General features: G+C 49.6%; 1 protein-coding gene across 1 annotated transcript; it reads left to right on the top strand.

The window, feature by feature from the left end:
- Positions 1-12,906: 12,906 nt before the first annotated feature.
- Positions 12,907-60,742, top strand: GPD2 (glycerol-3-phosphate dehydrogenase 2). Its single transcript, XM_083865305.1, has 17 exons — positions 12,907-13,089; positions 22,641-22,748; positions 27,814-27,982; positions 29,785-29,909; positions 31,584-31,681; positions 32,578-32,741; positions 45,412-45,576; positions 46,549-46,693; positions 50,676-50,869; positions 52,765-52,899; positions 53,436-53,611; positions 54,048-54,179; positions 55,161-55,319; positions 56,056-56,168; positions 56,247-56,325; positions 56,725-56,823; positions 60,468-60,742. Exons 2-17 carry the CDS (start codon positions 22,647-22,649, stop codon positions 60,591-60,593), a joined length of 2,181 nt encoding a protein of 726 aa, XP_083721431.1. The 5' UTR covers positions 12,907-13,089; positions 22,641-22,646; the 3' UTR covers positions 60,594-60,742.
- Positions 60,743-64,783: the final 4,041 nt, after the last annotated feature.

The following is a 64,783-nucleotide window of genomic DNA, read 5'->3' on the forward strand; positions in this document are numbered from 1 at the left end:
GCTACAAGGCATCATTGGCAAAGCAAGTCAATTTTGGTTTCAGTCACATCCCCATTAGATGAGGCCACCCTTGCACATTGTGTCCAGGAGAGAGTTCCTAATAGCCATACCTTAAAAATGTGGTATTAAGCAAACAAACTAAAAACACAAATATTTCTTACTTGGAGTGTTTCTGCTCATTGGGACAGAGCGAGAGCTGCAAATGGAGAATGAGATTCAGGGAATGAGTCAACACTGAAGGAAATCGTGACAATAACATTAATAATAATGTTAACAATAATAGTAACAATAATAGTAACATTCATAGTAACAGTAATAGTAATAATAGTAGTAGCAGTAATAATAGTAGTAGTAGTAATAATAGTAGTAGTAGTAATAGTAACATGAATAATAATAATAGTAATAATAATAATAATATAGTAGTGTACTTTTGAAGGGTTAGGGTAAAATATTTTAAGCAGACATTCTCTAAGCAAACCTGAAGTGCCCTGGTGAGTGATCCACCCTCATGAGGCTCCAGGTGGGTTTCCAAAGCAGCCCCTGCCTTGGTTTCCCAGGCAGGGCAGTGAGTTAAGGCAGGAACATCTGGCCCTGCCCAGCTTTCATGCCACTGTCACCCAGGTAATTGTGCTCCAGCCTGGCCTCCCGAGCCTGGCAGAACCCTCCTCTTCCCCTCAAATCCTGAAATGTTAATTTTCATCTCTGATTAAGCTGCAGACCAGTGAAGGCTCCTTTTATTAAGTCAGGCAGACTCCTACCTGCTTCCCGAGGGCTAAATTTGGCTGGGAAAGCCATTGTAATATTGTGTAATTAATTTGCCAGTCAAATAATTTCTGCAGGGCTCTAATTTACTTATCTGTCTGCAACACTAATGAATCTCCCAGCTCAGTACTTTAATCATGTTTTCTGCCTTTTTATCTCCTTTTTTAACTGCAACTTTCCTAATGGTTTACTATGGGCTCATCTGTAACCTGTATTTTGGGCGTGTGTTTGTTCTCACAACAAAACCCAGCCAAGCACGGGGACTCTGTGATTCTCCTTTCATGGCTGGGAGCTGCTGAAAGCCTTCCTTGCTTTATTCTTCAATCCCAACCAGCACGAGAGCTGAGCCAATAAAAATCCACTATACAAAAATCCAGGAGAGAAAGGCATTTGTATTTGGAGGAGTTAAAGTGGTGAGTTCATTCCAGCTGGGTGTGACCTGTGTGTAGAGATCCCTAAAGGTCATTCCCATTCCCTGATTAGTGCCAGTGGGTGAATATGTTCCAAAATATGTGGATATGACACCTGAGGACAGCATTGAATGGTGGCCACAGTGGAGGTGGGTTGGTGGTTGGACTCGATTTTCTGAAAGTTCTTTTCCAACCTTAACCATCCTTTGATTCTTTGAACTGTAACATTGGCAGGTTTTTAGTTGTTTAACTTTGCAAATCATAAGTCTGTGGCCATTTTTTTGTTTTTCTCTATATATTTATTACATAAAATGCTGTGGTAAGTGGCACATTTCTGCAGTGTTCAGTATTTTGGTGTCATTCCAACACATTGACTCTGGTATTTGTCACTTCACAGTTTTCCTAATCTCTAATGGGAATGTTTTCTGAAGGAGAACAGGAATGCTCAATAAAAGGTAAATAGTCACAGAATTCCTGAGGCTGGAAAAGCCCCCCCAGCCCATCGAGTCCCAGCTGTGCCCAGTCCCCACCTTGTCCCCAGAACAGAGCACTCAGTGCCACCTCCAGGAGTTCCTGGGACACTCCAGGAATGGGCACCCCAAACCTCCCTGGGCAGTTCCTGAGCTCCCTTTCCATGGGGAAATTCCTGCTGCTGCCCACCCTGAGCTCCCCTGGCCCAGCCTGAGGCCGTTCCCTCTCCTCCTGTCCCTGTTCCCTGGAGCAGATCCCAAATCCCCCCCGGCTGTGCCCTCCTGGCAGGGAATTCCAGAGAGGGAAAAGATCCCTCTGGATCCTCCTTTTCTCCGGGCTAAGAGGTTGGAATTCTGCACCCCCCCATACCTCAATCAAATGGATGACATTGCCATGGGATGAAAAAAAAAAAAAAAAAAATTCTGTATTTCAGTCCAAAAGGCTGCCGTGGGCTCAGGAGTTACACGGAGGTGTCAGACACACCTGGGAGACAAATCCTGCAGCTCTGTCACAGCTCCAGGGCTGGATCCACCACACCAATCCTCTTCATCTGTTTGTTTTCCACCCCTGGGCTTTGCTGCTGGATTCTGTTGAATGAGAGCGCTGGTTTTCCAAAGAAATTTTAAATGTAAACATTTAATCCTGGGAACAAGTGCCATGGTGGGAGCTGTGCTAGAAGGGAACTTGCTGAGAAGGATGCTGAGATCCCTGTTCCAAAGCAGTCCAGAGCTCCTGCCAGGCTGCACCAGCTTGGAGAGGAGCTGCTGTGGAGAACAAGAGTGAGCTGAGTGAGTTTATGTGTGTTTGTGTGACTGAGAACTGGGGAAAAACGCAGGAACTCGAGCAGATCAAAGCAAAGCCCATCCCCAGGGCCAGGGGAGGCCTCCCCGAAAGGCACTGAGGTACCAGCAATGAGTTAATCCCACCCAGGAATGCGGAGGAGCCGCCAGATAACAGTGACATTGTTTTTCCCTGATGTCAGCGCAGAAACCCCAAACACAAAGAGGTGAATGTAGTCCTCGGAGGCAGCTGAATGTGGGGCTTGTGCCGGCCTCCAGCAGCATTGAAACAAGATGACAAAGTGTTTCCTGGAAGCAGAGGCTGGGCTGGCCAGCTGGGCTGGGGAGGGTCAGTGGTGTGGGGCCATCCTGCTCCCTCCTGGTTACATGGAACATGCAGCTCTGCTGGGCCTGGGGCTTCCACTCCCTAATTCACATCCATCCGTGGTCATTTTATTTGCCTTTACAGTCCCTTTAAGGGGCAGACATTCACATCCATCCATGGGCATTTTATTTGCCTTTACAGTCCCTTCAAGGTGTCTGATTTTCTCCCGTCACATCCTCGTGCTGTGTCTTGCCTGAATAATTCACCTTATTGTGTGTTTGGTGGCTGATGAGGTCTAGAGGGTGTTTAGGGCAGGCTGGAGGAGAAAGCCTTGTTTCACTTCGATATAGGCAGCACTTGTATTGCTTCCACAGGGACAGTAATTAAATACTCACTGATGGGTTTGGGATGTGGAGCTGCTCTTCTCTGCCTCCATCCACCCCCCAGATGGGAAGTTCCACATCTGGGTGACTGTCCATCACAGCTGAGTAACCCATAGCAGCATGGTAATATCTGTATTATTCATTTTTGGCTATTCTGAACTCTACAGGAAGGTAAATAAAAGGAGGAGAAAAAAAAAAAAAAAAAAAACAAACACAAAAAATAAAATAAAATTAAAAAAAAAAAAACTGAGGAGAAGGTTTTAAATTGTTTTGTGGTTTTTTTGCAAGGTTGGGATTAGCCTTCCCAGCCTGGTGGGGTGGCTCCTCACCAGGCCACTCTGCACCTTGGGTTACACACAAACCAGAGTCTGGGTATTGATGGGGAAAACCAGATCCAGGAGCTGCCAGAAAGCAGCTTCTCAAAATCTGCCTGGAAGAGAGTCAAGCTGTAAGTGTTGTTTTCTGACAGGATGGAAAAACCTGAGTGGCCAAAGTTATGGATGTCAAATGGGAATGGCTGGGTGGGGAAGGGCCCTGTGGGCTCCATACAGCTGCTTTGGGAGAATAAATTCAGTATGTCTGGTAGTATCCAGTATTCCTCCCTGGGAGGGTGGTGGTGGCACAGGGGAGCTGTGGCTGTGTCCCGTGTCCTGGTGTCTTGTGTCCCGGTGTCCCGATGTCCCGATGTCCCGATGTCCCGGTGTCCCGGTGTCCCGATGTCCCGGTGTCCCGGTGTCCCGGTGTCCCGATGTCCCGATGTCCCGGTGTCCCGGTGTCCCGATGTCCCGGTGTCCCGGTGTCCCGATGTCCCGGTGTCCCGGTGTCCCGGTGTCCCGATGTCCCGATGTCCCGGTGTCCCGGTGTCCCGATGTCCCGGTGTCTCGGTGTCCCGATGTCCCGGTGTCCCGATATCCCGGTGTCCCGATGTCCCGGTGTCCCGATGTCCCGATGTCCCGGTGTCCCGGTGTCCCGGTGCCGGCAGAGGGAGTTGTGCACGGCCGGGACAGGGGACAGGCCGGGACAGGGGACAGGCCGGGACAAATCACAGTCCCCGAGCCGTCCCCTCCATTTGGGGGCGCCCGGCGCGGGGCACTCACAGCCGGGGATGTAGCTCAGTGGTAGAGCGCGCGCTTCGCATGTGTGAGGTCCCGGGTTCAATCCCCGGCATCTCCAGGCGCTTCTTTTTCTGTTTCATTTCCTTTTTTTTTTTTTCTCTCCCGTCTCCCCGCGCGGCCGCCGGTTCCGCCAGGCCAGGCCGGGCCAGCACCGCCCCGCCGGTCCCGCCCGCCCGGCACCGCCTCCTCCAGCCCGGGAGCCCCGCGGGGAAAATCAAAACGCTGCGGCCGCAAAACGCGGCGGCGGCTCCTCCGGCGGCAAAAACGAAGTTGCATTGGCCGGGAATCGAACCCGGGCCTCCCGCGTGGCAGGCGAGAATTCTACCACTGAACCACCAATGCGTACTTGGTAAACTTCCCCCGCCCCTGGCTGAACCAGCTCAGAGATGTCACCAATGTCACCAACTCATTTGCTTTATTCTGTTTCTCGGCCACACGCGTTCACACAGCACTTTTCAGCCATCATTCCCAAGGAAAAAAAAAGGTTTTTAAAAGTCAGCACTACCCGTTATACATTTTTCCTCCAAAGGATTAAAAAACTCCCTGGGAAAATGTATAATGCACCCCTCATACACCTCACAGAGTCTGGCCTGACTGTTGGTTTTGGTCTTGTTCATCTCTCACAGATGAACAAGTTGTCACTAATTATTTCAGTAATAATTTTAAAAACTTTTTTTTTCTCAGCATATTCTTTGCAAATTTCTTTAGTTCCTAAGCATCCTGTTTGTGTCAGCAATAAACTAATTATTCCTTGAATAAGCAAGGAATGATTTAATGGAAGAACTTCAGGAAATTACAGGTAAAGGTTTCCAAGATCCTTTACACCTAAGCACTATGGCTGGGGTTGATCTTAAAGGTCCTCTCCACCCTAAATGGTTCTGTGATCATTCTTTACATTGAAAAGCTTTCAGACCAAGTCCCAAATGTGTATTTTTGTTCCTTTTCCCTCCTGGAAGGACTTTGCCAGGGCAGGCCAATGGTTCAGGGCTCAGAGGCTCTGCTGACTCACACAGGAGTGATCAGAGTGTGCTCACAGCAGCCCCAGTGACTGGCCAGGTGATGACAGTCCAGCACACGGTGCCCGTGTGTGGTGATGTCAATAGTCAGTCCTTGCCTGTGCTGTGCTGTGCCCGCGCCGTGTCCCAAAATAAACGGTGCACGCTCCTGACACTCAGTTTGCCTTGGACACGCTCCCACAAACGGCCACACGTGAGCCAGGGTCCAAGGAAAGGCTACAGCGAGTGCTTCACGTCCAGGGAACATCAGGATTTGTGAACAAAAGGGCTGGAGAACCCTGCCCTGGCAGCAGGAACCACCTACCTCTGCACAGGTTTTTTCAGCAGGAGTTTTCTGGTTCCACCACCAGTGCTGTGGCACTGCAGGGGACGTTCCAGAGTCCCTGTCTGGATGTGTATGAAGAGCACAATGTAACAGCCCAGCACAGCACAGTTCCCTTTCCTTCTCAGCTTCCGCTGGCAGAAGGTGACATAATAAAAACCGAAAGTGATAATTATAATTTAGGCTGTTGCTTGTGGTTGGATTAGTCAACCTAGAAAAACTGTTATCTCAGACAAGCCCAGGACCAAAACTCCCCCCATGCACTTAGACAAAAGATACTCATATTGAGAAGCCCCTAATTCCCCATCTTACTGTGTCTGGAAGTCAGTCACGAGGAGGTTTCCCCCTGCTTTTGTTCTCCCACCTCCCCATTCCTGGTAGGGACATCTGGCAACATCTGTGCACAGCCACAAGGGGCCCAGCAGTGTCCTCAGAGGGGATCACGGAATCACAGAGCCCTGGGCTGGCTGAGGTTGGAAAGGTCCTGTGAGATCACCGGGGGCAATGGGTAACTGAGCAGGGCCAAGGCCACCCTGCAGCCTGTCCCCAGGTGCCCTGTGCTCTGTGGGGCAGGCAGGGCACAGCAGGACACGCTGCTTGCGCCACTCCTTGGGGAATCATTGCACACAGGGTCACCACAGTGACAGACTTGTTCAGAGCAGAGCGAAACCTGTCCTTGTACTCACGGTTCCCAACTCAGAGAACAGTTCCTCATGTCCATTACACTGGTTTGCATCTGCTCAGAACATCTGGGAGCGTTGACTGACGTCCTGCAGGGAACTGTGTCAACCAGGAGGAGTTTGGCAACTCCCAGGCCTCCCTGGGGACCAAATGTGACTCCAGAATATGCTCTGGGAACCCGTTCCCCAGCTGTGTGACCCAGGCTCAGGCTTGGCTTCCCTCAGAACTGACTGTGAGCAGGAGGGTGCTGCTGAACAGGGCAGAAATGGACACCTGCAGTATTAGAAATGGTGGTGCAGAGCCTCAGAACTGGTGAAAATCCCACAGGATCAGTTCAGCTGAGTAGGAATCAGAATCCTACTGCAACACAAGACAGAGCTCTAAGGGGTTCCTTGTCTCAGCCATCACAATGGCTGGGAGAAGGTTCTCTGCCAACCCCCAGTGCAGATGGATTTGTTCTGTGCCCCCAGTGGACAGGGCACTGCTGCAGCAAGTCCACAGGAGGTTACAGAGCTGGTGAGAGGACTGCAGCACCTTCCTGTGAGCCTGTTCAGCCTGCAGGGGAGAAGGCTCTGGGGAAACCTCACAGCCCCTTCCACTGAAAGAGTGTACAAAGAGGGCAGAGAAGGACTCTTCACCAGGAGCTGTAGTGAGAGGGCAAGGGGGAATGGCTTCACACTGACAGAGGGGAAATTTAGTTTGGATATGTGGAAGAAATAATTTCCTGGGAGGATAAGGAAGCCCTGGCACAGGTTTCCCAGCTTTGCTGTGGCTGCCCCTGGATCCCTGGCAGTGTCCAAGGCCAGGCTGGATGGGGCTGGGAGCAGCCTGAGACAGTGGAAAGCTGTCCTTGCTTCTGTCTGAGCCTTGCCAGAGCAGAGCCCAGGAGCTCCAGGTGTTTCTGTGACCCTGCTGTGCCCCTCTGAGGAGGATGCTCCAGCTCAGGGCTACCCAAGTTCAGCTGGTGCACTGCAATAGGAACAGGGTTGGGTTGATAGGCAGTGGTAAATCAGCTCAAATCAAGCTTAAAAGTGCAGGTGTGGCTTACCTGGGGTGTGTCACCCTTCCCTCCTGCCTGCTGGCACAGACACGTGTCCCCATGGCACGGGGAGGGACTGTCACCCCATATAAAACGGGTGTTGCATTGATCCTTGTCCTGGCACATGAAAATGGGGAGATGTGATGGCACAGCTGTCCCTGTACTGCTGGCTCTGATCCACCTCCTCACATGGAGCTACATTAGACCAGGTACATCCTAAAGGAGCAGCTCAGGGAGCTGGAAAGGGGCTCAGCCTGGAGAAAAGGAGGCTCGGGGGGGACCTTGTGGCTCTGCAGGGACAGGAGGAGAGGGAACGGCCTCAGGTTGTGCCAGGGGAGGTTCAGGCTGAAAAACAGGCTGAAATTTTTCAGAAATTCAGGAAGAATTTCCTCACAGCAGAGTGGTCAGGCATTGGAAGTGACTGCCCAGGGAGGTTTGGAGTGCCCATCTCTGCAGGTGTCCAGGGAATTCCTGGAGGTGGCACTCAGAGCTCTGGGCTGGGGACAAGGTGGACATTGGGCACAGCTTGGATTTAATCATCTTGGAGGCTTTTTCCAAGCCCAGTGATCCTGTGATTCTGTCAATGGAGATCTTAGAAATAAATGAATAAATGAGAGCACCACGAAAGGCAGCAAACCTCAGTGTAAGAACCAGCTGGTGTTTCACTAACACATACACAACACTTTGTATTGCCAGGCAAGAGGCCTTTCAAAATGGCTTCTCCAAGCCTCTCCATAAATGTTTCCCAAGCATGTTCCTGTCTGTTCCTCCAGAGAGCAGAGGAGCTGCTCCATCCCCAGTGAGTTCTCCGCTGAGTGGAGCACAGGCACATCAACTCGATTTTAACAGGTCACGGAATACACCGGGCATTTAAAAATATCCACCTACCCCAAAAGGACAAATGAATCCGTGCTGTGGAGCCTTCAGCAAAGATGGTCGGAAGAAAACAAACAAAACAATCGTGGCAATCTTTTAGGGGAGACTTATAATGTAGAACAAGTTGTCAGTGCGGGTTAAAGTTTTAAGGCTCAGCAATTTTGACAGCGTCCCTCTGAGCACCGCGAGCGCGCGGGGACGAGCAGGACAGCAAAAGGTCACTTGGTCACACAGATCTGCTGCCTCTCTGAAGTTTAGCTCCAGACCCACCAGGCACGTCCCAATTAATTATTTAAATCTGCGGGGAGCAATATTTCAGCAGATGGAAAAGGTATAATGTGAAATTCCCGGGGATGGCTGGGGATGGTCAGGACGGTGCTGAGGGAAGATGGGGTGGGAGATCCCTGCCCCACTCACATCCAGGAATGCTGATGGCTCCAGGTACCAGGCTCTCAGGGATTTTCCAATAGCCTTTCTTTTTCAGTGGAATGGTTCTGGATCACGAAAGGTCACTGAAAACCAAATTGACAATGATATATGTGGTTATTTAAAATAACTTTTCCCAGCACGATTATTGATGATGTTGCTGGCAATCTGTAAGTTCCTTACAAATGCACGGACACCCTGAATCTGTTCATCCCAGATCCTGTCTGAAGTGTCTCAAAAGAAAGCCACCAGGCAGGCAGTGCCAGGGAAATTGGCATCAGAAACAAACAGACTCAAATCCTGGATTTATTCATTATGGGATACCAGGACGGGGATTTTAAAGTCACTGTATATGTATTTGAACAGGTTTTCTAAGCTTTTCCTAATTAATTCAATGGAAAAAATATCTGGATAAACAGCAGATATGTACAGTCACCAGGGCTGGTTTTCTTCTGTCAATGTCTGAGAGAAAAAAATAATACAGCACAAATTCTGAAGAGTCTTTTGCTGAATACACTCTCTCACTCCAGCACATGTAGAGAAAATAAATTTAATAGGTTTTTTCTGTTTGTTTGTTTGTTGGTTGGTTTTTTTTTTTTCCACAACAAAGCTCCTTAAACATTTAAAGAGAAAATAACTGCTCTTGATCAGTCCAGGCAATCTTGCTTCCTAAAAGATCCTGTCCTCCTTTTCTTTACCAACAGAATTCACGTTGTGCATCAGATTTAGCTCAGCTGTTTGGCCCAGAAAAACACGGATGCTCCACATCCCTCCCTCCCATTCCCTCCCGTGCTGCCATTGCAGGGAGAGGCCAATTAATGATGGTGTTTGTTCTGCCACAAACACCCTGACCCCTGACCTTGTTCTCTTAAACCTGCAATTTCTGCATTTGTCCCGATGTGGGATCTCCGTGGGACAGCAAACAGTCAGATGTAATTAGGATGATAACACATCACAACAGAAAAACGAGCCACTTTCCCTCCCTCAGCCACAGGAACAGATGGATTTCCCTTCTGCAGTGTAGGGGAAACACCTGAACAGCAGTAACGGTAAACTGAGCATGGATGGGAAGGCACAGGGCTGTCCCTGGAGTGACACCAGACACCCACAGCCCGAGATGGGCACGATTTCAATGCCCAATCACAGCCACCACTAAATACTTGGGTTTCACAACGGGAGGACCTGCAGTGGATCCCGCTGGAAAAATCCCAGCAGAGAAATTCTGCCTCTGTTTGTGCCCCTTTGTCTGAGCTCTCCTGCGACTGTCACCACCCAAAGACATTTTCCTGAAGACAGATCAGGAGAAAACATATTTGTGAGAGTATGAACAGATTTTTTCTCTTATGATACATAACTCTGGCACGCAGTCAGGAAACGACTATGATCTTTTTCCCCCGTCTTCCCTTTGCTAATGAAGAGAAAGCGCCTCTGGGCTGGAGGACAAAAGGTGAACTCTCCACCCTCCCCGCACACAATTTACACCTGCTGAGCACATGGTTTGAGGCATCTGAAATTCCTGTCCTGGCAGCTGTCCCGGGGACCAAGCCACACGCACACCGAGATTCTGGAGGGAGTATTCTCATCCAGGCATTAAATAAATAACAGACTCCAGAGGGATGAATTTTGCAATACTTTCAGGCATCTCGGTTTTTGTGTTTTTTTTTTTTTTTTCACTTAACTTTTTAAAACTCTTTTCACTCTTGGAACTTCCGCAGCCCAATTTTAAACAATCAGTAACTAAGATAAGAAGAGTGTAGCAGGTTGAACAGGAGCCTAAAGTAGGGGAGAGGACAGCCCAGCCCTGTTTATTGGTGGCTGCACCGTGAAGGTGAGAAGAACTTCTCCTGGACAGTGAGGTGTGATCCTTCTCCTTCTCCAGAACCTCTCCTGGGCAGTGAGGTGTGATCCTTCTCCTTCTCCAGAACCTCTCCTGGACAGTGAGATGTGATCCTTCTCCCTCTCCAGAACCTCCCCTAGACAGTGAGATGTGATCCTTCTCCAGAACTTCTCCTGGACAGTGAGATGTGATCCTTCTCCCTCTCCAGAACTTCTCCTGGACAGTGAGATGTGATCCTTCTCCAGAACTTCTCCTGGGAAATGTGATCCTTCGGAAGTTTTCACTTTATGAGGAGAGTACAACACCCTCATTTTCTACCCTCTTCAAGATTCTGCAGGTTGGGAAAAGCTGATGAGACAACACAGAAAATGTTCACTTGGAAATGGGCTGTAGATACATTTTGCACTCATAAACTGCCCTGTCTCAATCCAAATTTGTCCTACATGAATACTGACAGTGCAGCTACACCTGGGTAGATAACCACTGAGGAGTGGGAGCACAGGGGATTCTCCTGGCTCTAACAAATATTTCTTAGAGATGGATGGAACAACAACATGTTAGAATACACACATGGGGTGGGCATGCACATCTACAACTCTTGTGTGAAATTATTCTCCACAAACTGCATTTAAATCCCTTTTTCTTTTCATATCCCAATTATTTTTCTTCTGTTCTCACGTGCCCCCAAAACCAGACACCCCAAACCCATATCCTTATAAAAAAATGAAACATTTTCTGATCTTCTTTCTTTTATTTCCAATTCTTTCTCTTCAGCTGACAGCTTCTAAGCCGGACTATTCACTAAGCCCAGCTGCCCCTGGAGCTCTCAGCCCCTTTTAACAGCACTGGGATCAACACCTCTCCCATCCCGGTGACTGAATATCACTGACTTTGCAGAACTCAGGAAACCCAACCCTTGCAGTTGTTAACTGGCTGGAGATGACATGGAGACAGCTGAAGACACTGTCAGGCCAGGCCGAGGATGAGGAGGGCCCCGGTACCACCAAAGGCATGATTTATTAAAAAACTATGGATATTGATCTAATACCAATATCCAACTATGACGGGCAAAGACTCTCTAACAGTTTAAAGTTAGAAAGTGTCTGTTTATTACCCAAATACACACCTCAACCCACAGATGATCACAGGGTCTTTTATGTCCAGGAGTATTGAACACCCAAAACACAAATGCACATTCATAACTCTGGTACATCCCATTCCCAGGTATGGTAATTAGCCCAAAAAGCCATTAAGCATGAGTGGTTTGTTCTTTAAAATGGGTTGGTGGTCTTTTTTTATAGGGTGGGGTCCCAAAATGATGAAGAAAGATGGGTCTTCCTCTCTTTGACTTTTTAACCTTTAGTGTTAGTGACAGCTGAATCCTGTTTTTTCCAGGACTGTTTATGATTGTATTGTATCCATGGGGTCTATTGATTATTCAGGATGCAAAAGCCTAGTTTGACAGGATTTGTGATTTATCAGTTCCTTCAGTCTGGCTTCTGTTAACAAAAAGGGAAGTCTTAGCTACATTATCTCAGCACTATCTATTTTGACGAAAGTCTTTAATTCTTCTAAATCAATGCTTCAGGCACAGCCCCGGGCAGGGCCCTCCAAGAGCGGGGACCCCGGTCAGGCCAGGCCGGGGATGAGCAGGCCCCTGGTCCCACTATGGGCACAGCCCGGGGAAAGGCGGCCAGAGCGGGGACCCAGCCAGGCGAGGCCGGGGATGAGGAGACCCCGGTACCACCATGGGCACAGCCCGGGGAAAGGCAGCCAGAGCGGGGACCCAGCCAGGCCAGGCCGGGGATGAGGAGACCCCGGTACCGCCATGGGCACAGCCCGGGGAAAGGCAGCCAGAGCGGGGACCCAGCCAGGCGAGGCCGGGGATGAGAAGACCCCGGTACCACCATGGGCACAGCCCCGGGCAGGGCACACCATGAGCGGGAATGAGAAGGCCCCCGGTATCGCCACGGGCACAGCCCCGGGGAAAGGCGGCCAGATCGGGGATCCCGCCAGGCCAGGCCGGGGATGAAGAGGCCCCCGGTCCCACCACGGGGACAGCCCCGGGCAGGGCACACCAAGAGCGGGGACCCCCATCAGGCCAGGCCGGGGATGAGGAGGCCCCCGGTCCCACCAAAGGCACAGCCCCGGGTCACCAGCAGGGTCCCCCGCCAGGCCACGCCGGGATGAGGAGGGCCCTGGTACCACCACGGGCACAGCCCCGGGGAAAGGCGGCCAGAGCGGGGACCCAGCCAGGCGAGGCCGGGGATGCGGAGGCCCCCGGTACTTCCACTGGTACCGCCATGGGCACAGCCCCGGGGAAAGGCGGCCACAGCCCCGGGCAGGGCCCTCCACGAGCGGGGACCCCGCCAGGCCAGGCCGGGGACGCGGAGGCCTTGCCGGGCCCTCCCCACAGCCCGGGCCGGGCCCCGGGCGGGCAGAGCGGAGCGGAGCGGAGCGGGGCGGGGAGGGAGCGGCCGCCTCCGAGGCGGAGCTCGGGGGAGCCGGGCTGGCGGCTGCGGGCGGAGAGGGCGGGCAGGGACGGAGCCGCCCCGGCCTCTTTTCCCGGCGGCGGCGGCCGGCAGCGCCCGCAGAGGGACGCGGGACCGCGGGGAGGCGGTGAGCGGTGATCAGTGAGCGGTGATCAGTGAGTCAGGGCCGGGTTTGGGAACAGGGTTTGGGGCCGGGAGGGGATGGGGAGCGGGAGCGGGGCCGGCCGGACACGCGCCATGAACACCGCGGTTGTGTTTTTATTCTAAACGTGGATGGAACACATCCTGCTGCCTCCCCTCCACTCCTTACCCGGTGCCCGGGGAAGGAGCTGCAGCTCTGAGAGGCGCCAGGCCAGGCGGGACACGGGGGATTGCACAGCCCGGGACAGGAGATGCTGTCCCTGCCATGGCACTGGAGCATCCTCAGGGTCTCTGCCCGCCCCAGCCGTTCTGGGATTTTATCGTTCATTTTATCTTGTAAGGCTCAACAGCAGCACGGGGAGATGGGGATATTGGGAAGGAAGAAATCCTTCCCTGTGAGGATGGGCAGGCCCTGGAATGGAATTCCCAGAGCAGCTGGTCCCTGGCAGTGTCCCAGGCCAGGCTGGACATTGGGGTTTGGAGCACCTGGGACAGTGGAAATGGGACAGGGACAGTCCCTGCCCATGACAGGAGTGGGATGAGATGTGTTATAAGGTCCTTCCCAACCTAAACCAGTCCATGATTCTATGATCTTACACAGCAGCTTTCACTACCAAGCACTCTCAGCCTCCTTCCCTCTGGTTTATTTCAGCTTTTGGATTTTGATTTAAGCAAACAGTAACTGATTGCTTAAAATTTGGATGGGAAAAAAAAAAAAAAAAAAGAAAAAGGACTAAAAAAGAGGAGAGTGTGGCAGTTTTACAGTGCAGAGCCCCTGGCAGCAGCTGTCCCGTGTGCTGGCCATCCCTGTGCTCCCTGAGAATGTCCCACAACAACAGGTCCAGCCCCAGTGTCTCCCTGTCCAGGACTCTGTGCCTATAGATAATCAATAAGGAACCTGCAGAGCTCATTAACTATATATATATTTATTTTTTTTTTCTTGGATGGAGCTGATAGAAATATTATTTCCCATTATCAAAAAAACCCCCAAAAAAACCCCAAAACAAACAAACAAACAAACCCTCCTGAATTCTTGGTAAAAAATAGCACGGCTGTAGTTACAGTGAACTTTGTAAAATGAAAGTAAGTTATTACTTCCCCTGAACGTCCTCCTGGGACCATTGCTGTGTGTCCTAAACTCCTCAGAGTCCTTACCTCTGTGAGGCAGTCAGTAAATGGTTGTAGGCCTGATTCTACAGGAAAAGGTGTAAATGTGTGTGTGGAGAGCTTGGCTTCAAACCCAGCCAGGTTTAATCCCCACTTGACTTCCTCTTGTGTTGCTGTGAACAGGTAGTGCAGGTCTGCAGCTCCTTCCACCTGCTGCTGGGAGCAGGGGCTCTCCTCCCTTCCAAAGGCATTTTCTTCTCTGCCCTGCTCCTTTCCACCCTTTTCCTCAGTTATTCATGATTACAATTCTTCAGGAATTTTCAGTGATGGGCAGTGACTGAGTAGCCCGTAAAGACTTGGTCTGATATTTCAGGATCTTTCTGTGTTAATATGTAAAGCAAAGTCCATTACTGCCCCTTCAATAGCAATAACCAGAATATTATTCATTTTGACACCAGGCAAGTAGCAGTTTACTTAGTCTGAAGTTGGATGGAAGTTTTGAGATGTAAGTTTTTGAGACACAAGTGGTGCCTAAAAAAATGATTCACACCCCTTGTCATTCGCAGCATTACTTTGGTTGTATATATATGGATTTATATTTTGTTGTGCTTAATTATGTGTGTGCCCAGGAGCACAGTGATAATAACAACTCTGTGAACTAGACCTTGCTGCACTGTGTAGTATTTTCCCTGGAGATCCATTTCTACCTGCTGAGTGTCCCCAGCAGGAATTTAGGAGGCTGGCAGGATGTGGTCAGTGCAGAGGACTTTTCCAAAGGACAGCTCCTACAGCTTTGTCTCCACACCAGTCTCTGCAGGCTTTGGCAAATATTTGATAGCAATACGCGTTTTCTCCTGTCAGTTTCCAGTTGTGACTTTCACCTTCCACTCGCAGTGGATGGTTTCAAAACAGGGCTTGGCATTTCCAAGCAGCTGGCTCAGTTGAGCAATATCTTCCTTGTGCTGGTGCTTGTTTGTGTGCTGGCAAAAAGTGGGACCTGGGGAGTTACTTTGCCTTTTTGTGGGCTGTGTCCCCTCAGCCCCAGGCTCTGCCAGCCTGGCTGTACAGATTAACCAACCACTGGATGTTCTTGGCCTCCTGGCTGCAGTTGGAACGTTCATTTTTGCAGGAATTAGCTGTGTCATGGTGGGTGTGTGTGCTCCTGCAGTGGGTGTGAGCACGAGAGTGCTGACCCCTGTCCTGCCACCACCTGTGACCCACTGGCAGTGCTCAGGGGATGGGACACCACGGCCAGGGTGGAAAACAGAACAGGCTGGGCTCTGCTCCAGGGAACAGGGACAGGAGGAGAGGGAATGGCCTCAGGCCGGGCCAGGGGAGCTCAGGGTGGGCAGCAGCAGGAATTTCCCCATGGAAAGGGAGCTCAGGCCTTGGAAGTGCCCAGGGAGGTTTGGAGTGCCCATCCCTGGAGTGTCCCAGGAATTCCTGGAGGTGACACTCAGAGCTCTGGGCTGGGACTCCACGATCTTGGAGGGCTTTTCCAACCTCGGTGTTTCTGGGGATTCTGTGAAATAAAAATTAAAGGGTGGGAAGAGAGAGCTGAAGCAAGTGGGACAGAAGTGGAAGATCACCCTTGAAGGAAAGAAGGATTCCTGCACTTCCACTGCTCCGTGGGTGTTTGTGGCTCAGACAGGAGCCCCTTGGGGTGAACCCTGCAGAGCACAGGGACCACAGAGCTGTTTGCAGCGGCAGCAGCTGTTGAGCTCTACAGTTCCACTAATTAGCCCTCGGTAATGTAGATGCAGCCTGTGTCTTCCAAAAAGCTCCACTTTAGGAAACAGCTTTTATTACGTAACGAACATACAGTTTGTAATCAGACCTCTTCCACAACATCACAGTATTGATTTTGGAAACCTTCCATATCCCTAAATGGCTTTTTCTGGGCCAGGTTCCTGAGTGAGCGTGTAGCTCTGTCTCCAGGGGTTTCCAGGTGAGCTCACCCCGAATCACAACCAGGTCCTGTGGATGGAGTCCAAAGTCTTGGCCTGGCTTGGTTTTATTTGCTTGGCAAAGCTTCTCAAATGACGCATTGATTCTGATTTCAGGGTGATTCTGGAGGCAGGCCCCTCCTCCAGGGTTAGTTTTGCATGTGCTATCAGGTCTCAATCTGTATCCCAGGATCTAAAACTAGCCTACTTCCTTGCCACACCTAAGTATTCACTCAATTTGTCGCTATTTTTTGAGTAGGTTCCCGTTTGTGTGTGCAGGTATATGTCCAGTCTTGTAAAAAGCAAAACACCTTGTTTTCTGTTCCCTGCTCCTTGAGTCTTTGACTAGAAGGAAGGAGTGGAAGGGAAGGCATGGATAAAGTGCCAGCATTGGGATCAAGCTGAACTGGCAGACTGTCTATTCAAATATCCGCATTAAAAACGAGAGGAATGAAGAATATTAAAAAAAAAAAAAAGGAAACAGCTATAAATTAACTGTATCTGACAAGAGCGTTTCATTTTAGTGACAGTAATTGGCTTACAGTCATTGTATTGTGTGTGTGGTTGATGGCTGATTTAACCCCCACCAACAGAGAAAGGCAAGAGTGACTGTTTGAAAAGTTTAAGTTGAAGCGACATTGGCACAAGAACACAAATGTCTGGAAATCATCCTGCACACATTAGTCAGTGATCAGGCTGGAGACCAGGCTTCTCACTCCTTCCAGGAGGGAATTGAAATACTTTCATCTACAGCTTGATAAATATATTGTGACGTTTGTACGCTAGGACAGCTCAAAATACCTGTTGACATTGGTGGGTTTTTATATTCCTGTTGGTCCTCAGATACAGTTCTTGGGCTGTGTGACTGCAGCCATCCCTATCTGCAGTGTTGCCTCATTCCCAAACACGCTGCTGGCCCTGGCAAGACTATTGCTATTGAAATTCCACGGGGGATTTACACATCGGACTTTTCCCCTCATCAGCTGTAAGTGGGAGGGTCAGGAAGCAGAAGAATAAGGAGTGGTTAGGATAAAATGCAGACACTCGAGAGAGGAGCCAAAAGCGTTTGTTCCTTGCGGGACAGAGTTTACAGCAGCTGTTCTGTCATCTAGAGCAGGGTGGGAATATCTTGGTGTCTGGGTACAGAAGGCAGATGAAGAAGTACTTGCAGGCAGTAGGACTAAGAGGAGGGATGAGGATAGGATACCTATTTTCTGCTTTGTTTCTCCTTTATTTTTGTGCCTGACAAGTGCCACAACCACTTTTGGGCATGGGAGCCGAGCTGGTTGCCTGTGATGGAGCGTGGGAAGGACTTTTCCCATATGGTAAAGTGCTGCTTGGCTTCCACTTACCGGCACAGGGTGGCCTGGGGGTTTGGGAGTTTAAATTCTGTGTGCAGGACCTCACACATCTGCGGGGTGACTCTGTAAGCTGGCTGGATATCACAGGTTATGTTCCTGTGCTTGGTCGGAGGGGTGGTCTTGGATAATGAACTTTAATTTCCATGCCCTGACTTGTGTTTGAGATCCCGGAGTGACCATGGGGGAGCTCTGGAGGGTGGATGTGCTGTGCCAGCCGTGTCGGGACCCTCTGGAGCCCTTCCCTGGGGTGTGTTCCTCACCAGACCTGCCTTGCAGGGGAAGCATCTCCACCTTGCCTTGGTTTAACCTTCCATCAGTTCCCTTGCAGCTCCTTCAGTGATGCTGGGCTGACATCCCGTGTAACAGGAACCACTCCCGGCCTCTCAAAGCGCACCAGAGGCAGCTCGCTACATGACCTGGTTAAGAGGGCGTTAATTGGGCTATTTTCTGGTTACATCCCCTTTTTCCTGTTAGTCGGCCACTTCCTGCACTGCCACACCCTGAAACTGCCTGTAGCAGACCAGTACAGCTTTAAAGGCTGAAAGTACCCCCAGTCAGAACTCAGCCGTGGCCTTGCTGCTGCTGTCACCGTGGTCACCCTGTAAATAGTCCTGGGAGAGGGATGAGAGGTGGTTAGAGGGGGCTGAGGGTGGGACTGCAGCTCTTTGGAGGGGCAGGAGCAGTGCAGGGCTGAGCCCAGCCTGGAGGGACACCAGTCTGCCCCTGTCATCATCCCAGACTCACCTGAGGAGCTTTGGGAAGGAAGGAATTAGACAATGCTCCTGCGCCACCGGCGAGTTATGCAAACTGTAGTGGAGATGATTATAAGTTTTCTATTTTTAAGCCCCGCGTTGGGTGACTCACTTTATTAGATGTGTTGGTTTGCAGTGGAATGCGAAGCGCCCGGATTCCATGGTAATGGCCCCGTAAGGCTCAGGGATGTACAACAGCACAGATTGGGTTTCTCCTCCCAGCTCCCCGGGTTCTGCGTCTGGGAGCCGTGTCTGATGGCAGAGCTGCTCGGCTCTGCAGCCTCCATCCATCTGTCCCAGCACTTCTGCTGGAATTCTCATCCTGCTTCACCCTCTAGCTCATGGCTCTGGGGCTCAGCTCCCCACCATTCCCCTTCCTTCATTCCTGTCCTTCTTGCCCCCAGCTTTGGCCATGGGTTGCTCAGATCCAGCCCCGTATCTTTGTAATTACAAAGTACCTGAGCAGAGAAACGTGGGCGATGGGGGCACTTCCCTTTCAGCCTCCTGCTGCCTGGGGTGGGAGTGGGTTACGCAACTCCCAGTGACATCCAGGCAGTGCTCTGGCAGCTGGCTGGGCCGGGCATTACGGGAAATAAGGGAGGGAAGTGGCTGCCAGGAGCTGTGCCAGCCTGGGCAGGGCTGTGGGTGGCACTGGTTTGTCATGTGGGACGCAGAAGCATCTGCTGAGGACGGGTGTTGAAATCCCTTCTCTAAAAACCAGGCTGGAAGTGGTGCCTTGTAGGTTTTGGGGTTTGAAGCATGGGGTTGAAAGCAAAGACACCCTGTGTCCAGCACTTCTATAGTGACTTTCTTCCTAGAAGATTCTAGAGAGCTCAGCAGAATTAAACCAAACCCGAGGTGTTGGACACAGTGTGAGGAGTGCATTAATTGCTGAAGTGGAGCCCTCAGCTGTGACACAGCTTGTGCAGAGTCTGATCCCTGGGGACCTCCCTGAGATGGGGAGGGAGCTCATCACCAGCCTGGGTCTGCAGTGGGATCTGGAAGTTGCTGTAGTGCAAGAGGATGTGACAGAGCTGCTGGTTTAGGAATGCACCCAGGAGTTCCCACTATAACTGGGGTTTGTGTTAACTTTTGGAAAATGAAAGCAGGAACTTGTGCTGATAAATCTTTTGTGTACTTTCCATTTTATGTGGACTGCTCTCCCCGCCCCTTTGTGTCCTTTCAAGTTTAAAGCCTGTTTCTTCTTATCACAAATCCTCTAACAGCAGTTTGAGCTGATGTCCCTCTGAATCTTTAGCAGAGCTCAGCTGTTGCTGGGAACTGTTCCCTGGGGTTATTGAACTCCTTGGGCAGATGACTCTGTGCAGTGGCTGCTCCTTGTGACAAGCTCCTGGCTCTTCTCATGCCAGCCAAGGGCTCCTGCTCCTGCCACAGCTTGTTCTGGAGCCTGTCAGGGACCTCAGCCCACCCTCCAGGTGAGGGTCCAAAGGTGCCATTTATGGCTTCTATTGAAATCAAGGGTAAGGCTTAATATGCGGATTTACAGTGTCAGGTGGCACTGACAGCACTAAAGCACTCTGAGCCGCTTTTAAAGGTGATTCAGAATATTTGTGTGATGGAAAGATGACATGTTTCTGACTGAAGTGCTTCTCATGCCACTTGCTATTATAGTTTTCATTAAAATAAAATTCCATTTCTGTCACAAGCTATTGATCTCAGCTTGGAAGAGAGGCAGGTTTCAGTACCTGCTCACAGGAGAGGAGGGGTTTGTAAGTGTGGGCTCTTCCCTGGCACAGCCTTGGTGGGAACCACAAAGGTACTTCATTCCTTCCTTTCCCTTTCATCTACTCTCAGCTCTGTCCTGCCCTGGCAGCAGCTGGCTCAGCCTTCCACAGGCATCTGGGGCAAAAACCCACCAGTGTCTGGGTCATGTTTTATCTGCTTTTCTGCCAGGGTTGGGACTAAATGCTCAAGACGATGTTTCTTGTTCGGACTCAGATGTTTATTCATCCTTATCTATATCACAGTCTCACAGATTATGAGTTCTACAGCACTTCTAGTTAACAAACTAAAAATGGAGCCCCATCTCTCTCTCTACAAGGCCTTTTAAGCACAAACTATCCAATTAAGAAATGACACCTAAATTATTTTTAATTTTAACCCAATAACCAACCACCCCTGGCCCACAATGCAAATTTTTCTACCCAATTACAAAACACCACCCAGACCCATGGAGAAGAAGGTGAAAAAGAAGGATTCAGCCTCTGCCTAAATCCTCCACCTTGCTTTATATCTATATTACTATATTCTAAACCCTTAAACGCTAAGTTTTCCACCCTGTGACATCACACACTTCTATTCAAACCACACACCCATAATCTCAGTTCTGTCATTTAATTTTGGGAGCCTTTTCCACGGTCTCAGGTCAGTGCAGTGTTTGCTGGGGGTCAGTCCTGTCAGCACAGAGAGTCTGGAGCTCTCAGTGCCCAGGGCTCCAACAAGTCTATTCAGAGCCTCTCATTTCCCTGAGGCTGCCGGGGCAGTGTCAGGCCTGTGCTCCTTTCCAGAGGAGCCCTCGTGTCCCATTTTGGGGCAGTGCTGTTCCTTTTGGGAAGAACTGGAGATGTGCCATGCCCTGGCAGAGCCCGGGGCAGCCTGGCACAGCCCTGCCCACCTGCAGTGCCCTGAGCTCACCCAGCCTCCTCCAAACACATCCACTGACAGCTCACAGATGCCAGCTCTGGTTTCCCGGGATGCAATTGAGCTGTTCCAGGTGTAAAAGCACCGTCTGGTTGGAATGTCTGTCTGGCTTGGTGCTGGAGTGGCTTATGCTAAGCCCTATTTTCCCTTCCCTCCCGAATGAGCTTCTCTTAGGGATGGTGAGCGAGATTGATGTGGCAATTTGAGCAGCCGGGTCTCCTGGGAGAGTTCTTTCCTGGGAGAATTGCCTGTAATCGGCTCTCAGCTCTGAGGAGAGCTAATGCAGCACGCCCCGGGGCCAGGCAAGGAGCCCTGGGGCCAGAAATCTCCTGCACAGGGGCACAGAGTCCCTTTCTGGGTGTTAGAGATGATCAAAGTGGGAAAGCTGTGCCCTGTGGCACATCTAATGTCACTTCAACAGCTCTATCTGCCCTGAGACTGGGGCCGGGTGACAAGCTGCTGTAGGTGACAATCACTGAGCCTCTCAGTCAGTGTTTGTGGACCTTGTGCTGGAATTCCATGGAAGGGAAGGGTGTAACTCTGGCAGGTGTGTCCCTGGTGTCCAGAATGAAGTCCCAGGAGAGGTCCAAGCCTGGGGACAAGAAGCAGGGCTGAGTGTTGTCTGTGCTTGCAGGAGCCCTGGTTCTGAGCAGGGATTGTGCTTCAGCCATCAGCCTTCCTGCTGAGCTCACACAGCATGCTCAGAACCAGGGCTCGTGTGCAGGTACAGGAGCAGTTCAGGGAAGTGCCCTGGTGTGTGTTTGTGTCCTGACAAGTGTCAGAGCCGTTCCTGCCCAGCCTGGCACGGGGAGCTGGCTCCCTGCTCCAGCCCAGGGCTGCTCCCCATGCCCGGGGAGTGCACTGGTGCTCAGCATTGGCACAGGGCTGCACACAGTCTGCCTCTGCTCTGGGCTTTGTCGCTGCTAAATCAGCTGTCTGGGGACTGCTGGGGGCTGTGTGGCCTGGCCAGGGGTGTCCCTGTGTGCGGGGTGCTGGCAGGATCCCCAGATGGGATGGATCTTGTCCCCAACACGGGCTGGGATAGTCAGAGTGGGCTGTGCCTGCTTAAGATTCAGGTCAGTCCCGTGCACATTTGTCATTCAGGACCCGAACGCTGGGTCTATTAAGGATTTGCCTGACCCACATAGGGCTGGTTGGAAACCCTCTGGAGCCGGGTGGTGAAGTGCCCCCCTGCTTTGGAGCCTGCAGTCCTGTCCCTGTCTGTGCTGCTGCTTCTCCTGCTGCACCGCCACCACCCCGGGGTAGGACAGGCTGGGCCGTGGGCAATTCCTGCCCCTGCAAGGTGCAGAGAATGGATGGGATGGGCAGGGAGCTGAAGGAGATGTTGTGGAGCTGATCAGACCTGCTGTGGTGTTGGGATAAGGGTTTGGTGGCCCTGTGAGTGGGGACAGGCTGTTCCCAGGCTGCCTCTGCCATGGGATGGGCAGTACCTGTCACACACTCAGGGTCACTGTGGGGTGTGTGTATCTACTCTGATCTAAACACTCTTTCATCCTTCAGCTTTCTCAGCAAACACCAGAGCACCCTGGCTCGCCTCTGTCTAGACTTTGTTTAGAAGTTACTAATATTGCAGTGAAAATCTCTAATTAAGACATTGCCACCCTAAATTTCAGCTTGTCACAACATTGCCATTAGTTTCTTCAAATGGTCTATTCTGTGTGTACCAGATCCTGACATGGTAAAACTGCCAATTAATTTTTATCTTCTTTTCTTCCAGTAAAAGATGGCATTTCGGAAGGCAGTGAAAGGAACTGCTCTCATTGGAGGAGGTGCCATAGCAACAGTTTTTGGCCTCTCTCAATTTTCTCAGTATAGAAACAAACACGTAAGTATTAATTATGATTTTTGATAAAATAAGAAACTTAAAATCTGTCACAGCATATGTCAGGCTTGTACAAATAGTTTTTTAAAAATGACCTTTGGGTGCCACTGGGGGCTTTACTTAGTTGCAGGAGGAGTGGAAAGACCTGGGTGAAGTAAAAGCCCTGTCTGGACAGTGTTTTCAAGCTTAGAAGCTGGAAGTGAAACCGCCAACACAACCTCTGAACATCCCAGCGTCAGCACAGTGCTGGTGGTAGCTCCTGCTGTGTTCCTGGGCTGGGGACAGGATCTGTGCCAAGGCAGTCCTAGGGCAGACTTTTGGCCCCTGCAGGGCTGTGCTCCAGGTGAGGGTGGCGTGGCCAGAGTCTGTCCCCAGCAGGGAAGGGTGATGGATGGGGGAGGCTGGCACAGTAAAGCAGCAGCAGTACAGAAGGAGGTGCAGCACACTCCCATGTCAGTCTGGGTGCTGGATCCTGCTGCTGGAGAGAACAGACTCCCTGGGATATCTGCTCCTCCCAGCAGGGCTGCAGTGGTTCTGTGCTCTGGGCTCCCTTCTGGATCATTGCACCAAGGACTTGTTTGGGTTGGGAAATCCCTCCAAGACTCCAAGTCCAACCATTCCCCCAACACTGCCAAGGCCACCCGTGTCCCCAAGTGCCACATCCACAACTGTCTTTAAATCCCTTTTCTGGCTGTTTCTGTGGGGAGAAGGAGGAGCAGCTGGGAATGAGATGAGTCATTTCTGGGGAGCCAAGCTGGGAAGTGGATAAGGCAGGATTCTTATGGCTTCAGATACTGTTGCAGAAAATAAACCCCAGCATTTCAAGTGAGCTCCCCATCGAGCTGCCTGCCTTGCTCCAAGCTGGTAATGCTCTCTCCAGAGTCTTTATCCCAGGGTTTTACAGCCTGGCTTCATTATACTGTCAAAAATGGCAGCTGCAGCTTTTAGGAGTGTTAAATAAGAGGAGTTGGAAAGGGAAAAGTCACCTGGAGAACTCACTTGTTGCATATTGTCTGCAGTATTCCAGAATTTAGGGAATTCTTCTTTTTCTGGGGATGGGTGACCACTCTGAACTTCCAGACACAGATTAAACCCCTGGGTTTTACAGAGCATGATGAGGGTGTCAAAATGACAAAACCACTTGTGCTTTTATCCCAAATAATTTTTCTGTGCTGACACTTGGGGTCACAGTCATGCTACTGAAGTTGAATCATTGAATCCCAGAACAGTGTGGATTGGAAGGAGCCTCACAGCTGGTATCATTCCACTCCTGCCCCATCCCTGGCAGTGTCCCAGGCCAGGCTGGACAGGGCTTGGAGCAGCCTGGGACAGTGACAGGTGTCCCTGCCCTTGGCAGGATGAGCTTTAGGTCCCTTCCAACCCAAACCATTTGGGAATTCTGTGATTTGGCCTCAAACACTCATGGCCCAGGTGGCACAGTGAGTTTCACCAGCACTGATGGGGACAGAGTATTGGAAGTACCAAATCCTCCTGCTTCCTGCCTGAATTGCTGCATTCTGGTTTTCTGGGCTTTTATTTACTGCATCAACCTAAGCAGGCTGGTGCCAGGTGTGAGGTGGGATGTTCTTGGACATGCCAGGTTGAACTGGAGACCACGGGTGGCTTTTCCTTCTCCTCTCCTCTCATGATAACTAAGGGGAAAGGCAGTGATTTGGTTTGGAGCTGTGAGATTCTGCTGTCCTGTCCCAATCCTGCTGTTCCTGGTGCTTGAGTGCATTGTTGGTCAGTAGCAATTGCTCAGCAAGGTGAATCCAGTAGTGTGATAATATGATAATGCATCAGGGTCTGCTTTGGGGAGTTTTAATTACTGTATTTTTTTTTGTTTAAATGAAAAAGGATGATGAATTTGACTCTGCAAACCTACCTGGAGATTTACAGTAGCAAATTAACAAGAGCATTGGCTTATGGATTACTAGATCACTTTATAACTTGATGATTAAATTCAAACTGCCAAACTAAATTCCTCTCACTAAGAGCGTAATCAAAACCATTCAGGGAACTCTTGCCTGAGAAATTGTAGATATAAACAGCAATTGCTTATTTCAGTAAACACACTTGTTCACTGCCAAACTAATCACGTTACTGCAGATGGAATCCCTGTGTGCAGCTTTTCTTCACTCCCCCATTTAATTGACAGCAAGATGCATCATATCTATATCAATTCCTGGTACTAATCACTCTGCTTATATTCCAGGCCTAATCTCCACACTCTGCCTATAGCAGGGGCTGGATGCTGGGGACTCTGCTCTGGGCTCAGCTTGGAGCCATTTGTTGTAAATAATGGCTTTAAAAACAAATCAAAACGTGGAGGAGTCAAACCCACCTGATGCCAGTATTTCTTGAACTCCAAAATCTGTCTTTTCTGGTGTTCTGTTGTTTTCCTGAAGTTAAGTAGTATGCTTGGAAATTTCCCTGGAAATGTAGTGCCAGGTAAATTTGGAGGTGGGGATTTTCCTTCTCTAGAGCTCGTGGAAGTTGAGCACATGTCACTGAGCTTGATCAGCCAAAACACATGTGAGATAAGGTGTTCTTAGTGTTCCAAATTACCTCCTCGTCACTGCTGCCTGGGAGTGGCAGGGTGGCCTTTAAGGTCCCTTCCAACCCAGACCGTTCTGGGACTCTATTTTATGTTTTTATTATACTTTGGGGATATAAAAGTTTTACAGCAGTGCTGGAGCCAAGAGGGCTGGTGAGAGAGCAGGGCAGGAGGCAGGAGGATGTGGGAATGGACACAACTCCATGGCCAGGAGAATAAGGTGGAAGCTGAATTTCTCTGAAGGGCCCAAACCTTGTCCCTCTGCCAGTGATCTTTGCCAGCAGCCACACGTTAGAGTGTCAACAGTGAGCTCATCAGGACTGACCTGTGTGCCTGCAGATCTGTGTGTGCCTGAGGGGCTCAGGGATGGGTTTTAAGGCTGAGGGCTGTGTTTGGGGGCTTTGTGTGTTTGAGGGCTGTGTTTGAGGGCTGTGAGCTCTGGGTGATGAGCAGAGCTCTGCTGCAGCAAATCCAGCCAGGGCTGAGCTGGGCACAGCTGGGTGAGGGCTCAGTGCAGCTCTGGATCCCCTACTGGGCTGGGGGACAGGGCTGATCCCACAGGGGTCACCACACTTCAGAAAATCAGTGGGCATGCCAGGGTTTGTTCTACATCTTAATTTTTCTCTCTTGTCCCCAGTCCCTCTGCAGCTCTCCTGGAGCCCCTTCAGGCCCTGCCAGGGGCTCTGAGCTCTGCCTGGAGCCTTCCCTTCTCCAGGGGAACATTCCCAGCTCTGCCTGGAGCCTTCCCTTCTCCAGGGGAACATTCCCAGCTCTGCCTGGAGCCTTCCCTTCTCCAGGGGAACATTCCCAGCTCTCCCATCCTGGCTCCAGAGGGGCTCCAGCCCTGGAGCAGCCCCGTGGCTCCTCTGGACTCGTTAGATCCTCAGTATGAAATGAAGGACTCTGTCTCCAGCCCGACTTTCCCCATGGATTGGATTGTACCACAGTGCAGTGACAGTGCCTGCTGCTGTCCTAAGTGATTTTCATGAGCTGCTTGTGTTATAGACAATATCATCCCTGATTGCAGGATGAACCTGATCATTAATTATCTTTGGAATATGCACTTCCTTGAGTCATGGCTACTAGTTACTAGATTTTGTTTTCAGCTCTGTAGTGGAGAGAGGGACACAGAACTAATGCATTTAAATCATGATACTACTGAGGAATGAGCAAATAATTCTGAACAAAAATATTTAGGCTGCATGCACCATATAATCTGAACTGAGGCTTTTTTGTGCTTGGCTGGAAAGGAGTTTCTGTGGTTTGTCACTTGAATTTTTATTAGTCTGCTCTTTCCTGTCAGGGAGATCTGGACAGAAGCTATTCTGCGTAGTGAAGTCTGCCATTTGGCCTGGAGACTGGGCCTAAATTAGGTCTTAAATGAGGGTTAAACAGGTTTTTCTGGTGTTCAAAGTGGTTATAATTTTCAAGAAAGTCTGGAAATGTTTAGAATTCAGCTTAAGTTGCTGTTAAGAGCAGAGAGCCTTCAGAGATTGCTCAAACCCTTCACACTCAAGCCATGGTCCCTGGCTGGTGACTGAGCATCAGCCCTTCTCTCCACAGTCACTGCACAGACAGCAGGACTGGCTCTGGGAATATCAGCCCAAAGAGACTCCCAGGGCCGTGCCAGGAAAACGTGAACCTGCCTGGAAACTGCCACATTGTTAAGCTTTGTCACTTTAAAGTTGTGTTTTAAGGTGCTGTAGGACATAAACTGTGTTGCAGATAAGCTTCTCAAAGAGGAGGTGAAATTGAGATTTCTTTGGTGTTCTTTCTGCGTTTGACAATCACATCACTCCTGAACCTCATCAGACTTGAGCTTGGATTAATGCCATAGTGTGAGATGTGTTGAATTTCTTAGTAGAAAGTCAAGGGCCCAACCGTGTGTCTGTTTATGAAAATGCTGCCTTTGTAATATTTATTAAACATATAAAGTGTCCATATATAACATTTGAGTGTTCCTAGAAGTATTTGATACAGGTACAGTAATTGATACCCTTGAGCACAGTGTTACATTGAGGTGGGCAAGGTGAAGCAAAGGTGTGGTAGCACTTCATGGGTTCAGTACTGTTTGCTCCTCAATGTTTAATACAATATTATTGTTAAAATGGGGGAAGTGGCTGGGAATAAGTGAGTTTACTTTCCTGGTTCTAGAAAAGGCTGTGTTGTGGAGAGTCTATTGTCACCCTGAATTTTCTTGCCTTTGAGTCTTTACAGCATGATTCTCACGCTGCTTCATATAAACTATATGTATTTTTAGAATTTATCTATGTGTTTAAATATTTCTTCTCTAGGAGGAGGAATGTGATTGAGGGTCATGTTCACCAATGATGTTCATAAGGTGGTGACCCTTTGGCCAATACTTGGCCTTATGTACAAACTGTATATAAGTAGATGGGGTCAGAAATTAAATTAGAACTTTTGCTGCTTGACCTACGTGTCAAGTCTATCCCCCATATACGTATGTGTACCAAAAGGCAGGGCCTCATGGGCTGTGTCCTCTCTTTGCAGGGTGCCTTGGGGCAGGTGGAGGCAGAGGAAGGTGCCCCAGTGAGGAAGGAGCATCTCCCCAGCAGAGAGCAGCAGCTTGCAGCCCTGCAGAGCGGTGAGGAGTTTGATGTGCTGGTCATCGGCGGAGGGGCCACGGGCTGTGGCTGTGCCCTGGACGCTGCCACCAGAGGTAAAACCCTGCAGCTTCACCTGCAGGCTCCTCCTTGGGGTACCTGCCCTGCAACAGACTCCTCAGATTGGCTTTTCTAAAGTACTCACAGGTAGAGCGTGGGCTTGATATTTCTGGGGCTGAGAGATTTTCAGCCTGCTGGCAGCTGCTGACTTTTTCCCCAAGGAAAAAATTCTCAAGAAAGTTTCTTCTCAAATCAATCTGGCAAACACCTCTCCTTTCTCCAAACAGTCTTTCTTCAGATTTTTTGCTGTTTCTCCAGGTGTTTTGCTGTTTCTCTGGTTTAACCCATGGCATTAGAGAGGTGTCATTCCTATTCACCAACCATGTTAAGTCTGTATGGGAACACCTTATAAAAGGTAGTCAGAATTAGACAAAAAGAGCCTTCTTTTTCTAGGCTCGTTGCCTTCTGAAATATTTGGAGTCTTTCATCTTTTGTGTCCTACAGTGACAGGCAGAGGATTGGTTCTCCTGGTTAGGGAACCTCTCAGAAGGAGGTCACACAGCAGATCTGTGCCCCACTGCCCCACCTTTGGGGAACTGGGCAGAGCAGAGAGCCCTGAAGTTCTCAGGCTCTTTAACCTGGACATGAAACAGAAACAGAGGCTAAACCTGACCCCAGGAGTGCCTTTCAGTTTGAGCTGGAAAACACCTGTCCAGAAGGTGTGGTGACATGAAATGGATACAGCAGTAGGGTCTGACCACAGGGAGATGAGCCCAAACTCCAGCTTGGTTATTGTATTTAATAACACAGGACAAAGATCTCTTCACTTCTGCCTCTGCTGTGCTTTGGCAGCAAATGCAGCTGTAAAGCAGACAGAAATGATTACAGTTAATCTCTGTTTATCCTTTTCTTGGATATACTGGTTATAGCAGTAGGTTTCTGAGGTGTGAAATATTCACAGGCATTTGGTTAATGACTTGTGTCTCGTTTCAGTTCATTCATGGAACTTGCTCTTTTATCGTGTTTGCTTCGCTTAACAACAAATTTTGCTTTTCGTGTGTTTGATAAATCTTCACCAAATTATTCCTGATTGTGTCCATTAATCTTCAGTCACATTCGACAAAAATAAATTGCTCTGATCTTTCTAAGTTAGCAGTAATAATTAGATTTTTTTAAGGACAGGAAAGTTTTGGGAGACCAGTGGATGTTAAAATCCCTGCTGTTGTTGGCACTGCTGAGCCCCTCGAGTGCTGTGTCCAGTTCTGGGTCCCTCATGGCAAAAGGACATTGAGGGGCTGGGGTGTGGTTGGACTCAGTGATCCTGGAGGTCTTTCCAGCCCCAGGCATTCTGTGATTAAGGCTGATCAGACTATTTCCTGTGCATGTCAGAATTCTGAGTGTGCCCCACGCCCTCCCCTGGTTTTGGGCACTTCTGAAGCAAACTCCAAGTCAGCAGAGCTGCCAGTTGTCTCCCTGTCTGGAATGGCACATAAATTGTTAGTGAAGAGCTTTGGAGCTGTCTGCTGCAAAGGGTTAAAAGTGTCCATGGAACCCCTCTGTTCCTGCCATGCATCCAAGCTCTCATTTCCTTGGGGAGCACGGCCCCTGTAATGCCTTTCCATTGTGAAATATCCAGCTTTTAATGTGCTGCTGTTTAAGTTCTGCTTAGACTTTTCCCTCAGGAAGAAGGCTAAAATTTTTCATTACAATATAGACAGTGCACTACACTTTGAATACAAATTTATCCATGTACAGAGTAATTTTTCTTGTGATTGTCTCTACCCTAGAGAAGTGTCTTTAATGAATTACATACAAATTGTGTAATTTAAGAAGTTAATTTGGTTTTCTGGTAACACAGGACTAAAAACAGCCCTTCTAGAAAGAGATGATTTCTCATCGGGGACCAGCAGCAGGAGCACTAAATTGATCCACGGTGGAGTGAGGTACCTCCAGAAGGCCATCATGAATTTGGATTTCGAGCAGGTAATTTCTGGTGCTGGTTGTTCAGCAAGAATTGCTGGTAGACACTTCACTGTCCCACTCAGAGCTGAGTCTCCTTTTGAGCTTTTTCAGTGCTGGATTATTCCAGTGTTGAATTCCACAGCCACTGTGCATGGGAAGTGTCTTCTCTGGGGAAGTTTTCCAGAGTTTTGATGGGCAGTGTCATTGCCATGCCTGGTAGGCTGGGGGTTTTGGGAAAGGAGGGCAGAGACAGGGCTGATCTCAGAATAAAAAGAGCATAAAATAAAATAAAATAAAATTAAAATAAAATATTTTAAAAAACATAAAAAATAAAATATAAAATATATAAAATAAAATAAATATAAAGTAAAATAAAATAAAATAAAATAAAATGAGATAGGTAATATAATGATTTGAGGGAAGTGAGTGGCTGTCCTGTTCTGGAATGGGGAGAGAAAAGATGGTAAATGAGTGATTTATTCTGGAATGGGGGAAAAATATTGTAAATGAGCGACTTATTTTGGAATAAGGGAAAAAAAAGGTGGTAAATGAGTGATTTATTTTGGCATGGGGAAAGAAAATACGGTAAATGAGTGATAGTGTATAAATGCTTTTGTGCATTCCTGTGTGGGTGGAAGCCTGATATTCCTGTTTTGAGGAATCATATTGTCTTCCCATGGGAACCTCTCAAAGTGTGTTTTAGTGGTTGTGATGCTGCTGCAGGAGTGGTGATTTTTCAGGGGGAAATACCCAAACCCTGCAGTTCTCCACCTATAGAAACACACTTTTCTGCCAAAGAACAGCTCCATATGATGCACATTGATCGGTTTGGAGGGGAACCCTTCTGCCTTTGCAGCTGGAGTTTGGATGGGGTTGAGCTGTGGGAATTGCCATGGGGCTGTGGGGTGGGTCCTGTCCCTCCTGCCCCTTGTTAGGGCAGCCTGGCTCCTTGAGCTTTATGTTCACATGGAAAATTACCCAACTGTGCTGCCAAAACACCAGGATGAAACTACTGAAACTTCATTTTGTTGGGGATCCTTTTCCCAAACCTTTGGGTTTCTCAGCAGATTGCAGTGTGCTTTTGGGAGCCCAGTAACAGTGGTGTGAGGTGTTGATAAAGTCTGGTATTGAGTGTTTCCCCTGGTGCCAAGGCTGGGTGTGTGGCACTCACCATGGCTGGTGTTTTGCAGTGCGGGATGGTGAGGGAGGCTCTGGAGGATGGAGGGTGGTTTTGGCACTGACTGTGGCTGATTTTTGGCTGATGTTTTGCAGTTCAGGATGGTGAGGGAGGTTCTGGAGGAGGGTGAATGCTCTGACACTGACCATGGCTGGTGTTTTGCAGTACAGGATGGTGAGGGAGGCTCTGGAGGAGGGAGGGTGAATGCTCTGACACTGACCATGGCTGGTGTTTTGAGTTCAGGATGGTGAGGGAGGCTCTGGAGGAGGGTGGGTGCTCTGACACTGACCATGGCTGGTGTTTTGCAGTACAGGATGGTGAAGGAGGCTCTGGAGGAGGGTGAATGCTCTGGTACTGACCATGGCTGGTGTTTTGCAGTACAGGATGGTGAAGGAGGCTCTGGAGGAGGGTGAATGCTCTGGTACTGACCATGGCTGGTGTTTTGCAGTACAGGATGGTGAAGGAGGCTCTGGAGGAGGGTGAATGCTCTGGTACTGACCATGGCTGGTGTTTTGCAGTACAGGATGGTGAAGGAGGCTCTGGAGGAGCGTGCCCACTTGCTGCAGAGTGCCCCCCACCTCTCGGCCCCGCTGCCCATCATGCTCCCCATCTACAAGTAAGCTCTGCTGTGCCTTCTCTCCTTTTCCTTGGCTCCTCACAAGCAAACCCTGGCCTGGGTGAAGTTCCTTAAAGCTTTCCCAGGGGAAGTTGTTGGGCTGCAGAAATTCAAAATTCTCCCATGCCCTAGCCAGCAATCTCTGCTGTGGGGGCACATCCTGGGGTGCAGCTCTTCAGTGCCTTTCCAGCACCCCAAGAGGGACAGCTGGAAAGAGCCCTCATTCCCAGGATGTGTTTGCTGTTCTCTCAGTGCACCCCTGTCTTCAGCACACATCCTCCCAGTGTTCCCAGCAAGGTGGTCTTCTGTCCATATGAGCTCAGGGCAGTTGGGTATGAACAGAGCAGGTTCCTCCTCCTCTCAGGAAGACATTCAGTGCTTTGGCTTAGATTTTCAGTCTGTAAGAGCAATTACTCACTGGAATTACAGGCCACCTAGAGCAGAGGAGTTTTGCTGAAGGAACTTAATTTTATTAAGACCATTCCTCTTTTCATTATTCCTGTCTTAGTGGGAGGGCTTTGTAAGAGCTGGAGCTTGTGTAGGTCAGTGGGTGCCTGCATTTATTGTGGCCCTGTTTGTGCAGGAGGCCTCAGACTGTGCCTGGGGGAATCCTCCCAGCTCCAGTATCCCACACAGAGGCACAGCAGCCCCGTTTAGATCCTGATTTCAGACCATATAAACCCTTGAACGTGCTCAGTTGAAAACAGTGGCCAACAACACCCAAGTCTGGAGTATTTACGTTGTCCTGTTGCCACAAGCTGGTGATGCTGTACAAGGTGGAGCTGCTGTAAGAACTCACAGTGTGCTGCAATAACAACATGTGCACGCACTTCTAAATGTTTCATTTGTGATTATTATTTTTTTTTTTCACTTCCCGGGTGCTGTTTTCCCCTCAGGTGGTGGCAGCTGCCATACTACTGGGTTGGGATCAAGATGTATGACCTGGTGGCAGGCAGCCAGTGCCTGAAGAGCAGCTATGTCCTGACCAAGGCCCGGGCCCTGGAGCTGTTCCCCATGCTGCGCAGGGACAGGCTGGTGGGAGCCATCGTCTACTATGATGGTGAGTGGCCTCTCTGCCTCTTCAGAGGGCTTGGTTTGGGGGTTAAAACACCACTGTGAGCCTGCCGGTTGTGCTTGAAGGATTCAGCTTGCCTCTTAATTGTTAATTTGGGAGATAAGTTATGTTTTCACGACAGCAACTTCCTGGATGTGGGAGAAAATGCAATGGTTTTTCTTGGCTAGTGGATGCAGAGCAGTTGAAAGTGTTCTGGTGGAGATGTGGTTTCTGACCTTTTGGCAGCAGAAAGGTCTTCACACAAGGTGGGTTTTAAAGGGAATTCTTTTCCCTTCTTAGAGCTGCATTTAGAACAATTCATCAGCTCATCAAAGGGGTTCAGGGCTGGGAAGGACTCTGCAAACACACTGGACTCCAGTGGGGTTTATGAGGCTTCTGGCCAAAGCTTCTGTTGTTAATTGCAGGTGTCTCAGACAGAGCAGTGTGGAAAAACAATTAAAAATTCATATATTTGTGTGGGAATATGTATGTGCAGATCCTTGTTTGGGAGGAGGGTCGGATTTAAAGGATGGACTTGGTGTTTACTTGATTTTACTACTGATAGAAGCTGCATTTTATCTTATTTTTGAGATCTAGAGGAAATAAGAGCAAAATTAGCAAAATTGGTTATGAGATTATGTGGTGGATTTGTGCCCACTACCAGGACCTGCCATAGAGAGCACACAGAGAAGGAATTCAGATTTATTTTTCTGTATCCTGAGCTATTCCTTAGCTTGTTTTAAGGGATCCCAGGAGCCTGCCAGAAGAACGAAGTGGTTCTCTTAACTGTAATTACACTTCTCATAAGAGCACTATAGCTTGAAATCTATTTATAATCTAGTGAAGTTTTTTCTGATTAAATAAATAATTTGGCTGCATCGTGGCTATTTACTACTCCAGCATTCCAAAGATGCATCTTTCAGGATAGCCTTAAAATTGGTCTTCATGTTTCTTACATGAAAAATTGTTTTAAACAGTGCTGTAAATCTGAAGATTCAGCATCAAGATGCCACATGGGCTTTGGTGGCATCTGAGAGGCTGAGAAATGTCTCTGGAGGTTTTGTGCCATCCCAACAGAGGGAAACAAACCCAATATTGGAAAGGAAGAGTAAAATAGAAAAAAAAAAAAAAAAAAAGGAGAAAAAAGTCTGTCCTGCTTTATTTTGCTTTCTTTATAAGACACAGCCTAGTTATCCTGTTTTATGCTGAGTGTAAAGAAATGCTGTTTGGAATTAAAATTTAAAAAGCTCTCCACCAAACCTCGGTTTCCCTGAAGAATAAAATAGGTTTGAAGGGCTCAGGGATGAAATGTGTGAGTTGATAGTACACATGTGAGTGTTACACATTTGAGGCTGCACCTAGTGCAGAATAAATGAGTGCCCAAGCAGAGTGTGAATTCAGTTCTGAGCCACGTTCCAGCTCAGAACTCTCAGTTCTGTGGTGCCTCTGCTGTGGGGTGGGGAGCAGCGGGGCTCCCCTGGGCCCAGAGCACAGGAACTGTTCTGTCCTGACCAATTAACCTGTGTTCTGGCCACGGGAAATGGGCTTTAAGTCATAACGTTTCAGCAAGATCCCTTTAGGTCTTGTAAATTACTGTACTGGAATTTTAATGATGTTCTGTGGCACCCTAAATCCAGAGGGATGGAGCACAAAGGGAAAAAGGGATGGAGCTGAAAGTAGGGAAAAGGGTGATGAAATTAAAGTTGTTTTAGTCCTTTCAGAAGGATTAGTCATAAAATAGAGGATTAAATAATGGCAAAGCAAAATACAAGTCTTGAAGTAGGTGATCTCTTTTCTCTGTCCATCCCTTCTCTCTCCCCTAAAGAATGAATAAATTGGCCTTTTAAGGCTGGAGTGTCTTAACTGTAAGTGCAGTTAAATGCAGTTTTATCCTGTTTCCTCTTCCCTTTGTTCCTTGTCCCTGTAATTGTTGAAAACAGAGCTGTTAATGATCACAGCTGTCCGTGCCCACCACCAAAGGGAAGAGGGAAAAACGTTCAGTGTCTCAGTGAATTTTCTGTGTGCTAAGGGCTCTGCCCAGGGCTGTCCCCTGCTCTCTGTGCAGGGCAGTGGGGATGGTATCTCAGTGAATTTTCTGTGTGCTAAAGGCCCTGCCCAGGGGTGTCCCCCTGCTCTCTGTGCAGGGCTGGAATCGTGGTGTCTCAGTGAATTTTCTGTGTGCTAAAGGCCCTGCCCAGGGGTGTTCCTCTGCTCTCTGTTCAGGGGTGGAATCGTGGTATCTCAGTGAATTTTCTGTGTGCTAAGGGCCCTGCCCAGGGGTGTCCCCTGCTCTCTGTGCAGGGCAGGGAGCGTGGTGGGGCCCCTGGCACCTCCAGCCATCCATAATTCATGGGGACTTTGTGTTCCCAACCGCGCCGGGGTCGTCTTCATTACATCCCTCCAATTGTTTATACAGGCACAGAAAAATGGTACATTAGGAACGTTGGGAGTACCAGCAAGAGCAAATCACAGCCTTGTCCAGAGGCTATTCTTGCTCTGCCTGAGCATCGGGAAGCCAAAGCATATGTTGGATGTTAGCCGGGGTGTACACAACGTGTCCTATTTATTCAAGGTTTGCTTTGAAGCCACAACTTACAAGTTTGTTTCTTAGGGGGACATGTCAGACTGCATTTAGCATTTGTTGGTATTAGGATACTCCTGAATAGCAAAAAGGCAACATTTTGGGGGGGAGAAGGCGGCTGCTATCTGAGCAGGGATCTGTCAGATCCACTTAGGGGCTGTGGGAGAACTGGAGAGGAGGCACAGGGAGAGAGAGGCTGGGCTGAGCTCAGGATCTCGGGCAGGATTGTTCTAAAGCACTTTAAATGGAGGAATTAATCTCCATTTAAATTATATAGAGTTCATTATGATAAGAACTAGGAGAAGCATTAAAGCAGGGATCCAGCTGGCCAGAGTGCGTCAGTGTAAAGTGTTCAGCAATTCCAAGTGGCACGCTTTTCTTTATGATACATTATTTTTCTGTCTCTAGCTGCTTGCAGGCTTTTTTAACATATTTTGCCTTGCAAGATGAGCCCTTAGGTGTGTAAGGAAAATGTGTGTTCTGGAATCTATCCTGAATTTAAGATTCTGGGGCTCTGCTGGCCGTGCTTTCTGAATTTGCTGTTATTTCCTGAAAGAAGAAATTACCATATGCTGTGTCTAGGACTCTCTTGCCACATCAAGGTATTGGATTGTTTAATGTCTTGTTCTGCAAATCTCCAGGATGTTTACTTGGATGTGAGTAGTTGGTTTTTTGCTTTTTGCATTCTCAGTAGTTCTGCATACATTCTCTGCTGAAATATTTTAATATGGGGGTTATTTAAAAGTAGAAGAGACCTTGGCAGAGGATTTCGCTTTCCCTGTTTACAGCAAACCCCCTGAGAAATCCTTCCCGTGCACACACAGACACACACACAAAAATCAATGCAAAAGAGTAGGGCATTCATTAAGCTGTCAAAAATGGAATAAATGTTTTTTTTTATTTGGGCTCTTGTAGCTATTTTTCCTAGGATTTGAGTGTGTCCTGAATTATGAAATGTTAGAGCTTTATAATTCATGTTTGACAAATGGATATTTGGAGATGTTGAGCTGTAATGGGGATATTACAGACAACTCTGTGGCTGTTTTTCCTTCCCTGGATATAAAAACCCTGACAGTTTGTCACCGAACAGACTTTGCACAGGTGAATTTAAATACACAGCTACTCATATTTCTTGGTGTTTGAATTCTGGGGCTGGGTGGGTGAGAGAAGTCCTGCAGGCACACTGGTGTAGCTGGGAGATATTCCCTGTGTGCTTCACATCCCGTTGTTTTCTGTGTGCTCTGGATCACAGGGATGCCCTGGGAGTCCTGCAGGATGCAGAGACTGGGGAGGGAGTGCAGGCTGGGCTGCAGGTGAGCCCAGGAGAGTGCAGGGAGCCCAGGACAGTGCAGGGAGCCCAGGACAGTGCAGGGAGCCCAGGACAGTGCAGAGAGCCCAGGACAGTGCAGTGTAGGTGAGCCCAGTCGACTGCAGGGAGCCCAGGACAGTGCAGTGCAGGTGAGCCCAGGTGAGTGCAGGGAGCCCAGGACAGTGCAGGGAGCCCAGGACAGTGCAGGGAGCCCAGGACAGTGCAGGGAGCCCAGGAGAGTGCATGTGAGCCCAGGACAGTGCAGAGAGCCAAGGACAGTGCAGGTGAGCCCAGGACAGTGCAGGTGACCCCAGGACAGTGCAGGTGAGCCCAGGAGAGTGCGGGTGAGCCCAGGAGAGTGCAGGGAGCCCAGGAGAGTGCAGGGAGCCCAGGACAGTGCAGGGAGCCCAGGAGAGTGCAGGGAGCCCAGGACAGTGCAGGTGAGCCCAGGACAGTGCAGGTGAGCCCAGGACAGTGCAGGTGAGCCCAGGACAGTGCAGTGCAGGGAGCCCAGGACAGTGCAGGTGAGCCCAGAGGAGAGCAGGTGAGTGCAGAACAGTGCAGGGAGCCCAGGACAGTGCAGGGAGCCCAGGACAGTGCAGGTGAGCCCAGGGCAGTGCAGGGAGCCCAGGACACTGCAGGTGAGCCCAGGACAGTGCAGGGAGCCCAGGACCCTGCAGGTGAGCCCAAGACAGCAGTGCAGCATTCCCTGTGCTGGTGCTGGCACAGAGTCATCCAGCCCTGCCCTGTTCCCGGCTATAGCCGCGCTTTACCCGTCAGGGCGCTTTTATCATTTTCAGAAGGGATAAAATCACTGGCCTGAACCAGCTGCATGTTTAACCCAGCTTTGGCTCTGTCAGAGGAGCAGGCACAGCCGCGGGAGGAGCCCTTTGCTCCCACAGCCGGCGCTGCCCGCCCGCCGCCCCGGGCGCCTTCCCAAAAGCAGCGGATGATGATAACTGCGGCTCCTGCTGTACCTGTAACAATTTAATCGTGTGAGTCAGCCCAGTCAAGCATCCCCGGCTCATGACTGGGAGACATGAAATTCATTGTCATTATTGTCCCTGTCATTTTGGATCATTATATCCCGCTGCAGAATTTTCCTCACTCCAGTGCTTTCTTACCTCCAGGAAGCAGGGATTATGGCTGAGGTTGGGGTGGGGGCAGGACTGTGAACTACATTTACCTCAGGGGAGCCACAGATTAAATTGGCTTTGCTTTCTGACTTGCTGGATTCGTCTGTTTGTACGCTCTGGGTTTAAGGTTGGAAATGATGAATATTCCAGTGAAATCGGGGCCTCTCTCTTTTCTTTTTTTTTTTTTTTTTTTTTTTTAATGCTTGTATAAGCAAAGGATGGGGGTTTGTGTCCCTTAAGAAGTGAACGGGGAATAATTCTTCAGGTCGCGTTACCTAAAAGATTTAAGGTTATTCCTGAACAAAACGCTGTTCGTTGTGGCACAAACATCAGAGTGGTCCCCGGTGTGTCGTGGCTTTCAGAGGAGGGGATGGGGCTCTGCTGTGAGCCAGGGGTGTGTTTTGGGGGAGCTGCAGTGCCTCACTGGGTGCCAGCTGTGCTGCTCCCTGTGGGACATGTCCTTGGGAAGGGGACAACGGGACCCCTGCACACCTCACTGCCACCAGGGAACAAGGACAGGAGCAGAGGAAACAGCCTCAAGCTGTGCAGGGGAGCATCAGGACAGATGTTAGGAACAGCTTCTCACTGAAAGAGTGGCCAGGCAGTGTAAGAAATTGTCTGTGGTGGGGTCACCATCCCTGGCAGTGTTCAAAGGGCATCTGGATGTGGCACTTGGGACACGGTTATAGGGAGATTGTGGTGTGCTGGAAGGTCTCTGCTGTGGGTTCTGTGGTCTGTGGGAGCAGTGCTGCTCTCTCCAGGCTGGCCTGGCACTCCAGAGTGCTGTCCTGGCACTCCAGGCACTGCACCCCTCTGTTCCCAGCTGGGCTCTCCTGGGTGACACCGCAGCAGCAGCAGCAGCAGCAGCAGCAGCAGCTGGCCAAGCTCAGCACACAGTGCCTGACACATCCATCCCTGCTTTGCTGGGAGTCACAAACCAGCACAATGGCCCTGATGGGAGTCGGCCCCGCTGGGGTTTTCCCCCCTGGAAGGCGTTGGTGGCACTGGGGACACGGTGAGCTGTGGTGACACCAGCCTGGCGCGGTGACGGCTGCTCACAGTGACATTTCAGTGCTGTTTCCATAAACTGACAGTGACAATGTTTAGTTTCATTTTAACACGGTGCTTTTCCTGCCACTGACACGCCAGTCACAGTGTAGTGACAAGTTGAAGGCTGATACAAAAGAAGTGGGAAACAACGTAATTATAAAGCAGTCACACACAGAGCCAGAATTCCAAATTTTGTCTGTCACTGGATGTGGTGGATAGCGTGGCTTATTTTTGCTTTCTGGGATCTTAGTTTCAGTAGGAGTTTTAGCTCCTGTGCTGTAACTTGGCAGCAGGCTCGATCAGACAGACATTTGATGGATACTGGGATTTCTTCTGTAAAAATATTTTGTGGGTTTTCTGCCTCTTGCTTGTCATACTGCTTTGTTTATAAGTACAGAATTTGGAACAAGTCATAGTAAAACAGGGGCATTGGCTTTAAACGGGCAGAGGGCAGGGGTAGGTGGGAGATCAGGGAGAAATCCTTCCCTGGCAAAGAGTGCCCAGAGAAGCTGGTTAAAGTTAAAGAGCTGAAATGTGGGGTGTGGTTATTTCCAGTGCATATTTAGTTGTCCATGATCCTTCCCACCTTACAGGGCCCAGCAGGGCTGGGGCTCTGCAGGGACAGCCAGGAGAGCTGTCACTGTGCTGCTGGGGGGGGATGGAGCTGGTGCAGCCAGGTCAGAACTCATTCCCCTGGAGCAGGACAGCAGCAAGGCCATGAGTGCTGCCTATCCTAGAAACTCTGGGAGTTTGCAGCAAATTCCACTTCAGTTTTGTGTGATTCAGAGAGCTGGAGAGTTCAGGTCTGAGAGCATGGTGCTGACTTGTGACTCACGAGTCCAAGGGGACATTCCCCCTGAACTTACTCTGTGTGTGTTTGGGGAGGAGAACTTGCTGAACTTCTCACTCAGAGAAATCTGGAATGATTTTGAGTCACTCCAGCTGATTCATCGTGCCTGTCTGGGGTCTAACCCTTCCCATATGCACAGCAGCTCCTGGGCTCCTGCTTAATGCTTGTAATAAAACTGCTGGTGCAATTAAGCACTTCGTTAAAATTACAGGAGAGGCACAGCCTTGGTGACGTAGTGAGGTGCAGTTGTCTATATCTAATGCACATGGATAATTGTGTGATTGCTCAGCAGCCTGAAACGTGGTGAGGTTTGGGTAAGGTTTGTATGTACACTGTGAGAAAACTTTGAAAGGAAACTTGGAAAATGAAAGGATTTGGTTCCCTGTGTTGCTTTACTGTGTGCCTGCAATTACCTGGTGCAGGGCTGCAGTGAGGAAGACACCTGTAGGTAGGTGAGCTTTAGGGTCCCTCTCATCCCAAGCCTTTCTGGGCTCTGTGATTCTGTGAATTGCTGTGACACAGGACAGAACATACCAGAACTGCCAGAGTGCCTCATTAACGCTCTGGTTTTCACACAACGCTCCTGAATCAGTCCCAAACAAATCTCTCTGCTCTGTGGGCTTTGTTAGCACTCCCTGCTGGCTGGGGCTCAGCTCTGATAAAAATAAAATTGAATGTACACTGCGTGCACTCTGGGGGAGGATCCTGTGAGTGCCAACGGAAACACTGTCTGTTCGGATGTGGAGAAATACAGCATTTGCTACTAAGGAGTGAAAATAGAATCTTCCCAAATTACACGAAAAGAAGAAATTATAAACCAAATGGCATCACTGTTGGGCTTAACGTGGTGTGGGACAGACTTACTCAAACTGTCTTTGCACACTGAATGTCCTCAGCAGCGTGGCTTCTAGGGTTGAGGGGTTTTTAGAGGATTTGGTGTTAATTTGATGAAAGCACTTAGTTTTGGAAAAAGCTGGGTTTGCTGCCCTTGGTAAAAATGAAAGTATCTCTTCATTGTCACTGTGTTACAGCAGGTGAAAACAACAAATAAGGGAAGAGATGATTCCTTCTGTTTTCCTTGCTGTTTTCAAGAGGTGCTGCACAAGGAGTCACAAAGGGAACTCAGCATATTCCATCAGTTCCATCCCCAGGTGCTGAGCTGTGAGTTCTGTCAGGATGCAGCAGGTGACAACTGGCACCATGCAAGGAGCAAGTGCTCTCAAACCCAGCCCTGGGGCAGCAGAGTCCTCTCCAGGCAGGGCACTGGTGAACATCTGTTCTCAGGGAATCTCACAGTTACCATTTCCCTGTGTTGCCTGCACTTAGGAGATTTAGGGGATCTTCAGGAGCATGCTCACCTGTGGAGAAGGATGCCAAATGAATTTGGCAAAATAACTTTTTGGCTGAAGTATTTGGAAAACCCCAAAGGCTCAGCGAGGGGTCGCCTGTGGTAGTGAGGGGGGATCATTGTTCTGTTTGGCTGCTGTGCAGGACAGGACAGGGATGGCTGTGGTGGGTGACCCAGGGCCTCCCTGGAAGCTCAAGGTTCCCTTGCCATTGATCACACACCTCAGGTGTAAGAGTTCCATTCTCAGGGTGGAATCATTGAACAGGCATCTTAGGAAGGTGCAGCAGTGCCCGTGTCAAGAGAGCTTTACTGCCTGGGCTGCAGGAGCCAGAGCCTGGAGGTGCTTTTCTCTGCTGTTCAGGGGATCTCTGTGTCTGGGGACAGTGGCATTTGATTGCAAGGTCAGAGAGGTTGAGATGCAAAACCTTTGCTTTGCTTTACCCTTCCCTTTCTCTCTAGAGTGTTAAAGATCATTGTTGTGGTCTGGAGCTCCCTCCCAAGGGGCAGCTCCCCTCTCTGCTCTCTGTGAGCAGGGACAGGAGCTGAGGGAAGGGCTGCAGCTGTCTCAGGAGGGGTTTAGGCTGGATATCAGGAAAAGGGTGAAGGGTGCTGGGCGTTGCCCAGGCTCCCCAGGGAATGGGCACTGAGGCTGCCAGAGCTCCAGGGGTGCTTGGACAGGGGTCCCAGGGACAGGGTGGGATTGTTGGGGTGTCTGTGCAAGGCAGGGAGTTGGGCTGGGTGATCCCTGTACATCCCTCCCAGCTCAGCATATTCTGATTCTCTGTTCAAGAGCAGGATTTTATTGTCATTATCTAGGGGAGAGTACACACATGCCAGTTGGCAGGCTTTAAAAAAAAAGGCAAAACCCAGCTGTTCCTGAGTATGAAACCACATCCTGTGACCCCATCTCTCCTAAACTGTTGCGCTGTTGTTCTCCACAGATGATAAATTCCCAAGGTGGGAAGTCACTCTTTGCTCCTTTCAATTCCAGACCTCTCCAGATCTCTGCTGTTTATGCCATGAAATACTCAAGGACTCCACACTGTAGGTCACATCAATCTGAAGCCAGTGTGTTTTTTACCAGTGTAGTTAATCAGGAACTGGTTATTTCCCCGTCCTCTCTCAGCCTGCAAATGCATTCCATGGGCACTCAGTTGCTTTTGGACAGCTGAGGAGTGAGTGATAGCATGGGGGTTCCTGCGTCAGAATAATGATGAGGGGAAAATGGATGAGAGGTTCAGAGAAAGCAGGAAAATGTTCTTTTGAACACAGTGGTCCAAATCCTGGAATGTGCTGAGAGTGTCCTGAGCTCACTCTGACCTTACGAGCGTTGGGAGGCTCAACAAAACGCCGAGCAGCCTTTGGATTTGGGGCTTGCTAAACATTTGTTACCTGGAAGTTTGGTTTTATAGAAGCTGCCCGTTTCCACATTATTTATTCTGCTGATTGGTTTCTCCGGATTGCTTTTGCTCTGGACAAATAAGTGACGAATCTGGGAAGAGGCAAACTCACCAAATTTAAACAGTCAGGGTTCCAGAGCCCAAAGCTAATATTGGCTGAAGTGGGGTCGTGCTGCCGTGTGATGAATCCCCACAGCAGGGCAGCCAAATCCCCCTGGTGCCTCTGGCACAGCACAGTTTGGGGTTTGGGGTTTGGGGTTTGGGGTTTGGGGTTCCTGTCTGAGGGGTGCTGCTCTGTGCCCAGGAGAGCCAAGCCCTGCAGTGCCGTGGTCAGGCTGGCCCAGTTCAGCACCAGATCAAGGGGATGTCTGCAGAGTAATGAGCTCCTCAGAGCCCTTGGCTGCAGGCTACGGGAGCGTTTCCTGGATTACAGAACCACTGAAGCATTTATGTTGGAAAAGCCCTCCAAGAGCATCGAGTCCAAGCTGTGACCTCACCTCATCAACCAGCCCAGAGCACTGAGTGCCACATCCAGTCATTCCCCAAGCACCGGGTTCCTCTGGAATCCCTGTTGTTGTGTGGAAGCAGCTGCTGGAGCTCAGCTTGTCGCTGTCCTTTGTCCCTTTTTCACCCAGTGCTCCCTCTGCACACGAGCTGTACCTTCTCTCAACCCTTCCTGAAAGTGGGCAGGTTTGAGGTGAACCTCGTAAGGTCATTTATCCCTCCCTGCCGTGGCAGCAGCAGCAGCAGTGCCCGTGCACTCACTGCGTGCTTTGCCTGCCAGCCCTGACCGATGGTTGTTCCCTCTCGTGGATCTGGTGTGATGGAGCATCCCCAACTTTTCCTGACATCCTGCTCAGTCGTTTTGCCGTCCTGCCGTTGTTGCAGCTGATCCCAGGCATTGTTTGCTGTGTGGGATTGGAGTTACTGTTTGTTTCTTCATCAGTGCTTTATCATGCTGCCCTTCCTGTACACTCCGTGTAACTTTTTTTTCTCACAGCTGAAGACGGATTGCACTGCACAGCCCGGGCTGGGTTGGAATGAGGGGTTTGGGGAGGGGAGGTGGTGCTTGCCAGGCCATTGATCCCATCTTTATAACTTTGCCCTTTTAGCTGGGAGCAGGTGATTTGCACGGGGGTTGGAGATTTGCGCAGGCAGAATCCGAAGGACCAAACTTTACATAAACCATTTATACTAAATGCTGGGAATGCTGGCAACATTAATCATCTACAGTATCTATTACAAATTTATCACTTTATCGGTATGGTCTGTGATAGGAGTGGTCCAAACAGGTGGGGAAGTGAACTGAACCTCAGGAAGTTTAGCCTGCTTGGGAATTAATTATTCAGGACACACAGAGCCTGGCCCCTTCAATGTATAGTAATTCTTTCCAGCCAGCATCCAGGCCTCCAACTTCAGTGCAATAATAAATAGGAAAAGTCTCAGGTGAAGCCAGTATTTCAGAGTAATTAATCATCTTCCCCTCTCAGTCCCTCCACCTCTCTCTTGGTTTTCTTTAACGAGGGAATTTCAGTAATAAATCTTTAATGATATGTGTTAAGAATCCTTCATTAATTCTTGTCCACTTACTCCTCTTTTTTGGGTGCTTTTATGTTGTATGTTGGGAAGTTCAAAGGAATATACAAAAAAAAAAATACGCAGTTAAATTTGGCACAGTCTCTAAAAGGATGTTTTGGGTGTTGAGTGTCATTGGTAATCGGGCTCGTTGGTTAACACCAGTTGTATTGTCACAATAATTGGGTGCCGGCTCATGGTGAGATTACAAAGGAAAGGGGAGAGGTGGTTTGCTCATCCCGGGGCAGTGGTGCAGATCCCGGGGCAGTGATGTACATCCCAGGGCAGTGATGCAGATCCCGGGGCAAGGGTGTACATCCCAGGGCTGTGGTGCAGATCCCAGAGCAGGGATGCAGATCCCAGGACAGTGATGCAGATCCCAGGGCAGTGATGCACATCCCGGGGCAGTGATGCAGATCCCGGGGCTGTGGTGCAGATCCCGGGGCAGTGGTGCAGATCCCGGGGCTGTGGTGCAGATCCCGGGGCAGGGGTGCAGATCCCGGGGCAGTGATGCAGATCCCGGGGCTGTGGTGCAGATCCCGGGGCAGTGATGCAGATCCCGGGGCTGTGGTGCAGATCCCGGGGCAGTGGTGCAGATCCCGGGGCAGTGGTGCAGATCCCGGGGCAGGGGTGCAGATCCCGGGGGAGTGATGTACATCCCAGGGCAGGGGTGCAGATCCCGGGGGAGTGATGCACATCCCAGGGCAGGGGTGCAGATCCCGGGGGAGTGATGCACATCCCGGGGCTGTGGTGCAGATCCCGGGGCATTGATGCACATCCCGGGGCAGTGATGCAGATCCTGGGGCAGTGATGCACATCCCGGGGCTGTGGTGCAGATCCCGGGGCAGTGGTGCAGATCCCGGGGCAGGGATGCAGATCCCAGGGCAGGGGTGCAGATCCCGGGGCAGGGATGCAGATCCCAGGGCAGGGATGCAGATCCCAGGGCAGGGGTGCAGATCCCGGGGCAGGGATGCAGATCCCAGAGCAGGGATGCAGATCCCAGGGCTGTGACGCAGATCCCGGGGCAGTGATGCACATCCCGGGGCAGTGATGCAGATCCCAGGGCTGTGGTGCAGATCCCGGGGCAGGGATGCACATCCCGGGGCTGTGGTGCAGATCCCGGGGCAGTGGTGCAGATCCCGGGGCAGTGATGCAGATCCCAGGGCTGTGGTGCAGATCCCGGGGCAGGGATGCACATCCCGGGGCTGTGGTGCAGATCCCGGGGCAGTGGTGCAGATCCCAGGGCTGTGGTGCAGATCCCGGGGCAGTGATGCAGATCCCAGGGCTGTGGTGCAGATCCCGGGGCAGGCAGAGCGTGTGCGGCCGTCAGCGCTATGCGATGTGACAGGGACAGCTGTGACAGATCCGTGCTGACACGCTTCCATAGCGCGGCCGTGGCTGCGGGTGACGGCTGTCCTTCCCTGCAGGACAGCACAACGACGCGCGGATGAACCTGGCCATCGCCCTGACCGCCGCCCGCTATGGCGCTGCCACCGCCAATTACACCGAGGTGCGGCACCTGCTCAAGAGCCCCGACACGGGCACCGGGCGGCAGCGCGTCTGCGGGGTGCGCTGCAGGGATGTCATCACTGGTGAGTGTGGGGTACATGGGGTGTATGGGGTAATAGGGTCTGCAGGGTGCACTGCAGGGATGTCATCACTCGTGAGTGTGGGGTTCATGGGGTGTATGGGGTTTGTGGGGTAATGGGGTGTATGGGGTCTGTGGGGTAATGGGGTCTGCAGGGTGCGCTGTAGGGATGTCATCACGGGTAAGTGTGGGGTGTGGGGTACATGGGGTGTATGGGGTACATGGGGTCTGTGGGGTGCACTGTAGGGATGTGATTACAGGTGAGTGTGGGGTACATGGGGTGTATGGGGTCTGCAGGGTGCACTGCAGGGATGTGCACAGGGGTGAATGTGGGGTGTGCACTGCAGGGATGTGCACAGGGATGAGTGTGGGGTGTTCACTGCAGGGATGTGCTCAGAGGTGACTGGGGTCTGCGGGGTGAGCACTGACTGCAGGGGACAGTGACACCCTGGGATAACCCAGGAGTGAGGAGCAGGGCCACTGCCATCTGCAAACAGCCCTGAACCCACACAGGAGCCATCTTCCTGGGCCGTGCCATTAGTGTCACTCAGCTTCCACTTGTGTCACATTTCTCACTCAAAGCCCAGTGTTTTGGCAGGCCAGACTGAGCACTTCTGTCAGGCAAAGATGACATTGTAAAAGGCTCCGTGCTGTACAGGAGTAATCCCATTTACTGACTCTGTGGGCTGAGACTGAAATCTCTCTTCTTGAGAGGCAGATTTCAGCTGAGCAACTTCCACCCCACCTGCCTCTCTCCTGCCCATACAGATAAGCTGGAATTCCTCTATAACATTTTCTCTCCAAGCTGGTGCTGGGTGCACACGTAGTTAATTTTTTAGAACCCAGCCCAGCTGTTGTGTTCAGACACGCAGGGTACACTTTACAGTAGGTTGACTTCATAGAGAGATGAATAACAAAGAGCATGGGTGAGCAGGAAACAAATGGTGTCTGTGATTGATACTGTTTTCTTTCACAGGGAAGGAGTTCGATGTCAGAGCCAAGTGTGTTATCAATGCCACGGGACCCTTCACAGACTCAGTCCGCAAAATGGATGATCAGGAGGTGCCCAACATCTGTCAGCCCAGTGCAGGCGTGCACATCGTGATGCCTGGTTATTACAGGTGAGGCACGGGGAGCCTGCTGCCCCTGGAACACCATTTGTAATCTCTGCTGCTGCTGCTGCTGCTGCTGCATCAATCAGCTGGGAGGGACACACCGTTGGCCGTGCAGCTCCTCGGAGTGCACAGTGTGATCCTGATTTTTATTTGTGCTTTTTAAAGAGGATCCTGGCGCTGTGCCGGCGAGAAGAACAATTTCATCTGTTCAGAACAGGCTGAGGCCGTGTAGCTTTTAGTCAGAGCTCCCCAAGGCAGGGCTCTGCTGAAGCAGAAGGCGTTTAGGCAGCACATCCCCAGGCTGGTGAAAGCACCTGTTTCAGTGATGCCTTGGAGCTGAGTGTGCTGCTGCTTGGTCACCCCCTCAGGAAAACAAGGAGCATGTAAAACCTCCCAGAGAGGCTGCACCTTCCCACAGAGCCTCTTGTCCTGTTAAATCATGGAATCCCAGAGCGCTCGGGGTTGGAAGGGTCTTTAAAGATCATCCTGTTCCACTGCCTGCCTTTACGTCTGAACCTCCCTGTGCAGTGACTCTGCCAGGATGTGGCTTTGCCCAGAGGAAACAGGAGTGCAGAAGCTCAGAATAAGTGACAGAATGGGCAAGGTAATCAGTAATAATAATTACTATGACAGGCAGTAAAAGCAGCTCATGGTAACACAACCACGTTTGCTGTGGCCTCAAGCCCACCCACCCACCCCCTTATGGGGGTTTTGGTGGACAGGACGTGCCCTCCTTGTTCAGGAGAGGTTCCTGTGCCACTCTGCTCCCTGCAGTCTCCTGCTCCTCTCCCTGTTTGCTGTGCAAAGCCAAATCCCCTTCTCCCGAGCCAGCTTTGTCAGGCAGAGCTCAAATATTACCTTTGGTTCCTGAAGTCATTAGCATCCTAATGGAAATTCCCCTTTATGGACTTAGCCCAGTTGTGTTGATACAGTGCCCTTGCAGTAATGCCTTCCACAGCCCCCTCAGAATGGGAATTCGGCCTTGCAGTGCACCAGGGGGTGTTTCTGCCACAGCTGTCCCAACAGGACACGACCACACACTGTAAAATTGAGGCATTTTTGGCCTGGTGTAAAATCACCCCTGCATTCTCTTCTGGTCTTTTTTTTTTTTTTCATTTTTGTATCTTTCTCCATGAAAAATGGTAAAATGACCTGATAGCTGCTTTAAAGTACTAAAAATGTGGAGAAATGGGCTGTAATCCCAGTTTCCTCATATGCCAGGAGAAGGATGGGTGTGATTAGCTTTATGGCCCTACACAAGAACACGGAAAGCTTTAAAACCTGGACTCACTTGGTAAATCCAAAGTTGAAGGTGGCTGGATACGCTTGAGAGCCCTGATTTATTTATTCTGTAATAACCCAATAATTTTAATTGGAAATGTGGAGAAATTCTTGTTCTCCATGTTCCCCGGTGTATGTCAGCATGTGGGCATTACTTTCCTTGGAAAATAGTATCTGCCCACACACTGCCTCCACAGCACAGCTGATCAGATAAAACTGCACTGAATTTCCTTGGAGTGGGATAGCTGAGAGCAGGGAACTGTCTGCTAAATAGAAAACACTCGTGGGATTTAAGCTTGGTTGTCTCAGGCCTTCCTTCTCCTGGTGCCAAGGAACAGTGCTCAGCACAGGAGGGTTGGCATTTCACCGTGTCCACGTGTGCCCTGGGAATGTGTTACAGGATTTTGGCCCATAGTCACACAAATTAATATTTTTTTTTTTTAACATCTAGAGGGTTTTAGTTATAAATATAGTCAAGATTTTGTAGAACTAATGTTAACCTAATGCATTCACTCTCCATGGGTTTCTTACTCATCGATAGTCCCAGAATTCCTCCCTTTATTAATTAGGCTTCCTGCCTGGAATGTGTCTGTGAAGGGAAGGCTTTTTCCTTTCCCTTCTGACCAATTTCAGATGTTTCTGGAATTTTCCTCTCTGCTCTGCATTCCACATTCCATGTAGACTTGCCTGTTGCACCTTTACTTCTTCTCTATGAAGAGTCACTTTTATCATTCTTCAACCGCATTTGTGGTGCTTTGGTCAAATGTTTCTTCAAGTGGAGACCTCCCATGGACCCAAGACCTTCCATGGATCTCCCAGACCTTTCACCCCTACATTTCTCTGTAAAGGCATTGCTTCAGGTTGGAGTTTCCAATCCTGAATTTGCCCATTTTAGCCATCTGTAAAGAGAAATCTCACCACAACTACATCTTTCTTACCTCCTTCTCCCATCCATGGTGGAATCGTAGGAATTCCTGCCTCATAAAACCAGAGGTATTCCTGGTGTGCAGCACCACGACTCCTGGGGCCTCAGGAAGGGCAGTGTTTGGGTGTTAAGATGCTCCTTTCTGATGCAAAACACCTTATTTTGCATTTGTTTGGGTGGTTCTTTAGTTATTTAAATAAGCTGGAAAAAGCATGGCAAAGGGCACGGAGAGAGAGCTTCCCAGGATAGCTGGTATCAGTGATTCAGTAAATAATTGGCATATGGAAAACAGCTTCAGCCTTTCTCAGCACTTGCTGTGCAGTCTAAAACATTTCAGTCCAGAGGTGCTGTGGGAAAACTTAGTTTGAAGTCTTTGCTTGTTTCCCTTCCTTTTATTTTTTTTACAGTTTTTATGAAATCACATTAAAAAAAAATTCATACTTTGAAGAAAATGTCTATAAAGTTTCTGAATTCTGATACTGTATATTAAACCTCTGATTTCCTCTGTCTCTAAATCAACAGCTTTTTCATTTTAAAAAGTAATCATTTGTCTGAGGTGATTTACCTTTCCCAAACCCGTGTTGACTTCCCCTATTAGATTGTACCTCTGCCACCACATGCCTAAGCTGTCTATAAATATCAGCTAAAATGGGTCTAATATACATGCTAGCTATGAAATTCTCAGCCTCTCTCCCAGCCTTGCCAGATATTGCCAACTTCCCTTCAGTAATCACTCCAGACTTCCTAAAAATGCAACTTGCAGCTTGAATAGGGAAATCCCACCCAAGCAGGTCTTTGCCTTAGGGTTTGGGTCCAGTGAATAAAGCCCCTCTGAAGTCCCTAACTGCCGCCTCAATCTGCATCCCCTGCCCTCCCTGCTGTGCTCTGTATCTCAGGGGCACAGCCGAGGAGCCCTGACCTGACTGCACACCTTTGTAAAGGGAGTTGCAACACCTCCAATGAAAGTCAGCATCAGTCCTTGAAGTAAAAAGGATCGGAAAAAGGGGCAGTTCAGTGTTTCCCTACACAAAAGCTGTTTGCTTTGAAGCGTTTATAAAAGCCTTTTGTTCTCTGAAATACGAGCAGAGGTTTTTAATAAGCCACGAGGAGGCAGTGGGTTTGTACCTGTGGATATCTTTCTTACATTACAGCAGAAAAACCTGATGCATGAATTAAAATCTCCTATCCAGAGCAGGTTTTCATCCTTGTACTGAATCATTCTGTTGTAGCACTGGCAGAAGAAATGAATAATGCCTGAGTAGCAGCAGCCACCGAGTCTCTTTTGCCTTTTTCCCTCAAAGCACAGTTCCCATTCAGGGCCACAGAGCTGGAAGCACTCAGAGCACGTTCTGTGGTCCAAATCCCTCGAGAGTCTGGGGGTGTTCCTTCCTGCTCAAGTGGCAGGTGGTGACAAACTCAGGCTTAGTGTCACTGCAAGGATATTCCTTAAATGTCTTCATTTCTCTTCTTTGTCCTCCTTTTCCTCTCAGTTGCCACCCCTCACCCTCCTGCTCCACCTTTACCGTGGAGGCAGATGGGAGGATTCACTGTGATTTTATGGCATTAAAACATCCACGGGCCTTGTTTCCCCAAACCTCTGGCACATCTGTTTAAAGCCATGTCTTGGCCACACGTAAAATCCGTTATTTGTTCATTCATTAACTGCTTTACCTGAGAACAGGTGTGGTGTCCCAGTCCTTACCTGGGTGCTGGGAGTGCAGGGACAGACTGAGGTGCCACCACCCCGTTCCCGTTCTGAGCCAGGCCCCTCCTCTCTTCCAGCCCTGACAACATGGGGCTGCTGGACCCGGCCACCAGCGATGGCAGAGTCATCTTCTTCCTGCCCTGGGAGAAGATGACCATCGCAGGGACCACGGACAGCCCCACGGATGTCACCCAACACCCCATCCCCACCGAGGAGGACATCAACTTCATCCTCAGCGAGGTGCGCAACTACCTGGGCGCCGACGTGGAAGGTAATCCTGGGGATCCTGCCCTGGGGAGGGCTGGGGGCACTCCAGCTGGGCTCTCTGGAGCTTTTGTGTCACTGGCAGCTGTGGTTGTTGTGTTTGGAACTCATCAGCATGGGCTGTACAGTGCTGCTGTTCTACATCATCCAGTCCCAGCACCACCACCATCGTCACCACTAACATGTTTCCCAAAGTGCCACATCCACTCGTTTTTGGGGCACCTCCAGGGAGGGTGACCCCACCACTGCCCTGGACATCCTTCCTCCAGAGTGAGGGTTTGGTTTATTTCATTTATTCTGTGGGAGCATTTGTACTGCTGCGTTTCTGCTGCAGCATTGAAATAAATCTGAAAAGCGCTCAGGCAGGAACATTGTAATGTACTTTGCAGGTTTAGGAAAAGCTGCTGTCTGGAGATGGGAAATGCTTGGCTCCCTGTTTCCTGAAGTGCAGAGCTGATGTCTGCATGTTGTATGAAGTTCTGAAAGTGTCCAGAGAAGCTCCTGTTGAGTGTCTGGAGCAGCAGTTGGTGTTGGAGGTGCAGGAGATCAGGGAGGGAGATGGGAATATGAATAGGACAGGGATTAGATGGGATATTGGGAAGAAATCCTCCCCTGTGAGGGTGGGCAGGCCCTGGCACAGGTGCCCAGAGAAGCTGTGGCTGCCCCTGGATCCCTGGCAGTGTCCCAGGCCAGGTTGGACACTGAGGCTTGGAGCAGCCTGGGACAGTGGAAGTGTCCCTGCCATGGCAGGGCTGGGATGGGAGGAGCTGTAGAATCTGTCCCAAGCCAGGCCATTCCGTGGTTTCCCACGCATTTTCCAGCAGCACATTCAGAGCTGTTCAGTCCCTCTGGCTCAGCCCAGCTGGGCCTGTGCTGGTTTTCCTGTGCAATTACAGTTTATAGATGGCTGGAGCTGAAATAACAACAGCACTGCCCATATCAACCCTCCACAGCCCTGCCTCTGCTGCCAGAGCCAGTGCCAGGGTTATCAACTTCCACAGGCTTGGACACCTTCCAGCTGCTTAATTACAGCGTCACGCGTGCTGCTTTCTGTAGTTTCATTAGTTTATAACCCTAATACAGGATCTTGTGTCTGTGATTAACACTTCATTTTGGCAGGTTAAACACGCTGGCAGAGCACCATTGATTTCGGAAATCCATTCCCCGTTCTTTGGGGGATGTTTTTTTTACACCCTTTTAGTGATTTTTCAATTATCGGTCATTTGAAAGTTGTACTAAAAACATGTTTCAAAGACTTCAGTATAAAGCAAATTGGTGACTGCACTTAGGGTGAAGGCTGGGGATAAAGATGACTTGTCAAGAGGAAATCTTGGAACAATAATCTTCAAGCTAGAGGAAAAGCTTAGAAGATCTGAAAGGGAATCTTACACTCATGTAACAAGCTTTATTTTGGTTTGTAAAATGTAATGTAAGGACTGTTCAGGTTCATTGGGAAGAATTTTCATGGAAAAGAGGGGTCAGGCTGGAACTGCCCAGGGAGGTTTGGAGTCCCCATCCCTGGAGGTGTCCAGGGAACACCTGGAGGTGGCACTCAGTGCTCTGGGCTGGTGGCAAGGTGGGCATTGGTACAAGTTGGCCTCATGGCCTGGGAGGGCTTTTCCAGCATCAGTGATCCTGGGATTCCACAGCCCAGCCTGTCCCCTGGCTCTGGAGGCTCTGGGGGCTCTCCCCTGCTCTGGGGGTTTGGTACAAGTTGTCCTTATGGCCTGGGAGGGCTTTTCCAGCATCAATGATCTGAGATTCCATAGCCCAGCCTGTCCCCTGGCTCTGGGGGCTCTGAGGGCTCTCCCCAGCTCTGGGGGTGGCTCAGGGCCAAGCAGGGTGTGGAGCAGCCCCTGGCTGGGGCTGGCCCTGCCTCAATGAGTGTGTGGCTCTGCACAGTGAGAAGAGGAGATGTGCTGGCAGCCTGGAGTGGCATCCGGCCCCTGGTGACCAACCCCGACTCCAAGGACACGCAGTCCCTGTCCCGGAACCACGTGGTGACAGTCAGTGACAGCGGCCTCATCACCATCGCAGGTACTGGGAGCTCCCTGGGGCTGCACCTCTGCTGCCCTTCCCCAGGCTGCTTCATGTAAAACCTTCTTCCATGATAATTCTTTAGCCCCTATAAGCAGAAACTGCTCTGTCAGTGGCAGGGGGACTGGCCTGGAGCAAGCCTGGAACAAATGGTGTGATATAAGAAATACACAGATGTGTCTGTAGTGTGTAACTGTCACAATATCACAATAGGGCACAAAATAAAGATGCTTGACTCCAGTCAGGAGGCAGTAGAAATCAGAAGGTTTATTTACAATTCATTCAGCCCTTTTATAACACGCTGTGCTAAAGGCACGTTATTGATTTGTAGGGCTGACACCTCTCCCATTGGCTGAGTAACAGAAATAGCAAACAACACCTGTTGTGATGGGAAAAAAATAGTTTTTACACTGTTGAAAAGTTTTCCTTGGGAAGAGCTAACAATTCTCAGACCCAGAAAATACCAAGTCCATGTGTAACAAGTGTTGTTCCTCCTGCTTTCCCCAAATAAGGAGGTGTATGTGTGTGTTCCCCAGGTGGGAAGTGGACAACGTACCGGGCCATGGCGCGGGACACCATCGACACGGCCATCCGTGAGCACAACCTGAAGGCAGGATCCTGCAGGACCATGGGGCTGCAGCTCGAGGGGGCTCAGGACTGGAGCCCCACGCTCTACATCAGACTGGTCCAGGACTACGGGCTGGAAAGTGAGGTGAGCCCTGGGCTCCTGTGCTGGAGGGGTTTGGGTTTCCTCTAAATCAAACACCAGTAGAATTTGGACAAAGGTCTGGTGAGCCCCATCTGGGGCAGAGAGAGTTGTAACAGAAGTAAAGTTAGTAATTGTTTCTCACCTTCCCCTTTTTTCCTTCCTTCTAAACTTGACTGTTTTCTGCTTAAGAACACTCTGATTTGCCATCCCTGAGTCCCCCACGAGCTGTGCACCAGCCATGATCAGCAGAGAGCTGGTGTCAGTCCTGGTGGCACAGACACAGCAGGGCTCCAACCTGCACCACACAGGGTTTCCTCCCACACTGTCACACTCCAGCACCCCTGGCAGCCTGTTTGTTACTGGGGGTGAGGGAATGCTCAGGGAAAATGTGTCTTTCATGTGCTTTCAAAGCGTGCTGGGTTTGTTTTCCTCCCCACAGGTGGCTCAGCACTTGGCTTCCACCTACGGGGGCAAGGCTTTTGAGGTGGCCAAAATAGCCCAGGTGACGGGGAAGAGGTGGCCCATCGTTGGGAAACGTCTGGTGTCTGAATTTCCTTACATCGAGGCTGAGGTATGTGGGAAAACCTGCTGTGATTCTGTCCTGGGTTAGTGGCTCTGGGAAACATCTCCTTGAGCCCTTCCCTTTGGGGAGGCCAAGGTTTATTCTGTGCCTGTAACTGGAGCACACTTAATGTTCATGTACTGATATATACACATTTAAAAAAATATTAAAATATAAACAATAATAAATATAATTATATAAATATAAAATATTATAATATGAAAGATAAAATATTATAATTATAATAAGTACATTATTATAAATAATAATATATTATATAAAATATAATAAATTTTAAAATACAAAATTAATTTAATTAATTAAATTTAATTTAGTTTAATTTAGTTTGTATTTTATTAATTACAATTAATAAAATACAAACTAAAATATATAAAAATATAAATATAATTATATATTATATTTTATATATAAAATATATAACATATATAAAATATATAAAATACAAAAAATACAATAAATATAATTGTATGTTATTTATATAATATATATAAATAATATAAAATAATAATTATAAAAATATTTTTGAATCTATCAATGCAGAATTAAACATGTATATAGCACCTATATTTTACTTCATACACAAACACCCGATCCCGGGCAGATTCTGTAAAATGCTCCAAGGAAAAAGGAGCTTTCCCATCCCTGCCCTGGGGTTTAGCAGGTGCTGGAGCTGCTCCTGTACCAGCAGTGTGTCTGATGTCCCTGGAGAAGGGAGGTTTCCCATCCCTGCCCTGGGGTTTAGCAGTGCTGGCGCTGCTCCTGGTGCCAGCAGTGTGTGTTAATGTGCCCTGGAGAAGGGAGGTTTCCCATCCCTGCCCTGAGGTTTATCAGGTGCTGGAGCTGCTCCTGTGCCAGCAGTGTGTGTTGATGTCCCTGGAGAAGGGAGCTTTCCCATCCGTGCCCTGGGGTTTATCAGGTGCTGGAGCTGCTCCTGTACCCGCAGTGTGTGTTGATGTTCCCACCCCGCAGGTGGTGTACGGGGTGAAGGAGTACGCCCGCACCGCCGTGGACATCATCTCCCGCCGCACCCGCCTGGCCTTCCTCAACGTGCAGGCTGCCCACGAGGCCCTGCCCAGGATCGTGGACATCATGGCCAAGGAGCTCAACTGGTGCGAGCAGAAGAAGAAGGTACAAAGGGCTCTTTTTTCGGCCGGGGATGGTTTGTTCTGCTCGGGGGAGTTTCCGTGTATAACGTGATCTCGGTTGAATAGAAAACTACAAGCGATGTTTTATTCCCCGGAGAATGAGTCACTTGGTGCGTTTCTGAAGTTCTGAAGACTTTAATCAAATGGCTGTGGGGTGGGCTGGGATCGGTCAGGGGCTGGAGGGGAAGGGGAAGGTCTGTATCCTGCTGCTCCCCAGCCTGAGGAATGAGAGCAGGCTTGGCATTGCTGTCCCATTCCTGTCAGTTATTTTGCTTCACTGACACTTTTCAGCTGATCTGCCTCAGCAAAGGAAGCTCCTGTAGCCATAAAGAACCTGCCTGGTGTTGAGCTCCCTGATTTTTTTCCTGATTTTGGACAGCTGGGTGAATCATCACACTAAGATATCGAATGGGAGAGAAATGACATGTTGTAGGCTTGGCCTAAAAAGGCCATTTCTTCCTGAAAGGGGCAGACAGACTGTGTGTGACTGAGGGTGTGGATGGTCCTGAAAGCATTTACACAGAAATTAGAAGTCTTTACTAGTCTGGATACCTTTTTCCAAGAGTAAAAATTGCCTAAGTTTAACTTCTGGATACTTTTCAGCTGCCGTCTGCTTAATTTTGGGACCTTAGAAAAGTACTGGTTAAGTATAAAAAATAAATACTTGGGTAAGAACTTGCTATTGCTCAGATACCAAAGGTTTTGCGTTTTCATTGCAGGAAGAGCTTGAAACAGCTAAAACATTCCTGTACTACGAAATGGGCTACAAAGTGAAAACAGATCAACTGACAGACAGCTCTGAGATCAGCCTGGTGCCTTCAGACATCGAGAGGTGAGTGAGGCAGCAGAGCTGCTCTGCCCCCAGTGCCCTGCAGCCCCCGCCAGCCCTGACTGCCACCTTCCCCTGCAGGTACAAGAAGCGTTTCCACATGTTTGACAAGGACAAGAAGGGCTTCATCACCATCGTGGACGTGCAGCGAGTGCTGCAGGTGAGCTGCCCTGTGTCCTGAGCCCTCTGGGGGGATCCCTGGGTGGATTTGGGGTGCTGAGCCCTCTGGGGGGATCCCTGTGTGGATTGAGGGTGCTGAGCCCTCTGGGGGGATCCCTGTGTGGATTTGGGGTGCTGAGCCCTCTGGGGGGGATCCCTGTGTGGATTGAGGGTGCTGAGCCCTCTGGGGGGATCCCTGGGTGGATTTGGGGTGCTGAGCCCTCTGGGGGGATCCCTGTGTGGATTGAGGGTGCTGAGCCCTCTGGGGGGATCCCTGGGTGGATTGAGGGTGCTGGGTCTCTGTGGGGATCCCTGTGTGGATTTGGGGTGCTGAGCCCTCTGGGGGGATCCCTGTGTGGATTTGGGGTGCTGAGCCCCCTGTGCTGTGCTGTTCCCGCAGAGCATCAGCGTGCAGATCGACGAGAACACCCTGCACGAGATCCTCAACGAGGTGGATCTCAACAAGAACGGGCAGGTGGAGCTCAACGAGTTCCTGCAGGTACTGCTGCTCCTGCCTCCAGGAGAGGCTTTACACAGAAAAAACAGCCAGGGAGTGCTTCTCTTGCCTGGGGCTGGGGTGGAGGCCAGGGCAGTGTTACCTGGGGCACACAGAGCCGTCCTCAAGCAGTTTGGAAATCAGTTTGGGGTTTTTTCCCCAGTCAGACTCAAAGGACAGGTCCAATTTACAAAGTATGTCCCAGTCCAGGCCTGAATTTGGCATTTTAACCCCAGAAATGCTGCTTAAATATATTTGAAATGATACAGGTGTCCACTGGAAGGTGCATGGCACAGGTGTGCACACTGATATTATCCACAGCTGTTAAGGGTTGTTAGAAAAATGAGAAAAAATATATAATATATATATATAATATTATATATATATATAAAATATATATAATATATTATATAATATATATTATATTATATATATTATAATATATATGTATAAAATATATTTTTATGTATATAGAATACATATAAATATATTTAGAATGATACAGGTGTCTATTGGAAGGTGCATGGCACAGGTGTGCACACTGACATTATCCACAGCTGTTAAGGGTTGTTATAAAAATGAGTAAAAATATAATATATATATTATATAATATATTTATATATATTATAATATATATATGTATAAAAATATATATTTTATGTATATAGAACACGTATAAATATATTTAGAATGATACAAGTGTCCATTGGAAGGTGCATGGCACAGGTGTGCACACTGACATTATCCACAGCTGTTAAGGGATGTTACAAAAATGAGTAAATATATATAAATATATTTTTATTAATTTTATATATATATTTATTATATGCGTATACATACATATAATAGTTGTTTTTATTTTTAGAAATAGCTGTTTTTATTTTTATTTATATATAATATCTATTTTTATAGCTGTTAAGGGTTGTTATAAAAATGAGTAAATATATATAAATATATATATATAAATGTATTTAAAATGATACAGGTTTCTATTGGAAGGTGCATGGCACAGGTGTGCACACTGACATTATCCACAGCTGTTAAGGGTTGTTACAAAAATGAGTAAATTAAGAAACTGAATAATAAACAACTAAATAACCAAATATTTATAATAATAAATAGTAATATAACTATAATAATAAACAACTAAATAAGTAATTAATTCTTTATAATATTCAATAAACTGAATATTATAAAGAATGAGCCTGTAGTTAGAGCCCATCCAGGCCCTATAGCCCATTTTAACTCCTGGATTGACTGAATTGTCCCAGTCTCTCTGCAGAAAATGACATTCATCTGCTTTTTGGGGGCTTTCAAGCAAACCCAAGGGTGCTCCCTTTGCATATGGAATTTGTCAGCTGGGCTGGTGTTTGAGGAGCCTTTTTGGGGTGGTATTTCAGAGCCTGCCATGTCTCCCCTGCCCGGTGGCAATGATGAATGCCAAACAGGAGAGAAATTAATGCTGGGGATTTTGGTCAATGTCAGCCCTTTCTTCACTGTGTCAAGTTAAACAAACAAGATCAAGGCAAAGGAAATGGTAATTGTCTCTCTGGAGATGAGCTGGGGATAAGAGCAGCATTGTTGAATCTAAATGCAGAAAATTTTCACAGGTTGTGTCCAGCATTAGCAAAAAGGAGTATTTATTTGCCTAAAATGCAGCAATTGAGCTGAGGAGCTGCAGTGAACTCGGGGGAAAAACCAAACCAAACAAACCAGGGGGGAAGGAGAACCAATGGCTTTGGGAACTGGTGCTGGTCTGCTCAAACCGGAGAGACCAGCCCAGGGGGGCTCTGGCTGCTGGAAAGGGACAGCCCTGTGCCTGCCCTGGAAACCTTTCACTGGGGCAGCCAGTTTTCTGCAGGGCTGAGCTGGCTGCACTTTGGGCAGGTTGGGTACATTGGTTAAGGAGTTGAAACAACCAATAATGGTTGTTCTGTGGGGTTTGGGGTGTTCTGGGGTTTTATTGCTGGGCTCAGCAGTGTCACAGGGAGGGCTCAGGAGTGGTTTGACCATTGTTTGTGCAAACCTGTGTCACTCTGTGGCTCCTGCACATCTCCCAGAGCAGCAGCAATGGCACTGCAGGGCTGAGCCCTCTCCTGTGCCTGTCACTGCTCCAGGGAAGCTCTCAGGGCTCAGCAGGGAGGGTGGCACTGAAATCACCTGGGGTTGCCATGGAAGGAGCAAAAATACATTAAATGTTTGTTTAATTTTTTAATGGATCTGTTAAGTCAGTGGCCAATACTTGGGTGTTTGCTTTCTGAAAACTTCCAAGTAATTGCGTTTGAGCGCAGAACTTGTGCGAGCCCTGGGCAAATATTTGTGGAGGTTTGTGTTGGAAAATAGAGCAGGTTGTACCTGGGGGATGCCTGGCTTGGGGCTGGGAGCAGAGCAGGGCTGGCCTGGGCCCCTCACGGTGCTGGGGGAGCTCAGTGGGCTGGCAGAGGGTGGTCCTGGAGCTCCCAGTGCCCAGGCAGTGATGGGAACTGCTGTTGGGAGGTAAAGGAACAGCCTTTTGTTAAATCAGGAGGAATCATGGAATGCCACACTGGTCTGAGTGGGAAGGGGCCTTTAAGGCCATCCCATTACCCTAAACCACCTTGCCCCAGGCTGTGGCAGGCTGGTGGCCCAGGGGGTGAGTGGGCAGGAGGCAGTGCCTCTGCTGGGACAGCCCTGTCTGTGCCTGCCCTGCTCCCCGGGGCTCTGGAGCTGGGAGGGAGGCCAGGGAGAAGAACACATCACATCTGCACAGGTCCAGCTGCAGGTGTAAGGAGCAGCTTTTCCTATGGGGGGAAGGAATCTGAAGGATTCCTGCAGTCAGTGGGAGTCAGAAATTGCATTTGGCAAGTGTGGATTGCTTCCCCAGTGCTCTCTGCAGAGCTGCCTGCAGGTAATTTCAGCTCTAATGCTGGCTTTATCCATGGGATAAAGGAGAATTAACTAAAGTCTTAGCACTAGTGTGCTTTCGCTGGGAGAGAGCAGAGTCCAACTTCTAGGACTTAAAAGCAAATTAGTTTTAAAAGTCTATAAAGGAATTTGGATTTGAGAGAATTGTGGGAGTCAAGTACAGTGTCTCTCCAGAGAAAGGCATGTGGGTGCAAAAGGGCAGGTCTGGGATCAGTGGTGGATCAGGAATCATGAAATCCCTGCATGATGTGGCTTGGGAGGGAGCCTAAAGCTCAATTTCAAGCCAGGAGAAGAGACATTTTCCATTACATCAGGTTGTTCCAGCCTGGCCTTGGACAATTCCAGGGGCAGCCACAGCTTCTCTGGGCAGCCTGTGCCAGGGCATCCCTGTCCTCACAGGGAACAATTCCTTCCTAAATGGAAAAAAATCCTGAATCCTCTGTGAAGCTGCATCCTTCAGACATTACAAATAACCAGAGAAATCCTGTGCCACTGCTGGGTTATCCCACACTCAGAAATGTCACAGAAAACACCCCAGTGATGATGTCTGTGTGCACTGGTGTGTCTGCACTGCTTGCAGGTGGATCATGTTTGGTTCTTGCACTCTCCTGCCACCAACACTGTCCAGAGCAGGCTGTGCCATTCCTGGGAGGTGCCAATGAGCCAGTTTGGGTTTGCAGGGTGGGAATGGGGTCTGGGGGCTCCTGCCAGGCCGGTGACGTGTCCCCTGTCCCTGTCCCCAGCTGATGAGCGCCATCCAGAAGGGCCGTGTGTCGGGGAGCCGCCTGGCCGTGCTGATGAAGAGCGCCGAGGAGAAGCTGCGGCGGCGCCAGGCCATCCCCGTGGACCGCAGCGGGGGCGGCGTCTGAGCCGGGACACTGCGGGCTCCTCGGGGGCCAGACACTGCAGCTGTCCCTGCAGACATCGCTGTGCTCGTCCTTGGCATTAATGAGTCTCTTTGCTCCGGTACCTGGCCCTGGGTGGGGTCCTGCGGCCCCAGGGTGTCCCCAGTTCCCCACCTTGGGGTGGGTCCTGCAGCCCCAGGGTGTCCCTTTATGTCACCTTGGGGTCCTGCAGCCCCAGGGTGTCCCCAGTTCCTGGCCTTGGCTGGGGTCCTGCGGCCTCAGAATGTCCCTGGTGTGTCACCTTGGGGTGGGGTCCTGCAGCCCCAGGGTGTCCCTTTATGTGACCTTGGGGTGGGGTCCTGCAGCCCCAGGGTGTCCCTTTATGTGACCTTGGGGTGGGGTCCTGCGGCCTCAGAATGTCCCTGCTGTGTCACCTTGGGGTGGGGTCCTGCAGCCCCAGGGTGTCCCTGGTGTGTCACCTTGGGGTGGGGTCCTGCAGCCCCAGGGTGTCCCTGCTGTGTCACCTTGGGTGGGGTCCTGCAGCCCCAGGGTGTCCCCAATTCCTGGCCTTGGGTGGGATCCTGCAGCCCCAGGGTGTCCCTGCTGTGTCACCTTGGGGTGGGGTCCTGCAGCCCCAGGGTGTCCCTGCTGTGTCACCTTGGGGTGAGGATCCTGCAGCCCCAGGGTGTCCCTGCTGTGTCACCTTGGGGTGAGGATCCTGCAGCCCCAGGGTGTCCCTGCTGTGTCACCTTGGGGTGGGATCCTGCAGCCCCAGGATGTCCCTTTATATGACCTTGGGGTGGGATCCTGCAGCCCCAGGTGTCCCCTCAGGGGTTCAGGAATGCAGCTGCAGGGATGTTTGCACCACCTTCACCTCTGGAGCACACCAGCTCAGAGTGAATCCTGCCCTCAAACGCACAAAGTTCTGCAAATGAAAATCTGAAAGCTGCTGCTGCCTCTGCAGCGAGGAGCAGGAGAGGGAAAGCTGTGTTCTGGAGTGGAGATAGCACTCCAGAGGAACAAAGCTGGCACCTCCTGGGGCTGGGGGTGGTGGAGACCTGTCCTGAGCCTTCTCTGGGTGGTGGCTTTGCCCTGGTATTCCAGTGGGGCCGGTACTTGGCCACTCCGAAATTCCAGCTGGAAAACAAGACACCTGGATTAATCACCCGAGGTAATAATGTAGCTGAAAGCTGGGAACAGCTTCCCTGTTAACACAAATAAACTGCCTCTAATAAATGGCATTGTCTGCAGGTGGTGCTTTGTGCAGGGAAATAAAAGCAAAAGGCATGTTAGGCTAAAAACTCCTGCAACTCTGGGGCAAACCCTGATGCTCTGTAGGATGGGGCAGGTCTTGGTAGCACAACAGTCTTAAATTAATTTTAAAATGCTCAAACACAGTGAAAAAAACAAAGTGTGTGTCTTGCATCCTACTAACTTTTCTAGAAAAAAAAGCAGCTGTTTTTCAGCAGGTTAAATGAAAAAAACCAAAGCATGGAGCCCCCACTGGAGCTGCAGCTGCCTGTTGTCCTCCTGCTGCTGGATTGGCCTGAGATCAAGTGGGACATTTCTGCCTGGTGTAGAACGAGGCAGGGAAACCTGGTTTACTGCTGGATTTGGCATCTGCTCCATTCCCTGGGCAGAGCAATCTCCACCTCAAACCAAGCTTCACTTCCCCAGAATTTCTGCTCAGGTAAAATTTGATGTATTTAACTGGTATCACCAGGTCCACCGATGGAAAATAACAGGGCAGGAGTGAACAGCAAGGATTCCTTGGATGTTTTAGCAGGGAAGATGGTTCCAGCCACAGATGGAGATGCTGAGGAGTGGTGGGATGTAGCACAGTGAGTGCAGATGTTGTGTTTGGCTGCAGAAGCAAAGCTCTTTAAAAAAATAAATTAACATTCAGGTGTTGAAAAACAGTAGATACAAACAAAGAGGGCAAGGCTCACCTAAATTGAGCTCCTAAAATAGTTCAGATGGGTTTTGCAGGTTCATTTTTTGACGCAGGTGTTGTTGAGGTTGTGGCTTTGTGAGCAGGCGCTGAGGAAGGGGCACCTCTGACACCACAAGGGTGTTTTAATGAGCAAAGGGGTTTGTTCTGTGGTCCTGTTGGCTTTTCCTTTTGGGCTCCAGAACATCCAGGTGAAGGATGGAATGTCTGTGTTTCCAAACCCACAGTGGCAGGTTCCACCCATCCTGCAGGATGGAGGGAAGTGAATGTATCACAAACAGTAATTCTGGCTCAGTGAGTGAGGGAAGGGGTTCAGGATTCTACTGTTAACAAATGTTTAAGGGGGAAAAAAAACCAAGTAAAAGTTCTGAGACCTTTTCCAGGCCATGTGAAGAAATAGTATTTCAAATATATTGAACAGATTTTTTGTAAAGAAAAGTATTTTCACTTTTGAACAGCTTTTGTACAGTTTCAAGAGAAATTCTCCACTCCTCTTTAACTGGCATTGTTAAGATAATACCCTGAGTTTACTGGAAAGCAGGATTTCTGTGTTGTAGCCAAAGTGTCATTTCTGTGTCTTTAATCTTGCACCTGGAATGTGACTGTGGGGTTCTCCTGGCCGTGTGTGTGTCCCTGGGCATGGATTTGCTTTGTGCCACCTCCTGCTCCCTGCACGGCACAGCCAGGCCTGCAGTGCCCGGGACAATTGCCTGTGCTCCCCCAGCCTGTGCCCCTGGAAACTCTGCAGGGCTGCTCCATCCCTCCTTCTGTCTGCAGGAATGTTGCCTTTGCTCTTTGGGGTTTTTGTGTGAATGTACTGTGGGAAGAGTTGTATGATGTCACTGTCTCGCTGTGCTGATCTGGGATGGGAAAGCAAGAATGGGAAATTTAATTATTTTATTTTATTTTATTTTATTTTATTTTATTTTATTTGGTGAAGTGAAAGATGACTGGATTTTCTGTGGGTGTTTTGTGTTTTAGATCACCTGTCCCTGTGGGGAGGGGGGGGATCCCTGCAGTGTCTGGGTGTGTATAAATAAATGTATAGACACACTGCAGGTTTCCCCGTGGCACTTAGGTCTGTTGTCAGGTTCCTGTGGCAGCCTGGGCTGTTCCATGCTGTGTTTGAGGCTGGATGGTCGTTTTTATAACTGTCTTGGTGTTTTCCCTGCCATTATTTATTACCTTTGGTATCTGGAATGAGCCGCATGCATTTATTGAGCAATAAGAGGATGTATTTAATGTGCCTTGTTTTTAACTGAGTAAGGACTGAAAGCATGAATCAATAAAACTGGTTAAAACCTTCCTTTTGCTGCCAGTTTCTTGTGGCAGGGGCAGAAATACCTGGGAGTGTCCCTGAAGAAGTTTCTTTGGGAGGGAGGGCGTGGGGATGGATGTGTTCAGTGAACAGAACCCAAGTTTCCCCTCTGAGCTCAGAGCCGAGTGCTCTGCAGTTTGAAATGGAGTGAGGAGTGAGTGCAGCCCTGGGCACTGCAGGAGGGGACAGGAGGATTCTGCTCTGCCCTCTCAGGCTGGAGTGGCAGCAGCCCCTGGGCCTTTGGCTGATATTTACATTTTCCACCTGGGTTTTCACTGCCCACACAGGGATGGGTTTGATCCTGACCCACATCAGTGAACAGCAGAGATTTCCCAGTCCATGTGGATGGTGTCCCACCTGAGGTGAGCCCGGGCTGCCCTGTGCTGATGGGTGTTCTCACAGAGCAGATCCATTCTCCTGTCAGGAGTCAGCAGCGCCGTCACCAGCCTGAGCACAATCTTTATAATCTCCAGAATATTTCCTGGCTTAATTTACACTTGTACCAGGGATCCTGCACAGCTGCCAGGGGGCTGTGCTGCTGCAGGGGCTGTGTACAGGCAGCTCCCTCCACGTGGGGATGAACCAGAGGGGAACTGCAGAGATTATGGATTTTCTCCTAATCCACAGTGTGTAAGTGGTAAGGCAAAGAATGTTTGCCGTGATCAGATTTATCCCAAATATTTTGCAGCAATAGAATTGCCTCGTGTCGAGCTCCTGGCTTTGCTACTGGAAGGCACAGGGCCAGTTCCTGTGGAATGGTCACAAATTCACTTTTATTGCCCCCGGTGTGGCTGTTGCTGGTTAGAAATACAATGGGGGGTGTCAAAGCAGAGTTAATAATCCAGTACTGGGGCCTGGGCTGGGTGTTCCTGGGTCAGGGGGAACTCATGGCAGGTGCTGGGGACAAGGGCACCCCTGGGGACAAGGGCACTCCTGGGGACAAGG

This window comes from Zosterops lateralis, assembly GCF_965231275.1.
Source record: "Zosterops lateralis genome assembly, chromosome: 7".
Lineage (NCBI taxonomy): Eukaryota > Metazoa > Chordata > Aves > Passeriformes > Zosteropidae > Zosterops > Zosterops lateralis.

What these genes read in the sequence shown, in the direction of transcription:
- GPD2 (XM_083865305.1), top strand. Translation starts at nt 22,647, where the DNA reads ATGGCATTTCGGAAGGCAGTGAAAGGAACTGCTCTCATTGGAGGAGGT. An exon ending in TGAATTTGGATTTCGAGCAG is followed by an intron (nt 29,910 to 31,583) that starts GTAATTTCTGGT and finishes GGTGTTTTGCAG; the next exon opens with TACAGGATGGTGAAGGAGGC. An exon ending in AGCTCAACGAGTTCCTGCAG is followed by an intron (nt 56,824 to 60,467) that starts GTACTGCTGCTC and finishes CCCTGTCCCCAG; the next exon opens with CTGATGAGCGCCATCCAGAA.